General features: G+C 38.9%; 3 protein-coding genes across 6 annotated transcripts in view; 1 reads left to right on the top strand and 2 right to left on the bottom strand.

The window, feature by feature from the left end:
* Positions 1-40516, top strand: part of LOC137654742 (calcium channel flower-like) — a 70181-nt gene extending 29665 nt beyond the window's left edge. The window contains exons 3-6 of one of the 4 annotated variants that reach the window (XR_011046706.1): positions 10035-10160; positions 11470-11577; positions 19365-19529; positions 35059-40516. Coding sequence is in view for 3 of the 4 variants with exons in the window: in XM_068388657.1 (XP_068244758.1) it covers positions 10035-10160; positions 11470-11577; positions 19365-19470 (340 nt within the window). In the remaining variant the exon portion in view is untranslated. The remainder of the gene's footprint in view (positions 1-10034; positions 10161-11469; positions 11578-19364; positions 19530-35058) is intronic. The other 3 variants (XM_068388657.1, XM_068388656.1, XM_068388659.1) reach the window with 3 other exon arrangements.
* A 3374-nt stretch (positions 40517-43890) lies between these two features.
* On the bottom strand, positions 43891-45064 carry LOC137654177 (uncharacterized). The gene is made up of 3 exons (XM_068387815.1): positions 44938-45064; positions 44580-44681; positions 43891-44423 (listed from the first exon to the last, which is right to left on the bottom strand). Exons 1-3 carry the CDS (start codon positions 45062-45064, stop codon positions 43891-43893), a joined length of 762 nt encoding a protein of 253 aa, XP_068243916.1.
* Positions 45065-45855: 791 nt separating this feature from the next.
* LOC137654741 (V-type proton ATPase subunit F-like) lies at positions 45856-70750 on the bottom strand. The gene is made up of 5 exons (XM_068388655.1): positions 70595-70750; positions 56223-56304; positions 54628-54710; positions 47541-47666; positions 45856-46146 (listed from the first exon to the last, which is right to left on the bottom strand). Exons 1-5 carry the CDS (start codon positions 70643-70645, stop codon positions 46117-46119), a joined length of 372 nt encoding a protein of 123 aa, XP_068244756.1. The 5' UTR covers positions 70646-70750; the 3' UTR covers positions 45856-46116.
* Between the last annotated feature and the right edge of the window lie 1339 nt (positions 70751-72089).

Here is a 72089-nt window from a genome sequence, read left to right as displayed (position 1 = left end):
AAGTCCAACTTACAAACACTTGGAAATACAAACTCAAATTCAACTGAAAATAACAAATATAAGATAAAGAAATACTGTAAAATTCAATATTACATCATTTAATACAGTAAGCAAAATGGTCTTTGTAATAACCTGATATCTATTTCATATGAACCTGACTATTTGTTGACTTAAATAGCTGGAAATCATAGGCACAGGATTCAGGTTAGACCTACGCTAGGCCAAAAGTTAATAAAATTCAACCTGTAAACAATTAGACTTAAAAAAGACACGTCCGAACATTCACGGGTGCTAACAAGGAATGATGGGAGAAGGTTAGGTAGTGGTGGTGGTGGGGGGGGGGGGGGGGGGGCAGTAGCTGTAGTGAACGACACCTCGTAGTAACGGGGGATTTTGAGGAGGGAGAAGTCTAATTGGAAAGGGATCAATGGTAGTGGTATCACTCGCCCCAGCTTTAATACACACCCTTTAGGGGTGAGCGAGCTGGATATATTCCTAGCATTCCATGCAACTTTTTTCTCTGGTATATTTAGCAGTATTTATACCTTTGAAATGGTGCTTTAAGGAGCATTTCACGGAGCGACACAGGTTGAGCCCAGAAAACAAGTTCTTGGAACTAATTAGGTTTGTAATGGTTTTATGTTAGCATACTAATTATGCAAGCCAAGTTTATCATACTGGAATTTTTATGCATGCATATCAGTCAAGCTTGACAAAAGTTCCTTGTAACTGGTGGGGAAGCCTTATAGTAACCAGTTTCTTTTATGGAATATGTTTGCCTGTCTCACCTTTGCATTTTTTGCTTGTACAAAGAGTGGTTGTAGATGGGCACCATAGTGAGTATAGGAATGTGACATCTGGTGTTCCTCATGGTAGTTTTCTTGGCCCTTTGATTTTCATACTATAAACACATGACGATGTGGTTAAGCTTAAAAAACAAGCTTGTTGAATATGCAGATAATGCTACTCTATCTGCATCAATTCCATCTCCTGAATGTTGATCTAGGGTTGCTAAATCCCTTAATAGAGATTTAGCTAAAATTAGTGCATGATGCAAATTATGGGGCATGAAGTTGAACCCTAACTAAACTCAAAGTATGATTGTAAGTTGGTCGAGGACAGTGGCTCCTCGACATCCAGATCTCTCCATTGAAAATGTTTAACTATGTATTACTCATTTAAAATTTTAGGTATGATTTTTGATAGTAAATTTACTTTTGAGAAACCCATTTGGTTTGTCGCCTTCAATTGCACAAAAAATTGGCTTAATGAGAAAGTTTTTCAAGGTTTTTAGTGACGAATCTATTCTGAAGAAGTTTTAATTCTTTTGTGCTGCCTTGTTTCTAGTATTGTTCTCCTATTTAGTCTTCAGCTGCTGAATCTCATCTTTTTTTGTTGGACAGGAACTTACGGTCTCTTAAATTTCTTATTCCTGATCTAGATTAATCTCAAGCACCAGAACACTCGAATGGACAAACAACCTTAGTAATTTTTTGTAGTTGGGGAAACATCCTTGTTATAGGGATGAAAAGCTATGGTTGCAAGAATAAGCAGTTGAGGGATTCTGTTATTGAATGCAAGTATTGGTATTGGAGTGTAAATTCAAGTCACTGGCTTTCAAAAACTAGTTATTATTGAAGCCTTTTTTACACTATATTTTCCTTTTTTCCCATTTTCATCAGTAATAACATGAATTCAGCTACAACACATTTTTCATATTGCTATCTGTCCATACCGATTGTTCCCCTCTCTACAACAACTGACGAGGGTATCATAGGTTTAAAATATAAGCCTGGGCACCACTGCATTGGAAGACCACTTTGCTGTCTGTTTCATCAAGTATAGTGTGGAATAGCTCTTAGTAAGCACTAACTTTAGGCTCTGCTATTGAACATTTACAAGTACAATATATGTGAATTCAAATAATAAACTAGAAATGATAATCAGACAAATGCTTTACCTCAAAACTTTGCTTATGATTATTACATTTCTGTACTAAGGAGATTGAATTGATTTAAAGATCAACATTGTCAGAATTGTTTCATTTCCATAAGATTATTGTAAAAGTCGGGCCGTGCAAGGAAATCTAAGAAGTCTCTGATTTATGGAAGAGATTAAGAGGATACATGCATTCACAATTGTATCTCTTAACCTAATTTAATACTGTTTTAGGAATAGTTGTAGATCATAGGTATTTTTGCTACCTTCTGAAGACAGGGATAGCATTTTGATCTACCTCTTAAGTACTCTCTTGCCAAAGTGCCTTAGTAGAAGACTTGTTTGATGTTCAAAACAATTGGTCTAAGGACCTAAAGTTTCATGTTCTTTGTACCTTTGTTTGGAAATTAAGTACATTTGAACATCTATTTTTGGAAACGGTTCAAGTATCCCTTCTGAGTTCAGTAAGGATGATCAGATTTTGACATTTTAAAAAGATACTAATTTCAAAAGTCAGTATGTGGTTTCCCATTTGTTGTTATCGCAGCATACTAAAACTCCTCTAGTGTGGATAGACTTCCAGATTTTTTCCTATTACATTTTGTCTCACAAACATTTGAATAACCCTTCCTCAGTAACCCAAGTACCTTATTGTAATAAATAGGGCCATCTCAGTTATTGCGGTGTCCTGTAAATTCATTGGTGGTGCTCCGGTATTGAGGTGTCCTGTAGATTCATTGGTAGTGCTCCGTCATTGCGGTGTCCTGTAGATTCATTGGTAGTGCTCCGTCATTGCGGTGTCCTGTAGATTCATTGTTAGTGCTCTGTCATTGTGGTATCCTGTAGATTCATTGTTAGTGCTCCGTCATTGCTGTGTCCTGTAGATTCATTGTTAGTGATCCGTCATTGTGGTATCCTGTAGATTCATTGGTAATGCTCCGTCATTGCTGTGTCCTGTAGATTCATTGGTGGTGCTTCATCATTGCAGTGTCTTGTAGATTCATTGGAAATGCTCCATCAACAGTGTGCTGTAGCATGAACATGGTATCAATGCTCCATAGAGTATATAGATGATGTTATTTCCTTGTGTTGTGTTGGTACAGTGCCATTACCCTACTCTAGTGTCATTAGTGTCTGCTTCTCACTACAGCAGAGGTATGGCATCAGCTCCTGAGAAGAGAGAAGACAAAGTTAAGCATAAGATTCATATAGTTGTCTTTTTAATTATTGTGAATACGGCCTTTATGGATGAGCTGTGTTGGTTTTTTTAGAAATGTAAACTATTATTGAGACCTAACCAGTGGAGGGGTATCTTAGTTTTAACCACTGTTTGTTCAAATTTGTACATACATACATATACCATGGCACTTCCCCCAATTTTTGGGGGTAGCCGACATCAACAAAGAAACAAAAAACAAAAAGGGGATCTCTACTCTCTACGTTCCTCCCAGCCTAACAAGGGACTCAACCGAGTTCAGCTGGTACTGCTAGGGTGTCACAGCCCACCCTCCCACATTATCCATCACAGATGAAGCTTCATAATGCTGAATCCCCTACTGCTGCTACCTCCGCGGTCATCTAAGGCATCGGAGGCAGCAGCAGGGCCTACCGGAACTGCGTCACAATCGCTCGCCATTCATTCCTATTTCTAGCACGCTCTCTTGCCTCGCTCACATCTATCCTCCTATCACCCAGAGCTTCCTTCACTCCATCCATCCACCCAAACCTTGGCCTTCCTCTAGTACTTCTCCCATCAACTCTTGCATTCATCACCTTCTTTAGCAGACATCCATTTTCCATTCTCTCAACATGGCCAAACCACCTCAACACATTCATATCCACTCTAGCTGCTAACTCATTTCTTACACCCGTTCTCACTCTCACCACTTCGTTCCTAACCCTATCTACTCGAGATACACCAGCCATACTCCTTAGACACTTCATCTCAAACACATTCAATTTCTGTCTCTCCATCACTTTCATTCCCCACAACTCCGATCCATACATCACAGTTGGTACAATCACTTTCTCATATAGAACTCTCTTTACATTCATGCCCAACCCTCTATTTTTTACTACAGTGAACCCTCGCTACTTCGCGGTTCGACCATCGCGGATTCACCACTTCGCGGATTTTTTCCATAACCCATATATATACAGTAACATATATATATATATATATATATATATATATATATATATATACAGTAGGGTCCCGAATTATGCGAGAATTTGGTCGATTAATGACCTCGTGTAAATGGAAAATCGCGAATTTCGAAACACACAACTAACAGAAATAATTCCATTGTGGCCATGGCAACCAGCAATTTGCCTATTCAAATGTGTTTACTACCCATTTCCAATACTTTCTTTGTACTATACTGTATTTCTTTATAATATCAAATTGTTTTTGTAAATAAATAAAACATTTAATATACTTTAAAGTTCTAATAACTTGAAAAATGGTTAAAATTACAACCAGGATAGGTGTAAACACCATATATTTCCCGTTACAACACAACCCAAAATACAGACAAATTTTAATGTTTGTCATATCTATTGTATAATACAACTGGTGAATAGCAAAACCATCACTCTATAGACTAGCTTGTTGTATGATTGAAAATCCAGAATTATCAAAATAAAGGCGATTTTATATCATGCGTTTCCTAAACACGCTAAAAAGCAGAATAGAAAACGACAACCAATGTTTTGTTTACGTTTAACTCTGATCACAACGAAGAAACAGACGCATTTATACATCTGTGATTTTGAATTGACAGCAATTTTACCAAGTATAGATTATATGTTGAATTTGTTAGTACCAATGTTCTAATTATTTTTTATTAGAACTTTCAAATAAATGAAATGAATGCCATTTATGAAATGTTTTTCTTTATGATGCCGCCTGAAACGGAAACCTTCCATTTGTTTACGCTCCATCTTCGATCATAATAAACAAACGAATGCATTAAACACACACGATCTAAGTCATAACTAATGATATTACAAACATTTAGTAAACATTATGTTATTACAAATATTTTACTTACCGTATCCATATAAATTCCTAAATTCGTAGCAAAGCTGGAAAACTTTTTTTCCTTATGCGTTTAATCCACAATAGCAAACTGCCGCTAATGACAGAGTGATAACTTACGATAATTCTAAACTGTTACGAAAGTTAATTGTCCTTTCCATATCCAAAATACTTTTCCTAACTTCAGTTATAAGTCAACTTGTACCCATCTCAATTATGGATCCATATGCAAAAAAGGTAAAAGAAGAAAGTACTAGGCCTATTTTTAAAGTCACCGAACAATTAGGTTACCGCTATAACGTTCGATGTGAGAGAGAGAGAGAGAGAGAGAGAGAGAGAGAGAGAGAGAGAGAGAGAGAGAGAGAGAGAGAGAGAGAGAGAGGGATGGTTTTAAAGTACTAAACAATAAATATGATAGGTTATAACACATTGGTGTTTATGTAATATTAACTGTATAGATGGTTTGAATAAGTTAAGAAATGGTGTAAACAATTCTTTGTTATTGTATTCGCGCGGAAGCTAGACATCAGCTGATGTGATCACAGCCAAAAGTAAAACAAAAATAAGTTAGCAATACTCGATTTTTAAAACACACCCGAAATTTAACAACATAAGTAGCCTACATGTTTTATTATAGCGCAATTGACATTTAAAGAGTAAAAATTTTCTGGAATAGAATGGTGTTTCCTAAAAAATAGTGGTTTGCTGACGAAATCGGTTACCGTATTTTAAGCTATGATTGAAATGGATGTATACACGGTATAATTTTTTTCGTTTTGTATTTAATTGACACTTCAAGAAAACCGATTTTGGTTTCTTCATCTATTTGTAAGTATTGTATAACGAGAGAGAGAGAGAGAGAGAGAGAGAGAGAGAGAGAGAGAGAGAGAGAGAGAGAGAGAGAGAGAGAGAGAGAGATATTATGACGCAGAAGGTTACAGACCTAGAACAGGGGAGGATGAAGGTGGGGGGAGTGATGAGATAGGTTGGGTGGACTCGCAGGGGAGACGGTAGGAGACGGGGGAAGGGGGGATTTGGTTGCCAGTGGCTAAAAATAGATTCTGAAAGACGGTAAAGGGAAAAACGAATCCCATCGAATAAACAGAATAAGGAAAGGGAATAAGATTCAGAGGAATAATAGATATAATGGAATGAAAATGACTAGATGGTGTTAGTTGTGATAAGAATAATTTAGATATTTGAAATAAGAGTGTCTGAGGAGGTATAGAAGGAATTCGTGATAAATATAGAGGAATATCAAAGGATACAGTTAGTTTGCATTAAAGGGTTTGTTATCGTTTATCGGCAGTGAATAGCCTAAACTTCGGTAACGAGTCGTCAATATTTTGTCATATTTTAAACAGTATACATTTGATTTGCAAACATTGGTTTTGTAGAGTAGACGGTAAAATAAAATCTAGAGAGAGAGAGAGAGAGAGAGATTTCTGCCATCAAATCTCTCTCTCTCTCTCTCTCTCTCTCTCTCTCTCTCTCTCTCTCTCTCTCTCTAGATTTTATTTTACCGTCTACTCTACAAAACCAATGTTTGCAAATCAAATGTATAGCCTACTGTTTAAAATATGACAAAATATTGACGACTCGTTACCGAAGTTTAGGCTATTCACTGCCGATAAACGAACCCAGTCTACTCGTGAAAACCTTGAACGCCCAGAGGGAAAAATAAGGCTTTTAAATATACTGTACTAAATAAAAATAATGCTTTAATATACCATCATTAACACTACCATTACAATTATCGTAAGGTTGGAGAAAGATAAAGATTGCCGAGAACGTAACCACATTTCTGTTTACATTTTGTCAGCTGGACTCGCACAGTTAACAGTTGATTTCATTGTTGATGTGGAATTTTATCCTTAAATAGGCTATTCATTATGAAATTATGTTAATGAAATGTAATGTTAATATTGTTTTGTAACATTTATTATAAATCACCGTATTTAGGGCTACCAATACACTTAAAAAGACTATAGATTTGATACATTTTGTAGTGCTTGACTCGCGAACTTTGAACAGCCTCGTGGATACAGAAAATTTATTTTTGAAAAATAGCGATCGTGGAAAAGGGGACTCGTGTAATTCGAACACGCTTAATTCGGGACCCTACTGTATATATATATATATATATATATATATATATATATATATATATATATATATATATATATATATATATGTATGCATGTATTTATGTATATATGTATGTATGTATATGTGTATACATATAAATATATATATATACACACACACACACACACACATATATATATATATATATATATATATATATATATATATATATATATATATATATATATATATATATATATATATACATATATATATATATATATATATATATATATATATATATATATATATATATATATATATATATATATATATATATATATCTATCTAAAGTAGGAAGATGTGATGTAGTTCTAAGGGAATAGTATGGGAAATATGTCTGGGTAATAAGCAAAGCTCTACCTCCAGTTTGTTTCTTCATTATGATCAGAGATAAATGTAAACAAAACATTAGTTGCCATTTTTTAACGTGCTTTTTAGCGTGTTTAGGAAACGCATGATATGAAATTGCCTTTAATATTTGTGCCTGTTTTAGTTTAGGGTACTGTAGTACATGCATTAAGTGTTCTGTACATTAAAGGGTAGTTTGTTAACAGTACTACGTACAAGGGAAGGTTTTAAAAGTCTGAATATACATGTTGAATAAATAGGTAAATATGGTGTCACTACTTCGCGGATTTTCACCTATCGCGGCCGCGTCTGGAACCTATCTACCGCGATAAACGAGGGTTCACTGTACTCCCTTAACTGCCCCCAACACTTTGCAACCTTCATTCACTCTCTGACGTACATCTGCTTCCACTCCACCATTTGCTGCAACAACAGACCCCAAGTACTTAAACTGGTCCACCTCCTCAAGTAACTCTCCATTCAATATGACATTTAACCTTGCACCACCTTCCCTTCTCGTACATCTCATAACCTTACTCTTACCCATATTAACTCTCAACTTCCTTCTCTCACACACACTTCCAAATTCTGTCACTAATCGTCCAAGCTTCTCTTCTGTGTCTGCAACCAGTACAGTATCATCCGCAAACAACAACTGATTTACCTCCCATTCATGGTCATTCTCGTCTACCAGTTTTAATCCTCTTCCAAGCACTCGAGCATTCACCTCTCTCACCACTCCATCAACATACAAGTTAAACAACCACGGCGACATCACACATCCCTGTCTCAGCCCCGCTCTCACCGGAAACCAATCACTCACTTCATTTCCTACCCTAACACATGCTTTACTACCTTTGTAGAAACTTTTCACTGCTTGCAACAATCTTCCACCAACTCCATATAACCTCATCATATTCCACATTGCTTCCCTATCAACTCTATCATACGCTTTCTCCAGATCCATAAACGCAACATACACCTCCTTACCTTTTGCTAAATATTTCTCACATATCTGCCTAACTGTAAAAGTCTGATTCATACAACCCCTACCTCTTCTAAAACCACCCTGTATTTCTAAGATTGCATTCTCTGTTTTATCCTTGATCCTATTAATCAATACTCTACCATACACTTTTCCAACTACGCTTAACAAACTAATACCTCTTGAATTACAACACTCATGCACATCTCCCTTACCCTTATATAGTGGTACAATACATGCACAAACCCAATCTACTGGTACCATTGCCAACACAAAACACACATTAAACAATCTCACCAACCATTCAAGTACAGTCACACCCCCCTCCTTCAACATCTCAGCTCTCACACCATCCATACCAGATGCTTTTCCTACTCTCGTTTCATCTAGTGCTCTCCTCACTTCATCGATTGTAATCTCTCTCTCATTCTCATCTCCCATCACTGGCACCTCAACACCTGCAACAGCAATTATATCTGCCTCCCTATTATCCTCAACATTCAGTAAACTTTCAAAATATTCCGCCCCATCTTTTCCTTGCCTCCTCTCCTTTTAACAACCTTCCGTTTCCATCTTTCACTGTCTCTTCCATTCTTGAGCCAGCCTTCCTTACTCTCTTCACTTCTTTCCAAAACTACTTCTTATTCTCTTCATATGAATGACCTAATCCCTGACCCCACCTCAGGTCAGCTGCCCTCTTTGCCTCACGTACCTTGCGCTTTACTTCCACATTTTTCTCTTTATATTTTTCATACTTCTCTATACTATTACTCTGCAGCCATTCTTCAAAAGCCCTCTTTTTCTCTTCCACTTTTACCTTCACTCCTTCATTCCACCATTCACTGCCCTTCCTCATGCTGCCTCCAACAACCTTCTTTCCACACACATCACTTGCAATCCCAACAAAATTTTCTTTTACTAACTTCCACTCCTCCTCTAAATTGCCAGTTTCTCTTACTTTCACTTCGTCATATATCATTTTCAACCTTTCCTGATATTTACTTTTTACCCCCAGTTTTATTAGCTCTTCAACCCTCACTACCTCCCTTTTACATCCACCTACTCTATTCCCCCACTCTTTTGCTACAACTAATTTTCCTTCCACCAAAAAATGATCAGACATACCGTTAGCCATACCCCTAAACACGTGCACGTCTTTCAATCTTCCAAACATTCTTTTAGTTGTCAACACATAATCCATTAATGCCCTTTCTACTACTCTTCCATTTGCCACTCTTACCTATGTATACTTATTTTTATCTTTCTTTTTGAAAAAGCTATTACTTATCACCATCTCTTGCTCAACACACATATCTACCAGTCTCTCACCACTCATTTTCACCTGGTACGCCGTACTTCCCAATGACACCTTCTACCTCTCCAGCGCCCAAATTTGTAATTCATAAAATTGAAAAATTATATTTATAGCTCATTATTTTATTTCTTTTCCTTCTCTGTTGATTTTTTCCTTTGTATTTCAGCACATAAGTCTTGAATGAAACTAATAAAATATTGAATGACACATTGTTGATTACTGTGATCATTTATAAATGTTCTCCTTTTCTTTTACAGGATGGCTGCGTTCATTGTGATCTCTGCTGAAGCGCCGTGTTGTTGTATGTTTGTGGAGTTTGTTCAAAAATATTCGAATTGGGTTGAAACTCGACCTCATTGGCAGAAAGCAGCATTTTATGTGATGTAAGAGTACTGTAGTTAGATTTCCCCTTTTTTACACTATTTTCATGAATTTCTTTACTTATTTGAGAATTTTCTAAGCCAAGTATTGCGTATGTAAAAGTTAAATCTGATTCTCTTTTCTGTGGATTATTTTAAGCCTTAGGTTTTATAGTCTTTCTAAATGATGTTGAAAGGAACTTGGAATCTTTCACATTGTACTTGCGGTAGATTTTCCTTTTTTTATATAAATTACATACAGTATATTATAGTAAATCGTTTGTGTTTTGTAGTAGTAGATATTTTGGTGAGGGAAGAAGTAATCATATAGTTAAGCAAGCAATGAAGACAGTACTGTAGAATGATTTTGTGGAGAAAAGTATAGGGATTTTAATAAAAAAGGTAGCTTTCCTGCAAGAATTATGGAAGCAGCTCCTGTAGGAATGAATTTGGACGCTGATCTTTAATGGCTGTAAAAAGGTAAGTTGAGAAGTATTGTTTGCCCTATTTATAGATAGTTACATGAGTGGAGATTATGTAAAAGTAGTTTTGTAAAGGTTATTTTCATGTAAAAGGATGGGTTAAGTCAGTTTGAAGTTACATACAACACCCACTAAATAGTGGAGGTAACCAAAAAAGTGCTGTATCAATGGAGAAAAGGTCTTGGGATTAGTATTTGGTAGATTCTGGTGGATGAATATATTGACGTCTAGAAGCAGCTAGAGGAGAGAGAGAAAATGCAGTTAGGAAGGAATCATCATGTGAACACAAGTGAAAGATAAAAGAATTTTGTGTAGCAGTGTAGAGGGGGTGAGGTTGATGCATTGCTCGTCAATCATTTTGTTTAGGTATATAAAGTAGCTGCTGCTTCCTCCGATGCCTTAGATGACCGCGGAGGTAGCAGCAGTAGGGGATTCAGCATTATGAAGCTTCATCTGTGGTGGATAACGGGGGAGGGTGGGCTGTGGCACCCTAGCAGTACCAGCTGAACTCAGTTGAGTCCCTTGTTAGGCTGGGAGGAACGTAGAGAGTAGAGGTCCCCTTTTTTTGTTTTTGTTTCATTTGTTGATGTCGGCTACCCCCCAAAATTGGGAGAAGTGCCTTGGTATATTTATGTATGTTATAAAGTAGCTGTCATTTCGTTGGAAGGTTCTTCCTTAATTCAAGTACTGTATAAGAATTCAGTTTACTACATGTATGTAAAACAATTATCTTTTTATTTTGTGAGCAATACCAATTGTGTAAAGATTGGTGAATTTTGAAATGGTTGAACTATCATATAAAAAGTGTTAGATCAAGCTCCTTATAGTTTTTACACTCCTCCTTTTTACAGCATATCATTACCAGCAATCATCATGTGCCCAGGCTTATCCACAGTGTTCGGATCTGGACTCATTTTTGTGACGGGGGTGTTGTATGGCTTGATGGCTCTTGGCAGAAAGTAAGTCACTGTTAAGCTTTTTTTTTATTTTTATTAATATGTAACATTAACTCTTCTTCTCTAACTAATTATATTAGATTTTTACATTGTCATCCTATTTTGCTTTATTATAATCTTGAAAGTCAAGGTCACATGGCAATGTTTGTTATTGCAGGTTAAATTTTATTGTTTAAAAGTATAGTACAGTACTAAATAATGGGCGAAATGAAAGGAAGACTTCAACTTTAATCTAGTAGTGTTATAACTTGTATGTGGAACTATTTCCAGTTGTTCAACAATTAAATTATTTAGGACTTACTTTATCCACTTGAGAAAAACTAATCTAATTTTGTGCCGAGACGTAGCATTTGTTGAGAAAATTAAGTTTTTCCTTAAATAGTATTTCATGAAAGATTCTTGATGTATCATCTTTAGTTATGTAATGTAAATGTATACTTGAAGTATTTTTAAAATCATCCATTCAAGTTGAAAATTATACACTTGAGAAGTTTTGTATTATATGTTTAATAAAACTTAGGAATGGGATAAAAATAATTTGGACAAAATGTTGCACTATAGGTGTCTTTCATAATAATTTTCGGTAAATGTTTGTTACAGTACTCTCGGTTTTCAATTAAGTGGGTCAAGGTATTTAGTTTCAGGACCTTTGTTCTTGTGAAGTTTTCCTCCACCTTACGGCCATTTTATCTTGGGTGGTTGTAAAATATGATTGGATATTTTACTGTACATATCACAAATTACAATTTGGATAGATTCTTAACTCTGAGAGACAAAGTTATACTATACTTCATTGTTAAAAAGGATATTTTTTTTTTAGTCCTTCAACCTGCTGTGGCCTGTGAAAACATTTGCTAGGTACCGGTACTTGCAAAGAGCAGAAAATTCCATGAAAGTTAAATGTAAAACTGTAACTTGTGTATGAGACTATTGCCTCTTGAAAATCCACTTTGGAATATTTTCTTCCCGTGAAGAACGAGCCAGCTTTAATTTGTAATATTCTAGTTTCATACTCTTGGCAAGATATTCTAGTTGAATAATAGTTTGATTAGCCTTGGAAGTGGAAGTATTTAAGCTCCTGAAGCAAAAATGTTGAGGCTTTTATTATTTTTTTTATAACTTTCTTATTCTCTGTGAGTGTTCATTATGGCTTTGAAATGAACAAAACTAACAAACTTTTATTTAACATTTGTAATGGGAAAATTACCTAAAAAACATGAACATGGTGCTAGTCAGATAAGATAACATAAGTTATGATCCTTTAACAGCTATAACATACAAGGTCTGATGTTGCAAAAACTGAGAAAAAGGTAACATTTTGCAAGGTGCAATCTGTCCTATCAGAAAAGGCTTTCGTGCAAGTTGTTGTCTATAGGGGTTGAGTCATGAACCATGCTCCATTTTGCTCTAACTTTAATTTAATAAAGTACAGTATACTGCAAGTTTTCTTGATATTTGTTTCAAATTAGTCCCTGTCTTAATGATATAAATAATTTTCTTCAGATTTAAGGTGGTGTCCATGTGTGTGTCTGATTAATCGAACCATAGTATTATCAATATAAATGAAATTTTTTTTAGTATTTAGTTGAATATTGATCTTCATACTATACAGTGCAGTTTAGAATTAGTATCAAAATTATATTTTCTCATAAGTGAATATTTTTTATATCTGGATTTTCATTAGATGTTGTACATAGTACTATATTTTTTAAGTTTATTGTTTGTGTAAGAGGAGGCAAAAGAGTATATGATATGATTTCATATATTAGATTAGTCACAGCTGAAAAGTATGTTCATGACAAAAGCTGAATTACAGTTTTGATGGAAAGTTTTTATACAGATTAAAAGAATTATGGTGTTGAGGTCTGTAGCAGTTGCTTTGTGTGTGTGTGTATTTTTAGGATGGTAATTTACAGCGACAGACATTTGGTGTTGGACATATCCTAGGTTGCATCTGTAATCTAATGCTGTTGTAGAGTGGACTAAATTTCATGTCCAAAACAAGATTATTCATTGTGTTTGGGAATGCTGAAAATTACTAATACGCTTTTTTAAAAGAGTTGCAGTAGTGTATGATATAATGATATTTGTACAGTGGTATCAAATATCAGTCATAATATCTACCTCAGGTCTTGTATGGGTTTGTTTCATGCTAATTTATATGATCTATGAACTGAGAGGACCAAGTTTTGTCAGACTGCAGTAGAAGTAAAGGAATATTCTTATATACTTTACACTGGAGTGGCAATTGATCACAAGGTTTCAAAAACACTGAACACTGGCATAAGCTAGAAAACTGTCCTAACTCTGTAATATGATTTGTTTTCATCTAACATCTCTTGATTTTATGTTTTCTTGGGAAAAGGGTTTTCAAAACATTTGATTGCTTGAATAATTTTTGAAAGCAAAACCATGTCACGTTTCCTGTTTATGTTTTTTATATATAGAGATGTAAATTTTTGATGTCCAACAGGGGAGAGAGGGCTGCTCATATCTCAACTCCAGCTTCATCTCACTCTCAGAATGGGCTTCCTGCTGTTTAAGGTTTTGAATCCTGTAGTTTCTGTAGCAGTATGTATATCGTTCTCCATTGTACCTAGTTCATTTAAATATGTATGTGCTTGCGTCTAACAGATACAGTACTCTAATACTATCCTACTGCAGCAAGGTAATAAAATCCAAACGTAAGCTATGCCGATAGGACTATTCTTTTTCTGTAAATGATTTCTGTCTGATCTCTTGACTCTTCTGTAGTGATCATACAAAGGATTTTTTTACATTCAGAATACACCCATATCACGCGAATGATGAAGGCATGTGGTTGTGCAGCATATTGGTTTACAAAATCACAGAATTTACAGTTTTTTTTATTTCTAATTCTATGTATTCCCTGCAACTATATCAGTTGTCAGCAGTCTTTTCTTTAGATGGTGTCTTTAGTTTTTCTAAGGAACTATTTTATTTAGATTAGAAAGCTCTTGTTATAGTTGTTGAGGACGTATCATTATCAACTTCTAACCTCAAACTTTATTTGCAAGTCTTTCCTTTCTCAGTGAGTAGCATTTCAATACTTTTGCTTGGAGACTAGCATAGAAAATTTATAATTTGGTCACCATCAATGAGCATTTCACTGGAATGGTATAAGTTGCTCGGAATTTTATAGTGTTTTGTGGTATTTGAAGCTCCATCATGCACCTTCTTGAGATTGTGTGCGAAATATTAGGTTTGGGGCTACTTAAGATGGTATTTGAATTTAATATGGTAAGGATGATATAGTTTGGAAAGTCAAATGATGGTAGCCTTAAACACATGGAGGTGCTTTGGACACTTTTCGACTTTGGAAGGATGAGCTTGGAGATGGGAATCATGCTTAATAGGATTAGCTAAGATAGTAATAGAAATAGACTAAAACCTGTTTTGATAGTAATTGAAATAAACAAAAGCCTAGCAATTGAAATAAAGAATAAAGCTATTTCTGCCCAAACCTGCAAAGGAAGCACTTGCAATTTGTTTTCACATGTTCTATATGATGAATTTAATATCAAATATTTCTGTATTATACAACTTTTTTTAAACAATTTTTATGCCTAATTTCAGGTTATTTCTCAAAGTTAAAATTTGCAAAATGCTCGCCATAAAACGCTTTAGCTTAAAAATCTTTGGGGTAGTATTCAGTACACTTGAGCGTTGTGCACTGTGATTTCCTTGTTGGAATAGTTATTAATATAGACTTTTAACATATATAATTCTATGACGGGCTGTAATTTAATGTAGGCCCTTGGAAAATTAGAATAATAATGAAGAATGAACACTGAAAAAATAATGATCTGCACGCTTTCTTGGGAAGGGACCAGCTAAATACTAATGGACTTTAAAAGAAGAATATTTTTTTCTATTAGAATTTTAAGATTTTTTGATAATTGTCTAAAAGAAGCATATTTTTTTCTATTAGATTTTTAAGATTTTTTGATAATTGTCTCAAAGAAGCATATTTTTTTCTATTAGATTTTTAAGGTTTTTTGATAATTGTCTTTGATATATTTTTTTTTTTTATATTTGCAATGAACATTTTCAACTGATTATAAATGCTGTAGTGGATGCTATCGGAATTGAAAGATTACCTTCCGTAGAGTTTGATTATTGATACTGTATATTTTGTGGCATGCAAACATTATTTTTCATTGTTTTTCACATGATAAAACTAGTAAACTCTATTAAGTAATAAGCATATGAAAGTAGCAATTCTATATCAGAGACTTCTGTCTAATGCTTTCTTAAATAAAATTTTGACTAGATAATGATACTGTAAAAATTTTTCTATATACCTTGCTCATAATATTTTGTCCTGTATTTGTCCTATATAGTATAAATAGCATTGAATATTTTTCATTGTGGGGGATGGAGCTGGGTTGGGGAGTCAGCTGACAAATACTAAACAAAAATCTGTATTTAAACAACTTTTTCTGCAGGTAGTTGGCCAATTTTCAAATAGAGGAGCTTTGATATTGGTTATGAATTCCTAGTCCTTGTAGTCTCACTAATCTTAAACCAAGGTTTATGAGCAGTCAATTCCAGGTACATCCCCTCACAGGATGTTGCCATGTTTCAGCCCGTGCTGAGTCACTGAGGCGGCAGATTTGTCTGTTGTGTCGTCAGTTATGAAATGTGTGCGTCTATGTTAACACCACATATTATTATAAAGTACATGAAGTGAGATATTATTTACAGCATGGAGATCAACAATAATTTTCTCTCTCTCTCTCTCTCTCTCTCTCTCTCTCTCTCTCTCTCTCTCTCTCTCTCTCTCTCTCTTTTTTTTTTATTGTATTTTTTTCATGTAGCTTAGATGTTCAATCAATTGCCTTTGATATATCATGGAATATTCCTCCGTACTCCATCTGCAGAAAATACTGGTTTATGTTGAAGGCAGTGTTTTGGATTGGCTATGTAGATGTGAACGAGTTGCTGGTCTATCATTGTCTGTGTCAACACGGAAAGTTAACAGCAGAGCATACTGTCATCAGTACAGGAAAACGTTTAAATAACCGGTGCCAGTTTATTTCTCTACTGAGCCGTGTGGCTTGTCTGATCTTAAATTTCAAACTGGCTTGTTAGTGTCCATCAAAATGACCCATTAAGTATATGTGACATATATACAACAACGTTGAGCATGTGTTTCGTAGTCAATCATAACAGAACAGCAACATTAAAATATATATGATACATTTCTTTATTGTTTTACAAATTCTTCATACGTTACAAGTTTACTTTCCTTTTATATGTTAAAATATTCACCTTTATATTGTATCGGTGTTTGTTTACTTATCCATAATGTCTTTGACCTAAATTAGGAAATTGGCACTTCTCTTGTTTAGACAGCAAGGCAATGGTGTAATTGGGTATATTCCCTGCTCGACTTCCGTTGGTTTTAGAGAATCTATTATATGCCATATCGGATCATGTGGTAGCTTACACGCACGGTATATTTAGTTAAACTTATTGTTGAGTCTGCTCTTAAACCATTGTGTGTTGATGGAGGAGACATTTATTCATTCCTCCCCTCCAGTATTTATAGTCCTGTCTCTTCAGAATTTGCATAGGTTTTTCCCACATTCTAAATTTTGAGGCTGTCAGTTATCTTGGGTTTGATTTTGGTAATTTTTCATGTTTGGTGAAAAGGAACTCCTTTAACAATAAAGTTCGCCACCGTTACCCTTAAAATCCGCCTTCCTCTTAAGTGTACTGTTGTATCTTTAGCTTTTTTACTCTTAAAAAAGCAAATTCTCCTAATGTTTCTCTGTCCCCCTTTCATGGAAAGCTGTATGAAAGCATCATCTTTTACGACTAGCGGGACTAGAAATTGGCACTAGTGTTTTACTACCTTTGTTTGCATTATTGTTCATATTTGTTGGGTACCAACTGTTCCTCTCTGAGACAGGTTTCAGCCCTTCTCAAAATAAAATGTCTCAGTGCTAACTTTCTTTATATCTTGCTTTCTCCTAACTTAATCATCAAATCCAGCTAACTGAGATCACCCTAAGGTTTCCATAATACCCAGGTTTACTGGTAACTATATCATTATACTGAATTATTATCTATTTGCAGTATACAGCGTTTTGTCATAATGTCTTTACTTTATCTAGAGTATTCAGCAGTGTCTGGCATAAGACATGTTAGTCATACAGTGGTACCTTGGTTTACGAGTTTAATTTCTTCTCAGAGCGAGCTCGTACTCTGAAATGCATATGCACTCATTTTTAAAGGGTTTTAATGGCAATTATTGATCAATTCAAAACCCCTAGGACCAGAAATGAATACAAAATTTTTAATGCAAAATAGAAACGGTACTGTAAAAAACAACTGACACAGAAATTTGATAAAAAATTACTACATGGCAACAGTCCCTCCTGGTCTCTCTACTTCAGAGAAATTCTGTACACTGCATGATGGTCTTGTTCTTACAGTACCTCTCCACAAAAATATGCTTACGGAGGGAAATTTTTGCTTGCACAAAGATTCAATACTCGTAAACCAATTTTATTTATTTTTTGCTTGTAATCACTCACTTGTAAATCGAAGTACTACTGTACGTTATAATAGTGTTTTCTCATGTCGTTATACATTATTGATGCCAAGTCTGCTTCCTTCTCCTGTCTTGGTTTTTTGGGAAACTTTTTCTGACCCATTCTTTTCTTCCATTTTATTCTAAACCATCTCCAGTTTTGTATCTCATGTTCATACCTTTATTTTGTTTTCAACAATTTTAATCAAAACTTTCTTCCTTCTGTATCTTATATTCATACTTTAATTTTAGTATTCTTTCATTTCCAAGTTATTTACCATCACTGACAGTCAGTAGTTAATAATTTTAAGTACATTTGATTAAGGAATCTGCTCCTCAAGTTTAATTTCTAATTAGAAATCATTCTACATATTTTTCTCGACCTCTCCCCAAAAGTTTGATCTGTCAGCTATTAAGAATATGGGAATTTAGTATAATTCAATTCATCTCGAGTTGAAAAGTCTTATAGAAGTTGTAGTCGGCTGGAAATATTGATTGAATGGTCGTTTTTTTTTCTCTCCGAAATATTGTTTAACTTTGTACATTGATCAACATTTTTGGTATCCAGGTTACTTGAATTTCTCATAGAAACATCATATATGGTTGTTCATATTCGTAGATGATTCTGTAGTTTATTTCATCTGTTCTCATGTCTAAGCAAAGTATAATGCATCACGCTTGTTGGATAAGCTGTTAAATCAGTTATAACGAACATACACTACAGCATGCGCTGTCAATCCACATTTGTGATAAATTCTGGAAACTACTTTTCAAAGGTTTCATATTGTCAAGAGGATTGTTAGGGTGAAGAATTTTACCTTTTATAGTTTAACTACGTGATAAGGGCAGAAAAAACTTGTATATACTGTAACTTTTTTTATTCTGTATGTTTCAAAACCATTAATTTTTTTACCATTTATAGATTAATATGGGCAAAAAAAAACTTGTATATAACTTTTTGTTTCTGTATGTTTCAAAACCATGAATTTTTTTGTTCATAGTCCTTGATCTCTAAGTGCAGGGAAAGCAGTTTTAACACTTAACTTGTACTAGGTTTTAAAATTGCCGTAAGATAACAGTATTAAATGGTTACTAACATGGTTTATTTTTAAAACTTGATTTATAAGAAAAATGTCCAGTGTCACAGGTAGTCTCTCAGAACTTGGTTCTCGTATAATATCTTGATGATATGGTCATGATTGGTAAATGTCAATAATATCACAAATAGGGGTAGCCGAGAGGACATGATCGCCGCAGCCCAGCAAAACACTGGGCCTGCCAACTCTCAAAGTGCCATCCTAGTGGACGACCCTGAGGCTTGGCGCTCTACTTGAGCCCAGTAATGGCTCAGTTACAAGTACCATCCAGCATTTTGATAACCAGCTACTAACATGTTCGTTTCTTCTTAACATCTAACTCTTTGATGCATGAAAAGTAGCAGAATTAGAATCCCTTGATTGCTTTGTTTTTCTTGGCTTTGCATGCATAAAACTTAAGGTAATCTGATGACTTATCGCTGAAAATTTACTATTAACAAGAGTAACTGCTTTTTACTCATGACATTGCATTGGTAGTTACAGAAGGTACATTTAGTTATTTCAAAGTAAGCCAGTCTTAATTTCCTTAAGCTAAACTTGCTGGTTTAGTGCTGAGTTAGCAAGGAGTTAACTAGTCAGTACTACATATGAAAGAAGTCTTCTATTTGTTAGTACTCCCCACTAGGGGGAGTCTGATCCACATAATTTATGATTTAATTTTGGTGTGCTATGTATGTTAAATTTATCTTCATTAGTCTTAATGTTTGTCTAATGTTTTTACCTCTAAATAGTGAGTTATGAGTTTTCATTGAAATGTAATGCTGAAAAAAGGCATTACATTTGATTTTGAGTCAAAGATGCTGCCATTTTGTTTACGTAGCAGCTTCATTTACTTGTTATATACAATGATAGTCCAATGAACTGTCTTGATATAGAGCTCTTTCTCATTTCATGATTATTCTGAGTACTGTTTTAGCTGCTTCACTTAATCCTTGAAAAATGAATATTTGATATTCACTATCGGCATTAGGGTATACACGTCTTCATATCTAAAGGTTATATGGGTTGCAGGTATGTTTTCAGAGTATTCCTGCATGCCATTGTTTTAGATTGAAGCAACACAATTATATTACTAAGTACCAGTTAGTTTATACAGAGATTTTTGGACCTGAAGGGTATTAAAATAAGATTTAAGGTACTGTACATTAATAGTATGAAGTCAGGCATTTCTGTAGAATTAGTTCTTGAAATATTTAAGTTTGTCTAATATGAAATGAAAGACAACATTCAACCTTTGGGCCATGGCAAGGAAAATTTTGGCATTGTTAGAACATAAACATTACAGAATGCTTTGACTCGGCAAGTGCATCTCAACGCTTTAATACCAGCTCAGTTGTACCAGGTAATTACAGCCGTGACATGGTTAAGTTACCCAAGAATAATAATAAAAGACAAACAACAAAGGTATGGTCATCTCGGTGTATTGGACAGCAATTGAGAGAATGGCTTAAGTTTAATTTAATAAGTTTATAACATTCTTTACTGCATAGATGTTCCATTTGGTATGAATGTAGTGAAAGCAAGATTATAGCAGATTACAGTCATTTGATATTAGATGAACTGTAATGGTGAAAAGAACTGCTACATTTTCAGCTTACGTAACTGGAAAAAAACTTTTTTTTAGGTATGTAAACCCATACTTGAATTCCCATAGAGTTGGTCTCATAGAGTTATCGTACTTGTAAGGCATATGCCTTGGACTGGCAGTATGATAGTACAACATGTTTGAATAAAGACAGTCTGATAAGTGATGAAATTGAGGAAAATTATTGTTCATTTGTTTGGAAGTTAATGAAGATGGATCCAGACAATACTGTGCAAGGTATTTTATTATTTTTATAACTACTACTACTAGCATTAGTATTCCAAGTGAGCCAGAATTTATATGAAAATATTGAAGAAGAAAAAAAAAAAAAAACATCAAAGCAGGCACTCAACAGAAGGTAGGATCCTTAGAAATGACAAATAGGCATTTACACAAAAACAGCAGTGCAAATAACAAAATAGCAGGTCTTAGGCTAGCTCTCTTTAAAAGACCAATACTGTAATTTAAGTGAAATGAATATAGAAAAGACTCCTGACCCTGTGCAGTTGATTATGCAGAGAGACACTGTACCACACTGTATAGTGAGTAACCTGCTCTACTTCCTGGTGCAAAGACATTAGGGAGCTAATTGATGTGGTCTGTTGTCATGGAGCTTCTGATAGATAGCCAAACCAATATGTTGGCAATAGATTAAATTACAATGAAGTCACCCCTCTGAGCAATCTTATCTGAATGAGAGAATCAGGGATGGTCCTAGTATCCTCCCTGAACAATAAGCCAGTAATTTTAGAGTAACAGATCAGAAATACAAGACATTAATGCCACCATCTCTGTAGTTAAGGGGAGAGTCCTACAAACAATGGTTTCTGGTCACAGAAATTTCTTTGTTGTGGGGGAAAAAGCTGCAACACTAAGTGAAATTAATCACAGTATTTATAATCATTAATTGCTTTCTCACCTATGCAAAAAAATTGTGGTGGGAGATTGGCTAATTTACAAATATTGTATTAGATATTTCTAATCATACACATCCTCTAGAATAGAGGAATGTCTCCATAGGAGCTGCAACGGCTGTTAAAATCATTAACAAGATAGTTAATGAGGGGTGGTTAGGGCAGACAAGTTACCCTGCCCAATGCCCGTCAAAAGACTATTCACTTGTCTTCAACTGCAACGAGAACAAACCTATTGTTGCATCACATCAAAAACTATTTAAGCTTTTTCTTATAGTTTTTAGCTTTTAATGGTGATACTGGCTTTGTGTATACAATGATAAGGGAAGAAAACAGGAATGCAAGTGTGTATTAGACTGCTTTTGTTTATGATAACCAGCAATATATGCAATCACCACTTGAAGAATAATTATCGAAAATTATTCCCTTTATACTAAGTTTAGATCTTGGCCTCCTATAGGCAGGTCTTTTTCTCTGAGGAGCGAAAGCGCTAAGTCGTCTGTGATGTTATTCTTGGCGAGCACATGAATTGCCAGCAATCCTGTTTAGCACTTAATGCTACTCAACAAGTTTGCCATACTGGAGCTTCTGGGTATACTTCTTTAGCTTAGTCCTGATTATGCTTCAGAATTAGGAAAACTCTGATCCACATTTGGGAGTTATTTTCAAGGTTTTGTAATGCGAAATAATTGCTGCACTCCAAACACGTGCTGTAAGCTCAAACATGCAAACCACTGATGGCAAGTGACCGAAGGAAGTCTTGGCCTTCCTTAGGTTTAGGTCTTGCAGGTAAGCCCTCAATGTCTTGAGGGAGTTTGTACCTAAGCCTACTGCTCTGGTGTACCCAGTGTCGTACCAGCGGCGATACCAGGGATTTCAGCGGTGATCTCAGTGCCATTGGTGACACCAGTAATCCAGTTGTGGTGCCAGTAATTCTGTGGTGAGGTGAAGTGGATGAAGCACTGTACAGTATATTGCGTACAGCACTTGTGATATGCAGTATGTGTATGTTATACTTTACATTGTTCTAAAAAAAAGATTAAGTGGTTAACAAAGTGAATTACAGCACAAATATTGGTACATCTTGACTTCTATCCATTTTTATTTTATTGAATGTTAAATTTTTAGCATTAACTGTGCATCAGTCCACTGGTAGCAGAAAATGTGAAATGGCCATTTAGTCTTTTACAAACGTTTGTGTAATTTGGAGGATACAGCTTCTCTTTCCAACAGCTTGAAGGTTTAAAGTTTGCTCAAGAATGGCAGAGGCAAGGGAAAGGACAATACCCTAGAGACTAACCATATATACTGTTCATATAATCAGGGCCCAGGCCCCTCTCCATCAAGTTAGGACCAGGGATGGGGAGGGCCAGGCATCGGCTGCGGATGACTTGGCAGGTAGACTAATAGGCTCCACCCCCCTCCTTAGCTCAAAAGAATGGAAAGGTTACAGACACTGCTAGAAATTACCGAGCTAGAGCTGGTTTTGAGCTTCTGGTCAACAGATTGCCATACACGGAAGTTTTCAATATTTAACTTAGCCGGTGATTATAATAGCTGTAACTCTGTTGCTCGACAGAAAAACTCTACGGAAAAATTCGCCAGCGATCGCTACACAGGAAGGGGGTGTACTCAACAGCGCCATCTGTCGTTCAGATACCCAGTACTCATTGTAAACAAAGAACTCAATTTTCTCTCTGTCGGGCTACCGGCAAGACCTACTAATTCGCTGTTGCTAACTGGATTTGTTTTCACAACTATTTGGTGAAGTACACTATTCTAGTTTTGAGCTTTCGCTATGCAGGTGTTTTATCTTCATCTTAAAACTTGAACTCGTTTTGGATAGATTTAATTATGGTGACAAAGAGAGTATGGACTTTCTTTCACTTTTAAATGGCCGACCCTTCCCTTAGACGGAAGTGTGTTTAGGCTTTTAGTAATTATCTTATCACGTTATAGATTTTCCTCTATATATTTTATATCTCTCCGCCTTTATTAGGCCTCTTCGATTAACTTTCCATTTTTTATAAACATATAAAAATAAATTTTAATGCTTTGTTTATATAGACCTTTCCTGAGAGTAGGCGGTCCTAACTTGGAAACTGAAGTTAATCAACGTTGAGCCCTTTATATCGTCTTTAGCTTTTAAAGAGCTAAGGATTTAAAACTTTTTAAATGTAATATTTTATGAAAGAATTTCTTTGATAGTCTTCGTACTGTTTTCAAAGATGAACTAACGTTTAGTTTTTTATGCTACGCAGTTGTTGACGTTCAGGACGTTCAACATGTGCTCTATCGTTACGATAGAGAGAGAGTGTATCACGGTTTCACTTTGCAGTAAGAGTAAATCGATTCTGACGTTTTGTTCATTCTTTCTTAGCTTAAATGTTTTAAATTCTAATTTAAAGGAACTTTTTAGTCAAATAACATGTTTTTTGGACGATATATAATTGGGCTCTTCTCTTAGGTGCGTAATCAAGAGAGAAAGAGAGAGAGAGATAGAGACGGAGGGAGAGAGAGGAGAGAAAACGTTCCGTTCAAGCGGGTAACGTTGTTCTCGTGTTACTCACGTCCCTAGTCGCTGTACGGGGAGGAAGGATAAAACGTTTTTAGGTTTTTATTCTCGTCCCCAGGCTATGTGCGGTGAGAGATTGAAAACGTAGTTATATGAACTAGTGTTTAGTCTCTTTCCCAGCCACTGATTTTTCTTTTTATCTTAAAATATGTTTTCGGTTTTTTGCTGGTATTATGAGCTTGCATTATACGACTAATTTTGCAATTACTACCTTTTAATGAAGGGTAGAATTGCGTGTTTCAGGTAGAAATAAGTGCAAAACAGAAAATCGAAGTGATAAAGTGATATGCGCAAAGTGTTACAGTGTTGCGTCCGAGGCGCAAAGTGTTACAGTGTTGCGTCCGAGGGTTCGTCTGTTCCTGCCTGTCGTTCACCTAGTTCGGGACCTCTTACATGCTCCCAAGCCCAGGGGAGAAGTAATGTCAAACGACTTATGGGTTCGAGAGGCCTTGACCAACGAACAGACATTTTCCCTCTATGGTATCGGGTGTATCTTACCAAGATCTCCCCTACCATAAGACGAGAGAGACGTTTCTCCTCGCCATCCGTAGGCTTTTCGCATAAGAAACCTGTCACAAGGTTTCGAAGCCCTTAAGCGAAAGTCAGTCCTTTCAGGACAGGTCCAGCGTCCTGGTTACAGCCATTAGGACAGCTCTGACCCTATGCAGTCATCGGATAACTGCTCGCCGCCTAACAAAAGCTTAACACAGACTCCGAGAGTCTTTTTTTTGTAGGCAAAGTGTTGCGGTCACAGACGTTACCCTCGTCTATTACCACAACCATTTCCGTTGATCCTTAAGGGGTTGTATGGCAAAACATGCAGTATATGCTTGCCTCCCTTATGGAAGACTATTCTGCCGATTAGTCCGTTGAGTCTAGCCGTTTATCTTATCGATATCCTGGCTTTCAGCCAACCTAACGTTCCTTTGTGCTTACTGTTGACGTTGCGTAGCTTAGTCACGTCAGTCAGGTTGTTTAGAACCACACTCGATGCGGTCTCGTGTGGTTTTTCAGCCGCTTTTGGACGTTAGGCCACTGGCTGATGCTCCTGTTGACGTTCAAGACGTTCACTTACAATCGGAGTTGACTTGTTTTGACGCTGTGCGTCAACCTCCGCATTCTAGAGTTGTTTTGACTGCTCAGTCTAGGCAGTCAAAGCAGTCTCGAGTGGACGCTGTGCGTCCTCACGCACCTGTTGTGGTTGACAGTTCAGTTGTTGACAGTTCACAGACTGTCAAGTAGTTACATGACGTTGCGTTCTGGTCCGCTACTAATGCACCAGTGAGAGACTCAGCTTTTATCGGACAAGGTTCCTGTAGATGAGGAAGTTGCTGTTCTCCCTCCTACTGATATTCCCTTGAGGACTCTGTCAGATGGAGAGGAGCCTAAAACTGCTTAGCCTCCTATGGACTTTAATTAAATCATGATGATTTTTTTAAGGATCTTCGTCCGGATCTTTTTGTAACTGCTGCTCCTCGTTCGCCTAAACGTCAGAGCTTACACTAGGCCTAGCTACTTCGAAGCCGTTGTTTTTAAGCTAGTGCTCTCTCGCTCTCCTAGAGAGCGTTACGTTGGCTAGGCGACTGGTTTTTCACCAGGAGGAGTTTGGGGGATACAGCCTTTGCTTTCCCTTCTTTTAAACTGGTTTATAGAGCGAGAGTCTGATATGACACGAGAGAAGTTCTCGGCTTGGGAGTTCATGCCTCTGCCCAGATAGACTTCTCAATTCTGGTAGACTCTCCCTGGCGCCTAGCCAGGAGACGCTCCAAGTTGTTTACAGGTCAACTTCACAGCTGTTGTCGAGCCTTTGAAGTTTTGCTGTACTATTATGTCACGCATAACAAGGCTTTCAGGGATGGTAAACGGTTCCGCCTCAGTCGCTAACCCCGTCTGTTGCCACACCTGCTCCCGTAGACCCTAAATGGGCTTTGCTGCAAGACATGCAGTCCAAGCTTGCGTCCTTGATAGAGGACTTAAATGCGGAGAAGAACCTTCTGGCCAACAACCTTCCAACCGGTCGGTTGTGCGCCCTGTTGACGCTGAGGTAACCTACTCGCGTCTGCCAGTTGAGGTGGTTCCTCCACCGATGCGACCCAGTGTGGGTTGCCAGCCGCACGTTGACGTTAAGCGATGCTCGGAGGTGGTTGTTGACGTTCAGGACGTTCAACAACCAGCAGAGGTGACTTGTTTTGACGCAGTGCGTCAACCTCAGCAACCCGGTAGGGTGTTGACTGCACAACCCAGACGGTCTAGACAGTCTCGGGTTGACGCTGTGCTTCCTCGCGCACCCATGGTTGTTGACAGTTCACAGACTGTGCAGCAGTTCCATGATATTGCGTCCGGCTCCGTCACGCATCCACCAGTGCGACCGGATTCAGCGAGCCAGACGTTGCCCACTCCGTTGCCGTTTCCTTATCAGTTTCGGATGAGGAACCCTCTGATGAGGACGTTGCTGAACAACAAGACGATCAGCCCCCAGCCCTGCTATCCATCCAGAAGATGCTGAAGAAGGAACGCTGCTCAGTCAGGCTGTGGATGAGTCTGGTAGGGACGCTGTCATCCGTGGATCAATTTGTGTCACTAGGAAGACTACACCTCCGTCCTCTTCAATACCATCTAGCTTTTCACTGGAAAAAGGACAAGACGCTAGAAGCGGTCTCGATCCTGGTTTCCGAAAAGATAAAGTCTTGTCTGACTTGGTGAAAGGACAATTTCAACCTAAGAGAGGGTCTTCCCCTGGCTGTTCAGACTCCCAACCACGTTCTCTTCTCGGACGCATCGGACGTAGGCTGGGGTGCGACATTAGACGGTCGGGAATGCTCGGGAATATGGAACTCGAGTCAAAGGACAATGCATATCAACTGCAAGGAGCTACTGGCAGTACGTCTGGCCTGGAAAAGCTTCAGGTCTCTCCTTCAAGGCAAAGTGGTGGAGGTGAACTCGGACAACACCACGGCTTTGTCGTACATCTCCAAGCAAGGAGGGACCTACTCTCTGACGTTGTACGAGATCACAAGGGACCTCCTCACCTGGTCAAAAGGTCTAAACATATCACTAGTAACGAGGTTCATCCAAGGTAATTTGAATGTCATGGCAGATTGTCTCAGTCGGAAGGGACAAATAATTCCAACAGAATGGACCCTCCACAAGGATGTATGCAAGAGACTTTGGGCCACCTGGGGCCAGCCAACCATAGATCTCTTCGCAACCTCGATGACCAAGAGGCTCCCAATATTTTGCTCACCAATCCCGGACCCAGCAGCAGTTCATATAGATGCCTTTCTCCTAGATTGGTCACATCTAGATCTATATGCATTCCCTCCGTTCAAGATTGTCAACAAGGTACTGCAGAAGTTCGCCTCTCACGAAGGGACAAGGTTGACGCTAGTTGCTCCCCTCTGGCCCGCGAGAGAATGGTTCACCGAGGTACTTCGATGGCTAGTAGACGTTCCCAGAACACTTCCCCTAAGGGTGGACCTTCTACGTCAGCCACACGTAAAGAAGGTACACCAAGGCCTCCACGCTCTTCGTCTGACTGCCTTCAGACTATCGAAAGACTCTCGAGAGCTAGAGGTTTTTCGAAGGAGGCAGCCAGAGCGATTGCTAGAGCAAGGAGAACATCCACCCTTAGAGTCTACCAATCGAAGTGGGAAATCTTCAGAAACTGGTGCAAGTCAGTATCCGTATCCTCGACCAGTACCTCTGTAACTCAAATAGCTGACTTCCTCTTATATCTGAGGAAAGAACGATCTCTTTCAGCTCCCACTATCAAGGGTTACAGAAGCATGTTGGCATCAGTCTTCCGTCACAGAGGCTTAGATCTTTCCAACAATAAAGATCTACAGGACCTCCTTAAGTCTTTTGAGACCACGAAGGAGCGTCGTTTGGTTACACCTGGTTGGAATTTAGACGTGGTACTAAGATTCCTTATGTCAGACAGGTTCGAGCCGCTACAATCAGCCTCCCTGAAAGATCTCACCTTAAAGACACTTTTCCTGGTATGCTTAGCCACAGCTAAAAGAGTCAGTGAGATTCATGCCTTCAGCAAGAACATCGGATTCTCATCTGAAACGGCTACATGTTCTCTACAACTTGGTTTTCTAGCCATAAACGAGCTGCCTTCTCGACCTTGGCCAAAATCGTTCGATATTCCAAGCTTATCGTATGGTTGGAAATGAACTAGAAAGAGTCTTATGCCCTGTAAGAGCTCTTAAGTTCTATTTAAAACGAACTAAACCTTTACGAGGCCCGTCTGAAGCTTTATGGTGTTCAGTTAAGAAACCATCTTTGCCTATGTCAAAGAATGCTTTATCCTATTTTATCAGACTGTTAATACGAGAAGCTCATTCCCATCTGAATGAGGAAGACCAAGCTTTGCTGAAGGTAAGGACACACGAAGTTAGAGCTGTCGCAACTTCCGTGGCCTTTAAACAAAATAGATCTCTGCGAAGTATAATCGACGCAACCTATTGGAAAAGCAAGTCAGTGTTCGCGTCTTTTTATCTTAAGGATGTCCAGTCTCTTTACGAGAACTGCTACACTCTGGGACCATTCGTAGCAGCGAGTGCAGTAGTGGGTGAGGGCTCAACCACTACAATTCCCTAATTCCATAACCTTTTTAATCTTTCTCTTGAAATGTTTTTATTGTTGTTTTTGGGTTGTCCGGAAGGCTAAGAAGCCTTTCGCATCCTAGTTGATTTGGCGGGTGGTCAAAGTCATTTCTTGAGAAGCGCCTAGATTAGAGGTTTTGATGAGGTCCTGTTGTATGGGTTGCAACCCTTGATACTTCAGCTCCTAGGGGTCGCTCAGCATCCTAAGAGGATCGCGAGGCTCCGTAAGGAAGACGTACTTAAAAAGGCAGAGTAATTGTTCAAGTCGACTTCCTTACCAGGTACCTATTTATTTTGTTTAGTTAATTTGATAACTTCTAAAATGAAATAAAAATTCTTAGCTCATATGATGTAAACATATTTTGCTGGTCTCTACCCACCCCCCTGGGTGTGAATCAGCTATTATAATCACCGGCTAAGTTAAATATTGAAAAATGTTATTTTGATAATAAAATAAATTTTTGAATACTTACCCGGTGATTATAAATTAAAGGACCCTCCCTTCCTCCCCAATAGAGACGCAGTGGACCGAGGAGAAAATTGAGTTCTTTGTTTACAATGAGTACTGGGTATCTGAACGACAGATGGCGCTGTTGAGTACACCCCCTACCTGTGTAGCGATCGCTGGCGAATTTTTCCGTAGAGTTTTTCTGTCGAGCAACAGAGTTGCAGCTATTATAATCACCGGGTAAGTATATTCAAAAATTTATTTTATTATCAAAATAACATTTTTCAATTGGCTACCGATTGCCATACACGGAAGTTTTCAATTGGCTACCTTAACCCTAAAGAGAAATTTGTTTAGTTTCATTATTAGCCAAGCCTACCATAGATTTAAAGGTACTCCATACACTATATAAGAGTAGGGTTTGTGTAGACAAGATTACACTTGAAATAGGCAAAATTGCTTTATTAATTATAATTAGAAAGAGTTAATGGCTTTGATTTTACAGCATTTCGTTTTACATTGCCAAATTGTCTTGTTTTTGCAAGAGAGATGCTAAGTTAATAATAAATTTAATATATTTATTTATTAATGGATACCTTCTAATTCATATTCTTTCCTGAAATGAAGATTCAGCATGTTTTCAGAATATAGTAGTATTGACTAAACTCTAGCTTACAGCACTTATCACAAGACAGTATATCATAAGTAGAATAAGTGGTTTGTGTTCAAGGAACATTAAAATGTATTCTGTGTTTTTTAATTATTGTCTTTTTTTTTTGAAGTTTATCCTTTTATGTCTTAAAATATGTCTTGATTTGTCTGGTGAAGGTAACTATCATTTTCTTCTCTCTTATTGTCTTAAGTTCTGGAAGACTGTTAGTTGTAAGTACTGAATATGAAGAAGTACAGAAAAATAGTAAGTACAAGGCCAAAAAAGTTTCAGGCGTGGTCATCAGTTGAAGCTTTGGTTACTACAAACAAGATTTTTTTTTTTTTTTTTGTGAGAAATGAGCTTATTTACATGAAATTTTAGCAGTTCTTCAAAATTTTAAAGGCATCTTGGTTACTACCATTAAAATTATTGATAAGATACATAATTTCTATAGAAAGGATATTAGAGAAGGTGGTTACACAAATTCACTTGAAGTACTTTTTGACATCTTTTACATTGGTATGGAAATGCTTTATTCATTAGCCTACTTGGGCAGGTTTTGAATTTCAGGGAAGGGAAAATCCCATGTAAGATAACTGAAATTTACTGATTTTGAAGACCATTCATGTACTGCATGCATTTCCTCATAACTTCTCTCTACTAAGAGGTCAATAATTTTTGAAGGACCATCTAGGATGTTTATCATGTATGTAATGTGGTGATTACAGCTTCTCTTACTCATAGTTCAAGTTTTTCATAGAATTCATGGTCATTTATATCCTAATCAAATCTTAAAATTTTGTGGTCACTTTTCATAATCTTCATTTTGTGTGTTGGCTCCCATGTTTGCATTACCTGGGTACTACGACCCCTATGTACCAATACTACATCTCTGCTCTCTGTACTAATGGGAGATTATCATTACCAGGTATACCTCCATTTCATTAATGTTGCTTTACTTTGATTGACATCTCAACATAGTTTTCCACATTAATTTGTTCTCTTTCCTATCATATTACATTTTAGGCATAAAAGATCCACTACTTAGATACAGTATTTTGTAAAATGTTTTGTGGCTATTTGTTGTACTACATTCAATCTGTCACCATTCTTACAGCTGTCACATGGTCATTCTCATGATAGGACCTTTTTCCCCCAGATATCATCCTCTGATTCTTGCACCATAACTAGGGCATCTGTATATAGTTGTTCTTAGAAGCTTAGTTCTTTATATGTATATGTACCGTAGCTTCCTCCTTTACTATTATAAACAATGTGTTCTGTTGTATCCTTCATGGCCATCAATATTGGTATTAAATTCTTAGGATAAACCTGCTTCACTCTATTCTTAATGTACATTAGTTGTGTGGTTAAGTACATATAACTTCATTGACTTGGTGAGTCCAGTTCTTTCTTTATTGTTATGTCCTCCTGTTCATATTTCTCCAACATCCACAGATATGTAGGATAGTATTATCTCTTTATCTTAGCATTTTACTTTTCCTGTACAGTAGTTGACTTTATAAAGACACTTTGTATTTATGACCCATGTCACTAATGTTAAATTTTTTCAGCATTTCTAATTCCTCCTTTCTAAATTTTTAAAGCATGCTTAAAGGAATAATCTTCTTTCATAATCTTTATTTTACTGTAAATCCTTTTTTTTTGCACTGATTGAAACTTTAGGCTTTCCTTATCATGTCTCCAGTCTTCCTTCATTTATTTTTTATGTTTAAGCTTATGGATGACAGGCATGCATGCGGTTTTGTTTCCATTTTGGTTTGGTGCTTTTATAAATCTCAGTTGAAGGTCCTTTTAAGCATCTCTTATGTATTTTCTCCACCTGTTCTCATTATGGCAAAATGATAACCCAGGACCCAGTGCTGGGTCATGGCCCAAATTCATAAATACTTCCCATATTATTATGCCAACATTTTCATTCCTTTTAATAAATGTAGAAGAGTTTTAAAGTACTGTTTCCATCGTACTAGTACATTACATTGCTTTATATCTCCAATCATGTAAACAAATTACATGTCTCACTCGGTAATTTTTGTAATAATAGTACTGTATACAGTAAAACCTAATTTTCTTGAAAAATAGTCTTCATTATTAAAGGAATTAGTATGCATTATGAATTGGGTAAAATGAATATAGTAGGATTTCATATACAGTACAGGGGGCTGTCAGTCTACGGTTACTGTACTGTGTATATTTGACATAGAATTTATTCATATATTTAGCATATCTGAACTTTCTTCCACTACAGACTTATTGAGTTAGTTAAGTTTTTCCATGCTTGTATTAGTGCCAAGGCTTCTTATACCCATGCAATTCTTGAAAGCAAAGGTGCTGTATTGGATAATAGCTATATATATGTCAGAAGAAATTAACTTATAGTTCATTGACGGCTTTTTGTCATTAATATAGACAACTTTTCCAAAGAAATTTTTTAGTAATGATTTATGATTAGGATATTTCTTTACTTTTTTAGGATGGTGAAAATAATTTTTAGACAAGGTATGATAATGGATATTGATACAAAATATGTTGTACCACCATAAAGGAAACTTGGCCAAAAATATATATGCATGTTAGTCTACACGGATAACATTACTTGGAAATTAGGTTTTTCTTTGGCAAGTCCTGAAATTGACAAATTTTTAGTGTACTGTATTATGGTGAATTATTTCTAATACCATGTCTGTTTACCATTATGCTGTCATAGGTTAACTTTTTCAACAATATTCTTATTGATAGTTGGTTCTACAGTTTTTTTTAATTTTCAATATACAATGCAGATAGTCATGTGCGTTGGCTAGCCTATTTATTTTTAGAGTTATAGATTAACCACATTTTAGACATTTGGGTGACATCAAAAATAAAATTTTCATAATAAAATTTATTATTCCTCTTTCAGAAGCTTGGTTTATTGATGTTTACCACTAAAATAAAAAGGTTATCTTTCCTTTCAATAGATACTTACTTATAGTAAAGTAATGACATTTGCGGTAAAATAGCAAGAGGCGAAGTGCCTTGGGTTCTTTGTTATTCAATTTTGAAGTAAAAAAGAAGAGGGTGGTCATGTATATGAACATAGGAGTGTATAGAATTAAAAAAAATAGTTGAAATTCTCTCTATTTCTATGAATCTTCCCCGATAGTTCATGTTGCTTACCCCCACACACTGGTGGAGTTGGGATGCCTGTGAAGGAAAGCGATAGGTCAAAAATAAAATTAAATTGTATATAACAATAAATTTTTATGCTCATTGGTCTTAGATTGATAAATCAGCCATTTTGACAGCAAGTAATTTCAAAATACTTCTTGAAATGTGGGACTTCAGGGTGTTGTTCTAAAGATATTTGAAATATTTCACAAGCCTCCTCAGAGACAGAATTATGAAAAAGGTCGGATAATCCAAAATTAAAATCAAATCCTGAACGTCTGCAAATTTCTTCAAATTTGTCCAAATTAACAGCAGCCTCCTTATGTGGAACAGAGTTGTACTCCTTTGGTTTCGAACGTGTTCTAGTGACAACATACAGTATGTCTGAAAACCCTTCTGTGGTCTGCCCTGCTACCATTATTGATTTGTGGTCTAACTTCATATTATCAAGGGTTAATAAATATCTAATACTAAATATCTGCAAATAAGCTCTTTAGGTCCTTTGAAACTTGAAGTAACCATTAATTGAAGTTAAATCCTTGAAACTAATCATATACAGTTTATAGTAACTTTAAATACACCATATCAAAAGAGTTAAAAAAAAATTTCATTGAGATACAGTATTTATAATAATCTACAATGTCCTTGCTGATGGATACAAAGGCAGGAAACATATTATAATCATGGACTACACTATATTGAAAATTATCTCTTTATGATAAAAGACTGTAGCACAGCCTTACTTTGAATTCAAGATTATATACATATCTAATCCAAGACAAACCACACACCTTAAGTAACTTATTAGGATATTATTGAATAATTTATCTTGGTCTAATTTATTTAAGTCTTTTTTAATAATCTCTCTCAAAGACTACAAAACTTTTTTTAATTTACTGCTTACTTAGTACGAGAACTGATGTGTATGAGATGAAGATACTTGTTTTAAGTAATTAATCAGCTTTAGCTGAAATGTCACCAAGAACATTAACCAGACAAGAGAATCATACAATATGAAGCTCCATCCATTAAGGAAAAACGAGGATGCATAGGAATTCTTACTTAAGCGAGAGGAGGAATGTATGGATTGAGACTGTTGTACCAACTCTGGTATCTGCCTTGCCATCTAATTGTCTAAAAGTGTGACTAGAAATGTGGGAATGCAAGGGTTTAGCAGCAGAAAGATCTTGAGTAATTAAAGGAATAAAGCCTCTGTGAGTGTCTCAACTGTAAGACGCAGTGAACATTCAAAACCCTTAATGAATGAAACACCATTACCACTAGACTTGACTATGGAAGCTGGGGTACGGTAAGCAACCGGGTGCACAAGTCAGACTTGATGCCAGCAAGTGAAGACTTCTTGGCTTCCTGAGATTAACAACGGAAGCTAATTAAGTTTAGAGCTTTTAAAGCTCCTTGGTAACAAAACTTGGCTGGTTAAATGTGTATTATGACAACGGTGCTGGCGTGTCTCACAGTCTGGAAGGGATGTCTTACAATTACCAAATCAACAGGATAGTCGAATAACAAAGAATCCCTGGCACTTCCTATCTTTTCATTAACTGTTAGTGTCTCGCATTACTCTGCTTGACATGTGTCTATTTAAAGAAAATGGTATACATTTTCTTAAAATTTTACAGATAAACAATAAGCACAGCTTCTGGTGAAAAAGCAATATGAACACCAGGGGAGGTTAATAGAAATAATAGAATATTATCCACTTGTGGTATAGGTAATAAATCTGATAACCAAGATGAGTGTGTACTGTCATTTAGGAGGTTGATACAATATAATTATATACTGTAGTGCATAAGTTTCCACAAATTATTTTAACTTGTACCTAAATATATTGATTAATTTATGATATTTGCAGAGGATCTCGAGACGACATGATAGCAGCAGCTCAGGGGTCTGTTCGATCAGGAAAAGACATACTAGTGGATGCTGAACAGCCACCAGCATCTGCTTGATTCCCCGACAGATTTTTTTTTTTTTTTTTATATTAGAAACAAAACCTTCCAACCCTTGCTTGGGTAGCGAAAAGTGAAACTTATTTTTTTGGCCCACTAACTGTAGTTTACATTTACCAGTAAATGAATGAAGGGAGCAGAATGTAACCTTGTATTTATACACGTATTTGTGCCATTTGAATGACTGAAACACTTGTTTATGTATTGTATCAGTAAATGTATTTTTGGTAAGCATTTCTTCTAAATCAACGGTGACATGTATTTTATTGTACTTGCATAATTTTAGACCATCAAAAATATTCTGGATGACACTAAGGTATACCTATAGAACTAAGGAGTATTTTTTTATTTTTGACAGAGTAACTGAGAGATGCTTGGTTTTGAATTATTGAGCAAGCTTTAAATTGTAACAATAAACCTTGTGCTATTTTCCTGGACATTAATTTATCACAGGAACAACAGGAAAAGTATATATATACAATTATATATTTTACAGTGCTGGTGGGCTATCATGAGGATGTATCTAGTTTACGAATGCATTTTTCTGTAAAGAACTTGAGAAACTGCCTTTTCTGAGTGCAAAATATCTAGACACAAGGATTGAGTGACTCCAGTAGGTGCATGAAGTTAAACTACTGATGTAAGTGCATGTTTTAGAAAAGAAATAACCACATCTGTTTTCATACGAGTGCTGCTGATGAGATCATGTTTCTAAACTGTAACTAGCTGGCTATGCAGAATTTTGGTTATCTAATGGTATATGAGATTGTGAATTATGCAGTATATGTATAAGAATTTTGAAGACTAGTTCATGAAAATTATGGCCATTCCTTCCATACTCCTTCCATTTTTAAGTTCAATCTTTAGATGCATTTTTCAGTTTGGCAAAATTTTCATCCAAAAATGTAAAATGTCACGCATGCATAAGCAGCCTACTGGGTAGACGATCATTGCCAATCACTGCCCGGATTACACTAATAACAGACATTAATCTGGTTGTAGCATGTGGTGCCCCATTTATCGCGAAACTTTATATTGTTTGATGCAGGTGTTTAATGAAATACCGCTATTGAAAATAGTCTTGTCCCGTGTGTCAAAAGATTCCTTATACTATTCAATCTTATTATTGATATCAAATAGTTTAATCAGTCTACTTGAGTTAGTCTTAACTCTTACAAGGGTGGCCTGAAGGGTTTCTTTGTATGAATATATTGGTTCTTATTTGATATACTGTATAGTAACTTCCAAAGAATTTAATGATTGGATGTATTAAAAATGTTTGAAAATTGTGACAAAAAAATTTGAATTTCTTTCATTATAACTGATGGATTCAGTATACCAGTAGCAGTGCCAATTCTTTTTCAAATTATGAGTTTGATTGTTTGAAAATAATGTATAAATAATTTTTAGTATTTGTTCATTAATTAATGCAGAAAGAGAAATCTTCTTCCTACAAAGTTCTCAATCTTTTTCTCATTTTCAAGAAATGTAAACGTCATTATTTTTCATATCTAAGTTGCTTTTGTGATCAGAATCAAAGTTTAAGTCCAAATTTTCTTCTTTTTTTCCCCATAACTTTTTTCTTGTTTTCAGTTTTTTCATGGCAATTTTACATAGTCATTGTAATGGTATGTGGTAGATTTTGATAAATCATTTAACAAATTTCAGTAAGCTTCATATCTGTATATTGCACAGTATTGATTCATTAAGGTCCAGCTACACATTTTTTTGTCATTTAAAGTTGTTTGCATTAAAAAGCATGGAAATTCACATCTTAAGTAATGTTTTTGAACCACTACTTAGGACCATTATGAGAGCAGTATTAATGGAAAGTGACTTATTTTGTGTTATGACTCTTTACTTATTTGAATTACTGCTGAAAGATAAAATAACCCTGTTTTTGGAGTACATTATACCCAAGAATATTTTATTAGGCTGTGGATTTTGATGTTACTTTTAAAGCTTACCAGTTTGAATTTTTTTGTTAAGTTTTATTTTAAGTGCATACACGGCACTATTCAGTATAGAATTATTTCAAAATAGGCAATTTTTTTTTATATATGATGTAGCTTGCTCTTGCCGCCTGGTTCCCAGGAGTCTTTCTTGTTCTCTGTTGTAAGCACTGCTCAAGCACTTGTCCTTGAACCCATTTATTCTTTATAGCTCTGGATAGAGTATTTTTTATTGAAAAGAGAGACTTTTTACAGCTTACCAAAAATAGTCACTAAAAGGATGCTTTAATGAGCTGTCACGCATCTTGTAAAAATCCTATTAAAAAGAAATGGATATCTAAATTCAGGCAAGCTTTTTAATTATGGTACTTTTATTTTCAAAAACACAAATACAGTGTATATGAGTACAGTATAACCATGTAATTGCTTCTTAGTACTTTGCCTTTAATTTGGGGTGTATAGTATTTTTTATATATATATATTTCTTTGTACTTAAAAGATTTTTTGATGCGTATATTATTAGGACAAACACTTCAGAAAGTGAAAGGTCCACAGAATATTTTCTAAGTACATTTATTTGTTATAGCAAGTCTTGTTTAACTCACTTTATAACTTTACTACTTTACACTTTTATATTTGATAATCAATTTAATCTATTTGAGTAAACATAAGCTGGCAGAATAAGAAGACACAAATTCACTCTTCTGCCCTTTCATCTTCTGTATGTAGGTCATTTCCCTGTTTTTCTTCTTAAAAATTAATCTGCCATTATGCTCTGCCTCATCTTGTCTTGTATGGTAACATGAGCTAGAATTATGGATACCTTTCTCATGCATCTCTTGTTGATGATGATTTATGTACTTTTTAAATCGGTGTCCCCTCCTAACACACAGGGATGACGAACATGGATTATCATCTTGTGATATTCTAAAACAGTTTTAATTTTTTTTACTCTCGAGTTGCTCCATATTTTCAAAAAGGTGGCTTTTAATATTTCTGCCAGAATGCTAAGGTTTTTTTTTTTTTTTTCAAATTATTACATATACCAGTATAATTTATTTATTTTCTTTTGAGTATTTTCAAAGGGAATTATTGCTGTAAAAATCTTGTTCTTCAGTCAAGGTATGAGGTTCACCCATGCATTGCACAGCATTTCAAGAAGTTGTGCCTTGTTATGATAGTTCTAAAGTTGAACATATATTCAAACAAATGTTAGTGCGAATATTTTCGGTAATGTTTTTCCTAGTTTCAAATTAGTTCATTGTTGTACCAGAAACGTCTGCGGATTGTTCCTTTTTGTAATGATAGTTAGCCGTGCTGTATATATTTGCTCTTGCTTCCTCTACATTAGGCATTTGCATAACTTTGAGTTTTATAGAAATGTCTTAGTTAGGCTGTGAGTTTTTGACATTTTTTAAGTGTTACGAAATCTTGATTTTGTACCTTTTACATATAGAAATGCCAGAAACCCCCCCCCCCCCACAAAAGAGGTGTTAGTATACTATTTATGCATAGTTTTGGAGAAATGATAATTTATAAAAGTGCCTCCCTTTACTGTACTGATGTCACCTCATTCTTTATGATTAGAAAATTTATGTATGATTATAAATAATTATGATATAGCCAAATATTGTTGAAGTAATTTTAGCCAAGATTTCACTGAATCTAATTTCTGGTAAAGTAACTTAAAGCGGAATTCATTTTCCCAGGGATATTGTCATTGAGTAGAATATCCGAGCACAGTGCTGTCGTAAATGTCATTAATATTGGTAAAAATTCAAATAATTTTTATTTCAGATAGGAAATTATTATAATTCAGACTTCCAAACAAATTATTTGGCAGATATGATTTATTTTGATCATGAAAAATTATTATTCACATTGCTTATCTGATATAAGAAGTTTTGCTGACGGTAGAGGGTATTCCATTAAACTGCATATCATGAAAGCTAGATTTCTAGTTTTATTTTATATGTGCTTTGTACTGTAGATACTGAAAGCTAAAACTAAACATGGTCATTATGATGGAGATAACTGTTAAAGTATAGATTCTATAGAGCACCAAAATCCTTATCTCATTGGATCTTGTTACCAACTTTTACTAGAGAGAATTTGGTATTTTTACCAATATGTGAAAGCATTATGCTTTCTCATTTTGGTATAGTGTGTGGATTGAGTTTATTAGTTGTATATTCAAGAAATTGTTCATTGTTGGATAATGTAGTAAATTCTAATCTGTTAATAGAAGCATGAACAAATATATACACTTGTGCATGAATTTATATTTCCTTTGGCAGTGCCACAAAGATCTGATATCAATGGCTAGTATGGAAGGATTGTGCAATTAGTGTACAATTGGCAGTTATTAAAGTTAACACCAAGGTATATATTAATTAATGTCTGAAACATTTTACTGTCATGTATGAAATTGCAAAATGAAAAAAAAAAAAATCATTCCATACCATTTATGCTTTGTGTCAAATTGTAAAGCGGATTTGTTTTGAAGTTATTAATAGTATTGTAACCAATTTAGAATTGTTTTATCAGATACTGTATATGAATTTTGTATCGGAGTACTTGACATCTTTTTGAGCCTTTAATTTGAAATGGTGTACTTATACTTTAATACAGAATTATGGTAAAGAATCTATGTTTACTGGAGTTGTTATAAAGGACCGATTCCTGCATATGTTATGAAAATGTTGTATGTATGATGTGTTAATAGTAGGCATGTATCCATTAAAGAGACTGTAAGATACTGTACATTTGTGTAAGTCTAATTGTGTCAGTCAGATGTAAATAATACAGTAGTTAGGTATCTGATGTTATTGGTAATACAATTCAGGAACTATTAGCTTATTGGTATATGATCTGCTTTCCAGCATCTAGTAAAAAGGAGTTTTTTTCCTCTGTGACAAAGGCTGCCTTCAAAGATTATTCCCGGTGGTGGATTTTTCCATGTTGCTTGTGTATAAAGTCTCTTAAGAGTTCCAATTCTCCACTAACACATAGTGGCCTGGATTGACTTGCCATTGGTGTACTTGTTAATAAAAAGGAAAGCCTTTGTTATATAAGGTTTTTTTTAGTTTGGTAATTTTGGAACATTAGAATGCCTTGTTTGGGAGTCAGGCACCTATGCTTAATGTCTTGCATTTTTCAGTTCAATGTACATTAAACACTGACAACTTCTTAACCTTCTGTAACTGACAAATAATATGGAAAAGGGCCATTTATTTGTAATAGTCTTTTTTTAGTTTTGTAGACAACGGCATTATTTTAGTGTAAAGCCCTTGTTTTTAGTTTCTTTAGGTGGCTTTTTGAAAATGTTGCACCATGTTTATTGTTCATTAAGCAAAATGTGAATTTGTGTAAAGTTATTTAGTGGTACCCAATAAAGTGGATCGATTTATTATCGTTTCAAACAAATTTCCATTCATCTAGATATAAATGAAAAAAAGGCAGAAGTTAGGACCTTAGGAATACAAATCAGGACTTACAGTAAACTTTTTGGTTCATCCAGCTGTGAAGAGCCTATATAGTTTATATGGTTCATGGAATATTTAGTTGGCAGGTTTCCTGTAAAGCTGGATCTACTGAAATGAAGTGGGACAAACATAAATTTGTTTATTAGAAGTGGAAGTCCCTCACTTCAGTTGCCCAGTAAATTGATATGGATGGGTTTGCTCTCAGCAAGAAAGAACTGTATGAAGAGGGTAGGATAGGTTTCTATTTTAAGTCGGTCAGGGTTTCCTAGAACTGTATGAAGAGGGTAGGATAGGTTTCTATTTTAAGTCGGTCAGGGTTTCCTAGACGAAGAGTGGATCGGTTAAGTTTTTATTGGAAGCTTGTTTAGAAAGGTGGAGTTAGGCCTATTTTCAGGTCAAGCTCATGGTGTGTCTCCACAAAACCATGTAGTTCCCATCGGGCAAATATATACCAGACCAGGATGGTTGTGATGTCAGAGGTGGATAAACAAAGACATAGATATGGCAACAGTGCTGCTAAATCTAGCTTAGCCCCATGCCCAACTTGTACACAAGGATAAGTTGAAAACCCTTGTTTACACACAGGTACTCAACTCTGTCAATGTTTGGGCTTGAGTCGCCACTGGAGAGATCTCATCCTCAGGCGGCCATGGGGAACTAGACAGGCCGGTGATGAAAGGTTACCAAGGAGGCGTAACCACGTCTGGAAGTTCTTCTCGTCTGAGAAAGGGTCTTGCGACCTTCCTCAGCCTTGCTATTCTGTCGTCTGATGGGAAGGCTTTGTGGAGATTGGTGTCTATTATCATGCCTAGGTATATGAGTCTCTGCATAGGAAGCAGGGAGGACTTCTCGAGATTTACCATGATCCCCAGATCTTGGCAAAGCCTCAGAAGTTTGTCTCAATGTTGAAGGGTTGACACAGAGTCTGCTAGGATTAGCCAGTCGTCCAGATAACGAAGGAGACGGATACCAATCCTGGGTGCAAAAGATGACACTTTGGTGAAAACTTGAGGTGCTGTGGAAAGACCAAGTACAGCATCTTGAACTGGTATTTCCTGTTGATTAGGTTGAACCTCAAGTACTTCCTTGAAGAAGGATGGACTGGGATCTGGAAGTACGCGTCCTTTAGGTCCAGTGTGCACATGAAGTCCTGTGGTCTTACCACTAGTCTGACCGTGTCTGCTGTCTCCATGCTGAACGGAGTTTGTTTGACAAACTTGTTCAGAGGTGAGAGGTCAATGACTGGTCTCCAGCCTCCAGACGCCTTTCTTACAAGAAAGAGTCGACTGAAGAAGCCTGGGAACCCATCGAGGACCTCCTGGAGAGTGCCATTCTTCAACAGGGTCTGGACTTCTGCCCGAAGGGCCAGCCCCTTTGCTGATCCCATGGCAAAGAAGTCTATACACTCTGGATTCCTGGTCAGGGGAGGGAGAGATGTTATGAACGGGACGCGATATCCTAGACGAATCACGGAGATTGTCCAGGTTTCGGCCCCGAGTTGCTTCCACCTGTCCGAGCAACTATGTATGCATCCCCTACTGGTGAACAAGCAGGGGGAGTGCCTATCCTAGCGTTTGCGGCCTCAGCTGCTCCCTCTAGGATATTTTCCTCCCCTGGAGGACTTAGTGCCTTTCCCGTCTTTGGCAGGAAAGGGCTTCTTAGACACCGTGGTCTTCGCTGCTGTCTTGCTCGTCTTGGTCTTGGCTGGACGGGACTGCTGAGGAGCTGGTGGTTTATAGGGCTTGGAAGTCAAAGCCCTATGGAGGAGGGAGTCCTAATTGGACTTCCTCCATCTCTCAGCGGTATGTTCCACATCCTTAGGCTCGAATAGAGGGGCTCCCTCTAGAGAGGAATATCTGAGCCTAGCAATCTCGGCATAAGCGACTTGATGGAACTTCTCGGACACCGCGTCCAAAAGTTTCAGGATGGTATTCACCCACAAGTATGAAACTCGGTGGGCGAGAAACTCGATCGTGCAAGTGCCTGAGAGCAGGAAAGTCTCCATTGCTTTCCAGGTACGTTCCTTGGAGAAATCTTCAGTCTGTACCAGAATTCCCAAGGTCCCTAACCAGATATCAAGCAATGAAGTAGCTTACATGGCGTACTTCATGACCTCCTCCTCGTTAAGGATCTCGGTTGCCGAGAAAAAGACCTGTCGATTGGAGTCTCTCTCTAGAGAGATTCCCTTGGTGAGCTATTCCAAGGAGTGGTGGAGAGGAAGAGATGGATGAGGCTCCTCCAGAATCTCGAAATACCTCCTTGTTGGACAGGAGGAGGTGGGAGAAGCTGAGCCGGAACGATGGGAGGAGGCATATTCGGCGAGCTGTAGGGCAATCTTAGTCCTGGCACCCTTCAGCCCTTGAGACCAGGGCAGGGCTGCATTGGTCTTTGAAGGTTTCTGAGTGGCAAAGACACTAAGACCGTGTCCTTGCCCTCCCGTGGGGGTACCTCCGGGTCGGTAAACCCATTGAGAACCCTTATGAGAGTCAGAACCTGCCAGAATACATGTTCTGATTCTTTTTGCTCTTTCCGATGTTTGACTTGCAGCGAAGTCTCCTCCTTCCATCCCCGAGAGCTCTTTCCGGGGTGGGTCGCGGACATCCATTTGAGTGACTGGCTCTGTCTGTAGACTTGGTAGTCTTAGAAGAGGACTTTGGCAGTGTCTTGGAGTCATTGGGCTCCTTCCGAGGAAGTAGGTAGGACTCCAGCATCGAAGGCCAAGATGTCATGTCCATCCTGATTTTCATTGGTGTTGGGGAACTCTCCGTGGGAGGGGAGGCTTCCTCCGTAGGTGGAAGGGAGGAGGTCCTTTTCTCACGCGACTCCCTTGGCAAAGGTGAGGTGGTTGAGTATCCCGAGGAAGATGCAGGAGGAGCTGGCCTTGATGGTCTAACTGGAGTCGGCTTTACCCTCGAGGAAGTGACCGCGTCAAAGACTCCTCTTTTCCTCTTCAGGGGGAGGGAAGTAGTCACGGTTCTTTGCCGATGGTCTGCTGGAGCTATAGGCTGCTCCAAAGAGCGGCCAGACAGAGCAGGATTAAAGGCCTGTATCACTGCTCTGACTATAGCACTGAACCATGGCTGTTGACCGACTGACACACTGTCTGACAGATCCCCTGAAGGAAAAGGGACCGAAGGTGGCGTGCGCGCCGGAGTGTGATGGCGCGTAAGAGAGCGCTGGCGTGCAGGAGATCACTGGCGCGCAGGTTGTAGCTGTTGTATAGAAGAGCGTTGGCGAGCAGTTGACCGAAGTTGCGTGTGTGCGTGCTGAGGTTTTGGCGCGAGCTGTGTAGTTTTTGTTAGCTCTGTTGCGCCGGTGATTGTTGGCGCGCTGAAGCGTTGTAGAGCGCTGACGAGATGTTGGCGAGTGCTAGTGCACTGCAGGGAGCTGAAGAGCGCTGGGGCGCAGCTGCGCACTTAGGTAGGGCCTCAGGAGACAGGAACGGCGATGGTAGGGCGACAGGTAGCACAGGAACAGGGATGTGCCCTTTGGAAGGGCGAACATCCACCGGTGGAGATTGCGAACGATCTACAGAAGGGTCCAGGACCGAAGTAGGAGGACTAGTAGCAGCGTCGTCGGGAGAAGGTCCAGGAAAGGGCGAAGGTCGAGGGCCAAGAAAAGACTGGAGCAGAGACTCCTCTGCGGGTGACGGCTGCGATGATGAGGCTGAAGTGCCGAAGAGGTGCCTTTTCACTGTTGGTGAAGGGCGACCTCTAAGGCTTAGCGGCTGGCGAGCTCTGCGATGGAGACGCCCTCTAGGGGCCGTTGGATCAGCAAGCTGATCATGAGCAGCAGCAGTCTTCCGGAGAGGAGTCTCTATGAGTGAACTCTCTAGGGGGAGAAACACTCTCATGAGAGAGACATAGGGTTAAGTTTCCCCCTCGAAGGATGATCAGGACTGGGAGAACCTAAGTCGGCAGCAACAGCTGGGGAGTCTGGAGGGGCAGGGGAGTTGGACACGACGTCGACGAGTGCAAGAGGATCTACCTCTTAAGTTGATGATGACTGCTGCACACTTGCAGCCCGGAGGATGAGCTGCAGCAAGGAGTCCTTGGAGGGCGGACCCGGAAGCCCCAAGGACGACCAAACCTGTAACACAGAAGACATAGACAAGGCCTCACCTGGGAGGAGTGGGGCAGCTTTGCTAAGGGGAAGCAATACCATCTCTCGAGGACTGGGGTTGGCTGAAATTAAATGGGTCTACGCTATTACTAGAAAGTCTTTCGGAAGAGACCGAATGAGTAGGAACTTCGGAGGAAGGTCGGGAGACTGAAGAAGCAGCCTTGGGTTTTTCCCCTTCTTAGGAGAAATATTTCGCTTAGACTACTTCCGCCGTCGTTCAAACCTCTCCCACTGGGAGGCAGACCTCTCCCAACACTTGTTGAAATCACAATGTTGACCTCTGCAGACGGGACAAAGGGTGTGGGGATCGGTCTCCACCGCCGACATATAGGTTCCGCAGGGCTGGCCATCGAGTCCGGGGCAGGTCCGCATGTTTGCAGAAGTCAACATATGCACACATTATTAACACACAAAAAAAGCAAAAAAGAATTAATGTCAGTCCAAATAACGCCGAAGGATGAGGAACGGCAACGACCGTACACCATCCGAGCCAAAAGTAAAGTGAGCTAAATCACCAATGTGTGAGTGGGAGTGGTAGCAAGCTACCTTCCCCTACCCCCACTAACTAGCAGTGTGGTTACTTAATCCTTGATAAATTTCAAGGGCTCGTCATTTCAGAGAAGTCTGGATCAATCACATTCCTATTTTATCATGAACTTACAAATGGAGATTCATTGTTGTACCTCTATCTCTGCATCCTGGGTAAGACTTATTCAACCAATCCCAATTTTTATTACAAATTAATTTCAATACTTACCCAGAATTCACATGATATCCCACCTGCCTCCTCTCTCAACTAAAGATTCTGAAGGCTCTAGTGTTACTGACAGGATGGCCCAGTGTTCAAGTGGGTCGGCGAACGTCATTAACCGTACCTAGATCTAGTATTGTGGTGGATAGGGCAGATTGGTTACTGTTGTCTTTTACTGTAATCTCAAGATTGAAAAGCTCTCTCTTCAGGATATTAACTTGCGACTTTTAGGTAAGACTCGTTGAAAATAGAACTAATGTAAATGCAGTATTATGTTGGGTCCCTACCTTATTTAAAGGGACTCTACTGAAAAGATAGTCTTTAGTTTTTAACAAAATTATGATACTGTGTCATTTTTTGTCCCTATTAAGGCAAATACAAATAAATATATTCAAACAATAAACTATATTAACTATACATTCATTATAACTAGGAAACACCTAATTACAAAATTTAAAACTGCATATATGTTAGTTGCTTTGATGAAAACTGAAAATTTGATCCACGAATCTAAGTACAGTACAGTAAGAGGATTTCCAGCCATTACATAACTTCATACAAAAAAGAATCAATGTTGGAAATAATTGTGCACAAGTTTTGTTGAAAAAATCATGGAATGTTCACCAAAACAGCTTGGGGATAATACTTCTTTTAACGCATGTCATCAGCACTGAAGAGACCCTGTAAAAAATTAATCCATTAAAATCTTCAAATTGCTTTAATTAATAACAAATAAATTTAAATAGCCTGCATAATTGAACATCAAAGAAAAGTTACCTGCAATTACCTCTCAGGAAGAAAGGTTATAAAAAAGTAAAAAATACTATTAAACATTTGCTGCTACAAGAATATGGAAATTATAACAAACTGAAGAGCAAATACCTGCAGGCTAAACAGAAAAACTTGAAACCATCTGAAATGGTTAAAAGCTTAATCTTCAAATAAGAATGATTCACTACGTTTCATTGGTAGTAAAATAATGATAGAATTGTTTCCCATTTCCATTCAAGTACTGCATAGTATATCAGTGCTGTACAGTACATATGTAAATAGTAACTACTGCACTGTATAATAGATTAAAAGATTTGCGGTGTTATTTAACAAAACCCTTATTGGGATAATGCCATCAGTACACAACATGCAATGTTACAATAGGCATTACTTGAGGATCTTTTCAGCATTCTTCTACTTTACCTCTATCTTTACTTCCTTTCTTCCACCTCGCTGTCCAGCCTCTTCTAACTTTTACTTCATAATGCAACTTCTGCGATTTACCCCAATTGCACTTGGGGGATGAATATCCTCATAAGGCCCTGTGCCAGACTGTATAGCCCAAATTCATAAATCCAATACAGTTCTACTAAGTTTAAAACAACCAAATAGCCTTTCAAGAATGCTAATTCTAGCATATATACCGAACGAATAAAGAGACATCCAAGTATGATACCGATTTTATTTATATATATTTTTTATGATAAATCAAATCCTTACCTTTAAACACACAATCTACCTCACTTTTTGAGGTAGCTATAGACCTGCTGATTACAACCCTATCTAGAGTTTTTTATTCTCGTAACACGTCTAAATATATACATATGCTGGAGGTAATATTTTCCTTAGTATTTAGTCTGGCTTTTCAATGGCCTTGGAGCATGTGATACCCTTCTTAAAATTTCACATGCTATACAAATATCACTTGAATATGGTACGGTAGTTTATGGAGTGGCTTTGATTTTATTGCTGCCTTTGACATGTTAATCACAAGGCCCTTGCTAATACAGAAGTTCATGAAATCCTGAAGTAAATATCACTAAAGATTTATTGCCGCCTTACAGATCTTTTGAAAAGGTTGTATTCTAAAGACTTCTGATAATAAACTAAAAAGCTCAAACCAACTATACTCAGTCTCCAGACTGTTCTTTTATGCCAAGAAATTTATGCTTAGTTTTTCACCAACCACTTTTGATTGCTTACAAAATCCCACAAATATTAAACCTATTCAAGAAAATTAAAAAAAGCATAACACATTTGCAAAGAAGCATACATGAAGTTAGCTGAAGTCAGCTCATTCTTACCTTAGCTCTCCTAAGGACAGAATCTTTTGTCGGGTCATATGGATGGTCTTTTGAAGGAATTTCTAAAACAGCAGGAAGTGGGTTATCATTGTCAGTATCTATGACATGGCGAATTTGTTCAGCAATCTGTAAATCATAAAAATTGTGTTGAAAATCCATAAATTAAATTTCTAAAAGCAAAATTATTTCAATACTTATTCCATATTCATTCCCTAAAGTACATGCTTTTGAAGTATAGTAGGGTAAGGCAATTTTGGACAAGCGAGGCAAAAATTGGACAGATGCAATATCTCTAAAACTATTTATAATTTTCAAAAACTATAATGCTGTTAGAAATTCCCCAACCTTCTACTTTATAAATATTAGTATGTTTGGTTTTGAAAAAATATTAAATACCACTAGAAAAATTGTTGAATATGGGTGTCCAATAATTGCCTCACCTTCATTTTAGGGCTTCTCAAAAATAATACTAGAAATTATTTTTTCTAAAAAAAAAAAATAGTAGATGATACTAAAGGAAGGTTTTAAATAAAAAATTGATGAAAAAATCTGGAATATCTAGTGTCTAATTTTGCCTCGCCTCAAAAAATGGTGAGGCAATTTTAGACACTTAAATGAAAAAACAACTAGTTCATAATGTTAAGTTATTAAGTAATACAGTTTGTAATTTTCTTATCTTTTATATTATTGTTATATGTATCTATATATTTTCTTAATAATTTTAATCAAAAATGATAGTTATTTGAAAATATATTTTACCATATACTTCGAGAAAAAATATTGATTTGTAAAAAACGGAAAAAGAAAAAGGTTTTCTTTTCAAAGAAGATATTAATAAAACCTATTACTAATGAAAAAATATGTACAATACAAAACCTGAAATAAAAGTGAACAATTCAATACATATTATAGCCATATACGTAACAAAATAAATGCCTGAATATAAGTCTTGTCTATTTACTTCAACTGAATGCTCAAAAAACTTCTTCTGTTCTTTTATAGATGGCACTAACCATTTTCGTTAAGGCCTGGGTTTCATAAATAAAGGACCTTTAATTACATCTGTGATTTGAAAAAGGTATGTATCCGTTTGGTGCTCTGGATACTCCTCTACCCCTGATGCCTGGCAGATGATCTTAGTGGAGTTAGTATGGACCGGCAGGGGTCACTTGTCTTAGTTAGGCACCGCGCATCACAAGGAACTGGCTGTCCTTTGATGACTCTAACCAACAAATCCTCCATGGATTTAATCTTTCTTTGAAAAGCGAAAATGAATGAATGGCCCCCCGTCCCGGGCGTTGCAGGGTGCTAAGAATCTCCCGGTTAATAAATACAAAAGAAAAATTGTAAATTGGTAATTGGAATGTTAGAAACATGAATCAGATTTGGAAGTTACAGTAAGTAGAGAATGAATTTATGAATTACAGTTTGGATATCTTGGCCCTAAGTGAAACACTTTGTAAAAGGATCGGTAAAGAACTCTCACCAAGGCAATATGACAAATTGGAAGATAATTTGTATTTTTCCTAACCATACAAACCTTAGCTATTTACATTGGGTTTACCTTTTAGCGCAGCTGAAATGGCGAGCCATTAGAATTTAACGAGGGTGTATTACCCCCGTGCTAGTTAGCAGGGGGGTAGGGGAGTGGTAGCTAGCTACCCCTCACCCCCCTCACACACCGGTGAATGCTTCACTTTCACTTAGAGGTAGGACTTGTCTTGGGGGACAGGGCTGGTGGGCAAATATATGTAAAAAGCTAAGGTTTGTATGGTTAGGAAAAATACAAATTATCTTCGAATTTGTCATTTGTTCCGTAACCGAAATACAAACCACGCTATTTACATTGGGTGACTTACCCCTTAGGAAGGGTGGAAAGTCCCCAGCCATACTGGCTTTGGCTTTACCCGGGGACTCAGAATCCGAGTGAGTCGCACTCGAGAAAAGGAGTCCCTGCACCTCACAAGTTCCTTGCTCCACAAGGAACCGTGTGGCCTACATAAGCTTGTGTGTGAAGGAAGAAGTGTGACCCGTCCTAGGCAGTTGACCTGGAGTTCCAGAAGGAACTCTGGGTTAGGACGTTCCAAATACCACCTCGTCAGGATATGGGGGACGCGACAATATTGACTCAATACTCGGAACACAAGGAAGCATGGTTTACCTGCAGAGGTTTGAGGTCAGCTATGCAGAGACCAGGATGCTGCTTCCCAGTAGAGGGGATGATGAAGAAAGAAGTAAGGGCCAGACATACTTCTTTCGTTCATGCAGACTAAAACCTGATAACAATGCCCTCAACCTTCTGCTACCTGTCCAAAAAGGAGCCTGAGGTTAGGCCAGCTGTTATGTAGCCACCACAGAGCGATAGAAACGTATCGATACTCCTGTGGGTCACGCCCTGCAGGAAGCGGGCTGCGAAGGTCATTAGACGCTTCCAGACTCCAGCTTGTAGCACCTGCATCACAGAGTAGTATTACTCGAAGGCGAGGGACGTTGCGATGTATTCGACATCGTGCTGTAGGGCGACATGACGGGGGAGGGTCTGGATTCAGGTCGAGATGAATGTCTTTGAGTCCGAGCTGAAGAGGTATACTGGTGACTCTCCCCCGTGTCCTTGTGCTCTAACCCGGCTGCACGTGAGGACAAACTGCAGCTGTTCCCAAAGATAACTCCTCGATTCCTTTACTGACAAGGAGGAGGTTTTGGGTCATCAGATACAGAATGGCGACTCGAAATCTTGAAGGAATTGGACCGAAGGACCGGGTCCCCAAGATTCTGAGTCTAGCCAACAACTCAGGAGCGAACCTGAATGTTGCTGTCCCCCATTCCTTAGAAAGGGCGGAGTCGTACGAGACCAAGAAGATTGCCTACACACTGGCCGCGGCCAGAGTGAGCGGAAGACCCAAGACAGAATACGATCCACCTCCTATAACTTGAAAATCAGGAGATAAGGCTGGGTTTCTATCAGAGACAGACAGTCACAGAGGAACTAATGTCCCCAAGAGATACAGCATGTTATCTTCAACATAAGGCTAAAACAATCACTTCTATCTTAGTCTAAGATAGAAAAATAACAGGGTATGATAGCTTAATGCATCAAGGTTAGATCCAGCGACATAATTCAACCTCTGCTCTCCCAGGAAGAAGGAAAAGAGGAAAATATGCCAGACACCCTTACATACTTTATCATATAGTCATCACAACCACTATCTTAGAGAAGATATGCTCAGCTATTACCAGAGGTCATAAAGAAAACGTATAGAGTGATTTGCGAGTGCAAAATACTGGGCTGTGAAAGTTGTCTGGCGTTTCTAGATTCAGGCCTTTAGGACATAGCCCACTGACAAGTTCTTCTTAATGGCTAACATGGCTCCTACTTCTCTGACCTTGAGAGAACGAATCGGTGCCAGTTCCTTCACCTCACTTGCGGCCTCAGTTTGTGCTCTGTTAATCTTCTCTCAACGCCAGAAGGAGATGGTGCTTTTTGGCCATCATCTTTTTGATCCTGCCAAAACTAAACAAGTCGTTCTATAGTTGTGGTCTGAAGGGTTGAGACCACTTCAGTTAGAGCCTCAGTGCCCTTACAGGAAAAAGATATAAACCGTCCAAAATGTTGCTTCCCTAAGTAGGAAGATGGAGAAAGATTTGAATTTTGTATCATTTACAGCCGAATTCTGAATTTTAGCCACACCTTTCTCCAACCCCGGGAATGATCAAGTCGATAAGATAAGCCATACAGCTCTCACATACTCTTCGTAAAAGCTAGGGACAATAAGAAGTGTGTCTTGGGAGTTAGGTCCTTAAAAGTTCGTAAGGGGCCCTCTTCAGGGGTCTCAGAACTTTGTACGCACTAATGTACTTCTTACAGTGACCTTTGCCAACCGAACAATACTCTGGCTAGCTGGATTTAGTCCGATATATCCAAAATTTGTTATAACAGTACCCATTACTAAGAGGTCCTTCTGTAATACAAATTCCTTTTACATAAATACTATTTCATAAACAGTATTTCTTGACAATAAAATTGATTTTCACACATTCTTATCTGTGAATTGATATATACCAGCATTAACCAAACAAATGATGCCTAGAATGCCTAAATTCATTGGTTATGTACATTTAAATGAATTACTGTACTTGAATAATAAAAAATCCATAATGCATACACAAAAATTATATCCCACACAGGACTTCATGCAAGTACAGTAACTTATGAGAAACTATTAAATAAATAATAGCTGGCCTTTCTTCAACACCACAAAAAAATATATTACACTAATGCTTGAAAAATTATAATTTCAAAATTAATTTGTATTTTTCCTGGCTATACAAACCCAAGTCCTTTAAATTATGGAAAGTCTTCAGTAGAGCTGAAATGGTCGCTGAATTCGTAACGAGATAAGTAAGTGAGCACAAGTAGCCACCTCCACTTCCCTGTCAGAGACTTCATTAATGACCTTCAGGTCTGGACTGGGAGAGGTGGTAGAAGAGGGAAGTCCAACTTTAAAGGACTCATTCTCCCTGGTCCTGTACAGGAGTGAGGGAGATAACTCCAATAACCTCATAGCTGCCCATCATAAGGATGAGTAGGCTTTTGAGTCCGTTGAAGGCTCCGTGATGCTTTCTGAAATGAGCTAGACAGCTTAGGCCTGAGTATCAACGGCCCTTCCTTAGACCTGGGAGAACCAAGAAAGGGGTGTCAAACTAGGTCTCTTTATGGCTTCATGAGATCATTAGAGCATACCAGCTCAGACAATTGTTTATGAAGATGGGTATTGGTCCCACCTTGGTTTGGCTTTCCTGAAGAGTCTTGCAGTTGGTCAGGTGAAGGCAGGTGTTTGTAAGTAACAAACAAAATACTCCTTCGATTAAAGGGAGTACAGTATACTGTACCCACAAGTCTTACCATACTTTTTCTTTTGCCCTGTGGTGGCTACTCAAATATTTGTGTGACAGAAAGCATCTTGTCTATGGTAACGTGTCAATGTGAGCCTGAATGGTAAAATGACTGGCATTTTTGCTGCTTCTTTCCCTCCCTTTACTTTGTGATAAAGCTATTGTACTGTCACATGATGGATCGGACATTGATGTTGGTAAATTACACTTATAAGCACCATTCTTATTAGACTAGATCTGTAAGTAGTAGTTCTACCCCATTCTCCCTTAATGAGGGAAATGGTAATGGAATGAATATCAAACCTATTGGTAATCTTACACCAGGGTTTTCACTTCAGACCACATCTCTTCTTTGAGGGAGAAGGATTCCTTCATTGACCTAGTACCAGGCACATACCAAGTACAGGCCAGGACCTGCCAGTGCTAAGGAAGGGTCATTGATACTCAGGCCCAAGCTGTCGAGCTCATTTCAGATAGCACCACAGAGCCCTCAAGGGACACAAAAGCATCTCCTCTTGATTATCACCTGACACTTCGTACAGAGAAAGAGGATGGAGGAAGTCTCAAACGTGAAGTCATGTACCAATGGGTTCTGTGCAACATTCCTACTCTCTTCACTGATGTTAAGGTTAGTAAAAAGACAGTCAAGTTAGATACTTGTCTCACAACCTTCTGAAAGGCTCATACGAAGTACATGTAAGACACTTGAGCACACAAGTCACATCCCTGGGTGGGCAAGACTACTGTACTTGAAGCTCCTCATGAGCACATACAACTCCTATGGTGAGGAGAGATCAATGCCCTTCAGTCAAAAGACTGAAGGGCTCAGTGGTGGTAACCTTTTATAGCTGCAACCAAGAGGTGCTTCTCTCAGCAAAGATAGATGGTGAAGTTTGTGATCTGCGCTAGAGATGCTATTACCAGAAAAGTACTCCTATGACATCAATTGAAGAAAATGGCTTAATTTCTAGGTAAATAGCTGCACAGGACCATTGTAGGTACACAAACGTCTGTGTTGTCAATCATGAGAAACTCTACACATGAAGGAAATGCTGGATAGCCTCCAACTGTGAAGTACAAGCAACATCATTGATTGGGGGTACTGTGCTTCTGAAGGTGCAGCCGACTTCAAAAGCATCTTCCTTCCTCATCCCTTTCACTTCTACCAACAATGCTAGGGCTTTCAGTGATGCTGGAGGATAATCTGCAAACCATATTGGCTTGTAAGATGGGGAGAGGCAGTGGTCCAGAAGAGATACTAAGTACCTGTCCCACATGACACTCATTACTCAAAGGTAAGCCCTTTGTCCATAGTACATGTTCCAATGGCATGATAGGCAGCCCCATATTCACAGCAGCAGGAGGGAGGGGGGGGGGGAGAAACATCAACATTAGTACTGTACCTCCCCTTTTCCCTCTGCCTCCCTTCCTAAACAAGGCAGATTGGGGGTATTGAAAGGGCTGAGCATACAGAATCCTTCTGACTGGAAGACATTACAGGTGATACTGATCAGGGTCTAGAGAAGCATAAATGGGATGTGGAGAGCTTCACCCATGCATTCAGCAGTGTCAGCACTACCTCTGGACCAACTTCCTTAGGTCAAACATCATCATCAGATATCTGCATGGCTATGCGAGAGCTTCCAGCACATGCTGGTCCAAAGCTATCACTTAGGAAACTTCACACACCACCAAACCCTGAAAATCTAGCCGAATCAGATCCGAGCTCTCCCTGCTCCTGAACCATACTTTATGCCCCCAGGGCCGACCCAAGGGAGTACACCTAGAAGCTGCAGTGACAGGCAAATTCGACGAGGAGAGCAAGATGCCATACAGTCTCTTCATCACCATCTTTGGCACTGCTTATGATGACACCAAGGAGGACTTGACATTCCTCTTCCCCCCTCAATGAACAATCATGTGACATACAAGAAGTGCAGAGAAAGAGTAGAACTACAGTCATTATTGCCAAAATTCCCAATTCATTTCCATAATAATAGCTCCAAACTCTTTGCGAACAAAGATAAAAGTGAGTCACTGACAGGAAAGAGGGCAGAGCTACTTGCTCGCACTCACTACCTTGTTATTATAATTCAACGGCCGTTCCAGCTCCACTGAAGATATTCCCTATTCTAAAAGATGAGATGTTTGTATACACACAGGAACAAATAGCACATGCAGTATTAAAACTTACGTTCTGATTTATTAGGATGATATCAATGTCATCCCTCTTCATGAATTTCTTGTATACTTCTTCTATTTCCTGCACACTGGTATCTGTAAATCATACATAAGAATTTCTAAGTAAATCAACTTACTAAAAAGGAAAAAACATTACTAACTTTGTAAAAGAGCAGTTGGAGAGAAATATAAATCATTTCCTAAAATCATTTCAAAATGGTCTATGTTGGACTACCTGCATCAAAACACATTTTGGTCATCTCTCATAGCACTCTTTCTTTAATGATTGATTTAGAGGTCTCCTTACACATGTTTATAAAATTAAGCTATAAAGGCATCACAATCCTGTTTCATTAACTATAAGGCCTTCGAATTTTTAAAGCCTAGGATGAGTGTGTAATTCCAAAATTGTAAATCAAAAGAATTACCCTTTTTATTAATTTGCAGCTGTTCACTAACCAAGCAGGTAAAGCTACATCAAGGCAGTTCAAAGGTTATTTCAGAACAGCAACATCACTATGAACCCTTTACATGGGCACAGCAATCATAGTAAAAATTATTACCACCCTGCAAAATGATTATCATTAGAAATATCTAAGCAATTAGCCTTAGAAGACAACTACTGTACTATAACAAGACTACCTGTCACCAGAATTTGGCAATATGTACCAGGAACATCCCATTACATTCATCAAGAATGTTCAAAATAGGCAGCCAAAATATAATGACCAGGATAAACACACACACTCACTCACTCACTCACTCACTCACTCTATATATATATATATATATATATATATATATATATATATATATATATATATATATATATATATATATATATATATACTGTACATATATATATATATATATATATATATATATATATATATATATATATATATATATATATATATATATATATATATATATATATATATATATATATAAAAGGGATGGACTTGCTCTCTTAAAGAATGTAAAAGAATGATTAAATCTAAGACCAACACTAACTCAATAAAAAATCTTTACAAAACTAACAGGTACTCCCAAAACACATGAAAAAATTGAAGTGTGAAAAACATAAGAGCACTGACAATTGAAATAACAAATTAGTCAAAGCCAGCAAGATAAATAAAGGCTCTTGCAATGAACTAGTCCATCACTTGTCCATGCTTACCCTACATAAGCTGTTACAGGGGTACTCCAATAAATCTCCTTGTTACTTCCAAACAAACTCTACCATGGAGGACATAAGAAAAACTAGTTTCTACTTAAATGTGTACAAATATTTTCAAGGCTATGGAACATTCAATAAATTCATAATTTTCAATGTAACCAATTTATGAAAAACGTATTTCAGTACCACGGTATATACTGTACAGCATTCCTGAAACTAGTTAAAAGTAATAAGTGGTGTGAATGTAGTACAGTACTAGAAGGAAATATACAATGGTAAAAGAAAAATCTAAATTCTTCAAGACTACAAGCAGCAAAGTAAATTCTTTACTGATGCCCGCTTTCTTTAAAAACTCCTCATATAATCTAAAATAGCCTATAATATAGTAATAATACAATACTGTATCAATTAAAACATTTGTTACTAACTTTTATCAACGACCAAAAAGTTTGGTTCTCGTTTCTTGTTGATCTCTCCAATACCTCCCAGAAGAAAACCGACACACGTGTCCTGCAAATAAATAAGTTGTGTCACTTGAGTCGTCTGCGAGAATTGTAAACAAAAGCCTGGTGATGCTAAGATATAATAAAAATTAATAATATATAGTACTAAACTTCTGCTCAATCTTAACAGAATTGCAGTGCATATTGTAACCAGACTTAACATAAAGGATGAATACAAGGATCTATAGTACATTTCTTTTATCGAGGCAGATTTGCACCGACTCGCAGCGGTGCCCTTTTAGCTCGGAAAAGTTTCCTGATCGTTGATTGGTTAGAATTATCTCGTCCAACCAATCAGCGATCAGGAACCTTTTCCGAGCTAAAAGGGCACCGCTACGAGTCGGTGCAAATCTGCATTGCTAAAAAAAATTGACTATAGTCAGAATTTATGGTCATTCTCAAAATGTTACATAGTACAGTATTGTTCTCACACATAGAAGAATAATTTATAAACACTTTTAATTCAAAAGCAGTTTTCAAAACTAACCAACATAAAAAAGGAAACCCCAGTAGAGGGCTCATGTGATTAAATCTATTAAAATAGTGGTGCAAGTATAATAACTTCATTATAAGAAACTGATTACAGTATACAATACTTCTTACTGTACAGTAGTGACAGCAATGTCATCGTAACTTAGGAATGAATGTCGTTGCTCACCATCAATAGGACCTCAAATTATTTCTTCACATCTGCTGCACCTTTGTCTCTCAATGATGACATGGGATCCAAGCCTTCATCAGACTTAGCACACACTGTAGGTAGGAAACAAAAAGGGCACCACCCTTCTTTTTCTCCAACTGGACAATTAGTCCTTCAGCTCCAATTAACAGGAGTTACATATAAGCCCCTCCTATCATTTCTCTCACTGTGGGAGAGACAGTGTTGCCCATCTATGGAAGCACAACTCATCTATTTGCGATCACACGCTCCTATAGGATCGCCACCTCACCCGCTTGTGATCGCTTGCTCTTACAGGAGCGCCATTAGAGCACCACGTCTTCTTGCAATCGTGCGCTCACCTGTTCGCGATCACATGCTCTTATGCGAGCACCGTCTTACCTGTTTGCGATCACGAGCTCCTACTTGAGTGCCACGGCATCTGATCACTTTTCCCCTCAGCTATTTGAGAACATGCACATCTACGGAAGCGCCATCTCACACTCATGATAACATGCGCTTACGGGAGCGTCATCTTACCTGCTCATAACTGATCGTGCACCATTTCACCAGCCTGCAATCACACACAATCTCACCTGCTTGTGAAAGAACTCTCCTACTGGAAACCACCTCACCTGTTTGTGCTAGCGCTCTCAATTACTGGACTTATAACAGTGGGTGCGCCTGTCTATTCGTACTCTTGCAAGTACTTCCCCAAGTGGCATACACTCATCGGATCTTGATTTCACATCTCCTCACACTCTAAAGTGTGCTCTACTGCTGGCGTGCAATCTCCAGATGGGGAATGCTCAGCTGTTCGCAAACACCCTTCTAAAAAGCTACGCTCATCTAATAAGAGCTCATATTTCCTTTCTAGTAAGGCAAGAAACTTGGCAACTCTTCGTTCACCAACGAATTTCGTGAGGAGAGAGAATACTTAACGGAAACATTCCTTCCACGAAGCTACTTAACAGTATGTGATACAAGTGCTCACACATAGGCTACTTATCCTCTCTCAGAAGAACGAGCATGCACACTACAGGTAGGAGTAAGGGCCTCGCCCTCCTCTTCCTTTACTGAATGAGCACCCTCTATCTTTCGGAAGAGCAAGGGAAAAGATGTGAACCTAAAGTTGTTCCTTTAGGAACACATTGATACATGCTGTTTGTCAATCATCGTTGGTCTCCCAGCAAGTGAATATCATTTGAGTGGGCTCAAACTGAGACCAGCATGAACACTCACGTGAACACATGGGGAGCTGTCAACAGTCCAAATAACAGGACTTTGAACATGTACATACATGACTCCCTCGAGGATGAAGTGGAAGTACTTTCTGTTCAATTGGTGGATTGGTATTTGGAAATACTGTACAATACGCTTCCTTGATGTAAACGGAGAGCATAAAGTCATCCTTCAAGATGGCTGCATGTACTGTGCTTGCCGTCTCCATCTTAAATGGAGTCTGTTGTACAACAGTGTTCAGAGGAGAGGTTGATAACTGCCCTCCATCCACCAATCTACCTTTCCACCAGGAGACCCGTCTAGGACAACTTCTAGCACATTCTTCTCATTCATCGCCTTCACTTCAACAGGGCATCGCGCTTTTGGCTATTTCAGAGGGTACGTCAGGAATGTCATCGGGAAGCAAATGAGGGGAGGACAATAGTTGATGAAAGGTAGGTAGTATCCACCCTTTACAGTATGACTTCCACCACTCGCTTCACTGTGAAGTGTTGCTACAACATTGCCCAATGACTTGACAGGCATCCCCTGACTTGCAGCAGCTGTAGGAGGGGGATAGCCAATCTCAGCATCCCCTTCCTCCCTTCTATCTCCTTTTCTGACTCAGAAAGAGTGAAAGAACGAAGCAAGGTCCCCCCCCCCTTTCCTGGAACAGCATATCTTAACCAGTGCTTCACCATCGGCTTCTTCAATGCTTGAAGCTCTGGGAGCAGATGATCTAGGAAGGCTATGGACCTTGAAGGTCACTGCTCTGTGGATTACGGAGTCTTAACTCTCCCTCCTCCGACAGTCGATGGTGGACTCAACGTCCTTCTGCAAGAAGTGTGTTGTTACATCCAGGATCAGTGCTTTCCTAAGAGAGAGAGCTGTGTTCTGTCCTACTTGACTGGAGAATCTTTCTGTGACTGCATCTCTCCTTTTCTATACCAGCAGACTGATGTGCAAGGTAGTTACTGCCTTTGCATCCAAGAGTATGAGGTTCGTGTATTTCTTCATCTTAGGATCAAACAGATTCTGAGATGAAGTGTAGTACATTAGTGCTCCCAACCAGGGGTCTAACCAGCTCATAGCTTGCAGGTTTGCCATAGTTGCAGCTTCCAAGGCTGTAGACTCAGAAGTCAAGAATCAGATGCCCTAAAAGTTAAGTGTCTGCAGAGGTGCCTGTTGTAGCTGTATCTATCAGAAAAGGCCAAGGGGCTGCTTCTTCCAGTACATAAAATCTTTGCTCTAGAGAAAGTCCGGAGACCTACGAGTTCACCCTGAGCTTCCTGTGTAAGAACCGACCACGGAAGCTCAAGGGCCGGCCTCGACCATTGAGGAGCGCTAAAGCGTCTGTTGATAGCAGTCATCCCGCCTATGATAGGCTCCGCGGACAACTCTCCAAGATAGTTACATTCACTAATGAGGGACAGGTCCTTGAGGAAGATGGATTCCCTATAGGGGTTTCCATTCTCTGCCAATAGTGGGCCTGATCAGGGTCAAGTGGGTCTCTCCCATTCCAAGAATCCTTGCATCTTATGTGAAGGGAGGAATTAACTGATGCTATCAAGAGTTTGTCCTTCCTTTTGGATGGAGCAGGGTCAGTACTCGACAGAAGAGGACGGTCATCAATCAGCGGTCAAGCTGCCTTTCCTTCTGAAGACCAGCTGGGACTAGAATACTAGGCTCTGAAGGGCAAGGAGTGCTGTACACTGAACAGTCCGAAGGATCATTCTCAGTGTACCTGGCCTTGTCTGAGGAACGGTTTTTGTAGGAACAACTGGAAGGTGGTGGCTTTCTCTCCTCCAAAGAGATTGAGAGCCAGGACAAAAATATCTTTCTCGAAGGTTATTAGCGATTGACAAGTCTAAGCATATGGATAAAACCATAGAGTCAGAACGATCTCAGTGAAATTGACGTTCTTTTTGGTCTGGTTTCCACCAAGTTTGTGAAGCAACCAGGTGACTAGGATTTGCAAAGTGCCGAAGTTTTAGGTTTCCTCTCTTTTAGATCTCCCATTTTGTGACTTGTGAAGCAATCTTTGGCTGGTAGCCTTTGAGCGAGATGAACAAGTGTCTTCGTTTTGAACCGGATCATAAGGGGATTGGGAGAGTTGTGTCTCAGTGCGTGGTTCAGTGTACAGTAATGATCTGTTAACGGTTAAGCTTTAGTATGGAGATTGTGCAAAATCATGTGTTTTTGGTGAATCTTTAGAGCATGTAATTTCAATGTTTGCCTGCACCAATTCCTCCTTAGCTCGTGATGAATCCGCTTTAAAGCGTGATCACTTTTCCCTTGCGTGCTTGTTCCTTAAGAGCGTACTGTTACATCCTTTGTGAATGCCGAATCATCCTTAGCGCATGTAAACTTCTCTTCAGTGTATGCTTTTCAGTCACCACAAACCAATGTCCAGGTCCTTGTAGAATCTGTCAATACTAGTCACACAAGAGGGAGTTCCTTGAGAGATGGACAGGGGGTATCAACTTCACTAGTGGAAAAGAATACTGTACTGTACTTGTGTCTTGCCCAAGAACACCCTGAGAGCAGGTGGGGGGGGGACTTCCTTTCACTTTCTCCCATTGACCTTGGACATAGGGGAAAGAGAAGAAAAAACAGCTGGTTTTGCACCCAAAAACGGGATAAGGAGCTTGTGAATTTCTTCGGCATCAGCTTGGGCGATGGCATCAAATCCCTCTTCGAATTCTTTCTCTTCTTCGAAAAGAAGGCCACTTCCTATACTCAGAACAGGGGGAAGCCTGCAAGCAATTATGCCCTCTGCAGAAACTACACCAAAGATGTGGGTCCACTTAGGTTGCTGGGGCACCAGCCACCCATTGAGATACTATTGCAAGTGTGTTATTGGGTCCTTTGACTGGTCAGGCAGTACTACATTGGCTCACTCTCTCTGGTTACGGTTTATCTTTCTTTTGCCTAAACATACACCTAATAGTTTGGCCTATTCTTTGCACATTCTCCTCTGTCCTCATACACCTGACAACACTGATATTACCAAACAATTATTCTTTGCTCAAGGGGTAACTACTGCCAAGTAATTGTTCAGTATCTACTTTCCTCTTGGTAAGGGTAGAAGAGACTCTTTAGCTATGGTAAGCAGCTCTTCTAGGAGGAAGACACTCCAAAAATCAAACCAGTGTTCTCTAGTCTTGGGTAGTGCCATAGCCTCTGTACCATGGCCTTCCACTGTCTTGGATTTGAGTTCTCTTGCTTGAGGGAACACTTGAGCACACTGTTCCATCTTATTTCTCCTTTTATACCTGTTTTTTTTAAGTTTTTATAGTTTATATATGAATTCAATGTTACTGTTCTTAATATATTTCATTTTGATTGTATATTACTTCTCTAGTTATTTTATTTAATTATTTCCTTTCCTTACTGGGCGATTTTTCCCTGTTGGAGCCCTTGAGCTTATAGCATCTTTCTTTTCCATCTAAGGTTGTAGCTTAGCTTTTAATAATAATTATATCGTTGGCTGGTTTTACAAAATGATATTTTGATTATAAAATATATTTTTGAATATACTTACCCGGTGAATATATAATAGCTGACGTCTCGGACGGCTCGACAGAAACACAAAAACTCGCGAGCGATCGCCGTGAAGGTTGCGGGTGTGCCCACCAGCGCCGACTATCGGTCAGATACCGCATATACATGTAAACAGCCTCAGTTCTTCTCATCCCGCTGGGTCTCTATCGGGGAGGAAGGGAGGACCTTTAATTTATATATTCACCGGGTAAGTATATTCAAAAATTTATTTTATAATCAAAATATCATTTTTAAATATTAAACTTAGCCGGTGAATATATAATAGCTGATTCACACCCATGGTGGTGGGTAGAGACCAGTATTAATACAATAAAGGTGTATATGCTTAGAGTTTTTGACAGTTATATCATAACAAAACCCAAATAAATATAGGTACCTGGTAAGGAAGCTGACTCTGACGATTACTCTGCCTTGTTAGTCCGCTTTCCTCACGAAGCCCAGCCATCCTCTCAGGATGCTGAAAGACTCCCGGGAGCTGTTATATCCAGAGCGGCAACCCATACAACAGGACCTCATCAAAACCCTTAATCTGGGCGCTCTCAAGAAATGATATTTGACCACCCGCCAAATCAAAAAGGATGCGAAAAGCTTCTTAGCCTTCTGTACAACCCAAAACAAGATTAAAAACATTTCAAGAGAAAGATTAAAAGGATATTGGAATTAAGGGAATGTAGTGGTAGAACCCTCACCCACTACTGCACTCGCTGCAACGAATGGACCCAGTGTGTAGCAGTCCTCATAAAGAGTCTGGACGTCTTTTAAGTAAAATGAAGCGAATACCGACTTGCTTCTCCAAAAGGTCGCGTCCATAATACTTCGCAGAGATCTGTTTTGCTTAAAGGCCACTGAAGTTGCTATAGCTCTTACTTCGTGCGTCTTGACCTTAAGCAAGCAACGATCTTTTTCACTCAAGTGAGAATGAGCCTCTCGGATTAAAAATCTAATAAAATACGATAAAGCATTTTTAGACATAGGCAATGATGGCTTCTTAACTGAGCACCACAAGGCCTCAGATCCACCTCGTAAGGATTTGGTACGAGCTAAATAAAACTTAAGAGCTCTAACTGGACACAGTACTCTTTCAAGCTCGTTGCCTACGATCTCTGACAGGCAAGGTATATCAAACGACTTAGGCCAAGGACGAGAAGGCAGTTCATTTTTGGCCAAGAAACCAAGCTGAAGTGAACATGTGGCTTTATCTGTAGAAAAGCCGATGTTCCTACTGAAGGCATGGATCTCACCGACCCTTTTAGCCGAAGCCAAGCATACTAAGAAAAGCGTCTTGAGGGTGAGATCCTTCAGGGAGGCTGAATGTAATGGCTCAAACCTGTCGGACATTAGGAACCTTAGGACCACGTCTAAGTTCCATCCAGGAGTTGCCATACGACGCTCCTTAGAGGTCTCGAAGGACTTAAGGAGATCTTGGAGATCTTTATTATTGGAAAGATCTAAGCCTCTATGTCTGAATACAGAAGCCAACATGCTCCTGTAGCCCTTAATAGTGGGCGCTGAGAGGGAGCGAACATTTCTCAGGTGTAGGAGAAAGTCTGCAGTTTGGGCTACAGAGGTACTGGAAGAGGAAATGGATGATGACTTGCACCAGTCTCTAAAGACTTCCCACTTCGACTGGTATACCTTGATGGTAGAAGCTCTCCTAGCTCTCGCAATCACTCTGGCTGCCTCCTTCGAAAAACCTCGAGCTCTTGAGAGTCTTTCGATAGTCTGAAGGCAGTCAGACGAAGCGCGGGGAGGCTTTGATGAAGATCCCTTACGTGGAGCTGCCGTAAGAGATCCATCCTTAGAGGAAGACTCCTTGGAACATCTACCAGCCATTGAAGTACCTCAGTGAACCACTCTCTCGCGGGCCAGAGGGGAGCAACCAACGTCAACCTTGTCCCTTCGTGAGAGGCGAACTTCTGCAGTACCTTGTTGATGATCTTGAACGGTGGGAATGCGTACGCGTCCAGGTGAGACCAGTCCAGTAGAAACACATCTATGTGGGTCGCCTCTGGATCTGGGACTGGAGAGCAATAGGTCAGGAGCCTTTTGGTCAACGAGGTGGCAAAGAGGTCTATGGAGGGTTGACCCCAAGTCACCCAAAGACTCTTGTACACGTCCTTGTGGAGGGTCCATTCTGTGGGGATCACCTGACCTCTCCGACTGAGACAGTCTGCTAAGACGTTCAAGTCCCCCTGGATGAATCTTGTCAACAGGGAGATGCCTCGATTTTTTGACCAGATGAGGAGGTCCCTTGCGATGACGAACAGTGTGTGGGAGTGAGTGCCTCCTTGCTTGGAGATGTACGCCAAAGCTGTGGTGTTGTCCGAATTGACCTCTACCACTTTGTTTCGAAGAATGCTCTCGAAACTCATCAAGGCCAAGTGAACCGCTAACAGCTCCTTGCCGTTGATGCGCATGCTCTTCTGATCCGACGTCCAAAGACCCGAACATTCCCGACCGTCCAGAGTCGCTCCCCAACCCAAATCCGACGCGTCTGAGAACAACACGTGGTTTGGGTTCTTGACTGCCAGGGACAGACCCTTTCGCAGACTTATGTTGCTGTCCCACCAGTTCAGGCATGCTTTTACTGGCTCGGAGACCGGGATTGACACAGCTTCTAAAGTCTTGCTCTTGTTCCAGTGTGAGTCTAGATGGAACTGGAGAGGGCGAAGGTGAAGTCTCCCTAGCGAGACAAATTGCTCCAGGGATGACAGAGTCCCTAAGAGGCTCATCCAACCTCTTACTGAGCAACGGTCTTTTTTCAGCATGAGGCGGACTTTGAGTAGGGCTTGCTCTATCCGGGTGGCAGACGGAAAAGCCCGAAAAACTAGACTGCGAATCTCCATCCCCAAATAGAGAATCGTCTGGGATGGATTCAGTTGAGACTTTTCTAAGTTCACCAACAGTCCCAACTCCTTTGCCAGATCCAACGTCCAGTGAAGGTCCTGCAGACAGCGATGACGGGACGATGCTCTGAGAAGCCAGTCGTCCAAGTACAGGGAGGCTCGAATTCCCGATAAATGAAGGAATTTTGCCACATTCCTCATGAGCCTCGTAAACACGAGAGGAGCAGGGCTGAGGCCGAAGCACAGTGCTCGAAACTGGTACACCACATTCCTGTAAACAAACCTCAGGTACGGTTGAGAATCTGGGTGAATAGGAATGTGGAAGTACGCATCCTGCAGGTCGAGAGAGACCATCCAGTCTCCCTCTCTGACCGCTGCTAGGACGGACTTCGTGGTCTCCATCGTAAATTTTGTTTTTATAACAAAAACGTTGAGCGCACTGACGTCCAGCACTGGCCTCCAACCTCCCGTATGCTTTGGGACTAGGAAGAGACGGTTGTAAAATCCCGGTGATTGAAGGTCCGAGACTTTCACCACCGCTCCCTTCTCTAGCAACAGACACACCTGCTGATGTAGAGCTTGTCTTTTTGACTCCTCTCGATACCTGGGAGAGAGGTCTAGAGGAACTGTTACTAGAGGAGGTCTGCGTACAAAAGGTATTTTGTACCCCTCCTTGAGCAACAACACAGACTCTTGGTCTGCACCCCTCTTCTCCCAGGCCTGCCAGAAGCTGTTCAGTCTGGCCCCTACCGCTGTCTGAGGACGTGGGCAGTCAGACTCTGCCACGGGAGGACTTGGATCCTCTCCTCTTGCCTCTTTTTCCGTCGGCACGAGCGCCTCCCCTGCTGGGGGCTCTGCCACGAAAGGGCGGGATAAACCTAGTCGCTGGGGTATCGATCCTGGGCCTCACAACATAAGACGAAGAAGGAGCTCCCTTGCGAGCAGAAGTAGCCATCAGGTCATGTGTATCCTTCTGTACAAGCGAAGCCGCAATGTCCTTGATCAGCTGTTGAGGAAACAAGGCAGCTGATAAGGGGGCAAAGAGAAGCTCCGACCTTTGACAGGGAGTAACTCCTGCTGAAAGGAAAGAGCAAAGGGTTTCCCTCTTCTTCAGGACTCCAGACGTAAAGGTGGCGGCGAGCTCATTGGAGCTATCGCGGATGGCTTTGTCCATACAAGACATAATAAGCACGGAAACATCCTGGTCGGCAGACGAGATCTTCCTGCTTAATGCTCCTAGAGACCAATCTAAAAAGTTAAAAACCTCGAAGGCCCTGTAAACCCCTTTAAGGAGATGGTCAAGGTCCGAGGAGGACCAACAAACTTTAGAGCGTCTCATGGCCAGGCGACGGGGAGAGTCTACGAGGCTTGAGAAGTCACCATGGGCAGAGGCAGGGACTCCCAAGCTGAGAACTTCTCCCGTGTCATACCAGACGCTCGCTCTAGAAGCTAGTTTAAAAGGAGGGAAGGCAAAGGCCGTCTTCCACAAACTCTTCCTGGTAACCAACCAGTCGCCTAGCAAACGTAAAGCCCTCTTAGAAGAGCGAGAGAGCACTAGCTTAGTAAAAGAAGGCTTCGCAGCAGCTATGCCTAGCGCAAACTCTGACGGAGGCGAACGAGGAGCAGAAGTAACAAAATGGTCTGGGAAAAGATCCTTAAAAATCATCATGATTTTCTTAAAGTCCATAGAAGGTTGCGCAGCCTTAGGCTCTTCAACGTCTGATAAAACATCCAAAGGATTATCAGTAGGTGGAGGATCAGCAACATCCTCATCTGAAGGAACCTCGTCCGACAATTGATGAGTCTCAAGCAAGGGAGAGACCTGCCGCGGTGGCAATGCTTGACAAGCAAAGTCCACACGCAAAGGAGCAGCAGTAGCAGTCAAGGAAGCTACTTTGCTCCAAGGTTTCTTTTGCGAGAAGCCTTCGGATGACGAGGAGAAAACAGCCTCGCTCGTTTTATGGTAGGGGCGATTTTGACGAGACACGCGTGATACCATAGAGGGAACGTCTGTTCGTTGGTTAAAGCCTCTCGTCCCCTTAAGTCCTACGACATTACTTCTCCCTGGTGCAGGGGAGCCTGAAAGAGGTCTAGGACTAGGAGAACGACAAGCACGAACAGACGAACCCTCGGTCGCAACACTAAAAACACTTTGCGCACTAATCACTTTATCCCCACGATTTTCTGATTTGGCACTCTGACACTTTAACACATTCACATCCGCCATGAGTTGATTACGGTCCGATGCTAAGGACTCAACTCTCTCGCCCAAAGCTTGAATGGCAAGCAACATATCCCGCATGGATGGTTCATGAGTGCTAGTAGAGGGTTCAGGAACAACTACTACAGGGGAAGGATTAGGTTCAGGGGCATGGGAGGAGGAAAAATCCAACGACCTAGAGGAGCTTCTCCTCACCCTATCTCTCTCAAGCTTACGAGAATACTTATCAAACTCTAGCCAGTCGAATTCCGAAAGGACCACGCACTCATCACACCGATCTCCTAATTGGCAGGTTTTACCCAGGCAATTAGAACACACGGTATGTGGGTCGAGAGAGGCCTTGGGAAGACGTTTGTTACAATCCCTAGCATTACATTTACGAAATTTAGGTCCAGGGATAGGAGAAGGGTCAGCCATTTTGAAAAGTCCAAGAAAATCCGAACAAATCCAAAGTCATCAACAATAAACGCTATCCAAAAAAGGGTTCAAGAGTTTTAATTGAAGAGAAAAACACCTGTCACTGCGAAAGCTCAAAACCAAAAAGAAGTACTTCACCAAGAATGACGAAAACTCCAGGTCAACAGCGAGCGGAATCAACTTGTCGACAAGACTGACAGAGAAGAACTGAGGCTGTTTACATGTATATGCGGTATCTGACCGATAGTCGGCGCTGGTGGGCACACCCGCAACCTTCACGGCGATCGCTCGCGAGTTTTTGTGTTTCTGTCGAGCCGTCCGAGACGTCAGCTATTATATATTCACCTGCTAAGTTTAATATTTAAAAAGCAAAGTTGCATGTTTACCCAAGGAGCTGATATCATAAAGCGCAGGCAAAACAATCTAGAAAGGGAAAGAAGAGCAAAAGTTGGGCCAAAGCATGACGGAGGGAAAGTACACTACTGCAGAGTCAAAGTGAAGTGAAGGTAGAGTGCTGCTAGTTGGGTGGACAGAGCTACCCACCAGCCAGCTGTGGTTATTTCATTGAAAATCTTAATAATAAGCGTTCCAGCTTCAATCAAGTCATGCTAATATTTTATTCATCTATTTTATCAGAGCTACCCGACAGCCAGCTAAGGTTACTTCATTGAAAATCTTAATAAGCGTTCAAGCTTCAATGGAGTCATATTGATATTTTAGCATTATCTTATTCATCTATTTTATCACTTAGTTCAACTGGATTTTGCTGTCATACCTTGCGATTTAACATTATCTCATTGGGTTAATATATGATACTTCAATTACTGTACTACTGAAATTGGAATTCGCTATAAGAAATGGATGAGTGCTGGCTATTTTGGTATTTTTCTCTATATATTTAATGGGGGCTGAGGCATGATAACTTATGTATCAGGTGATTAAAATGTTTAGTATTTTTCACTCTAACTCTTGTTTATTTACATTTGCAGGACTGACGGCAAGTTATTGGTACTGCACATGTTGCTTGCGCTCGCTCGTGCAAGCCAATTTTTTTTTATGACTCACAGTAATCATTACCTGGACTTTTTAACCAATTACAAACTTTCAAGTATTCATGCACAAGTTCCCGGATGTTATTCTACAACAGCCATTTATTTTCACCCTACCTTTCATATTCAACTTCACTACCATCCCAAAAAGAAATCTTAAAGAGGGAAGTACAATCTATTTCCAAAATTTAATGTAATTTAATCTATGTTGGCAATTGATTATGATGAAAACACTCTCCATTCAGTGTATAGCTATTGTTGCTCATGTGAAAGTGCGCACCACATCTATATAATGCTTCCCAGAACATAGGAGCAGTGAGATTATGTTTATTTGCTAGTGATGTGAGCCACGGTGGAGCAAAAACCATTAGAAGAATGTTAAGTGAATCACAGAGAATTGTGATACTTTAATTCTCATTCACTTACATGAACCATATATTTTTCAAACTGGTTATCCTGTATGTATTTTACATTTCTGACTATTAATACTGCTGAAATTCACTCGCTTTAGACATTTCCCCACCCCCCCAAAAAAATCTGGTTTCCCACCTGGGTCCCCCATGATTGTCTTTATACAAGGGGGTTCAAAAACTCATGAACAGGTGGTTTGCCCAATAATCATGGTCAGAAATGCATAAAACACAAAATAGCAAGTAGGAAAAATATATGATTCATGTATTCGGCCAGACAACGGGGTGTATGTTTAACAGCGGCCACCTGTATGTATGATAACGGCTGACTAAGAATACAACAGTGTAAGGGGGGGGGGGGGGGTCAGCGCCCCTCCCAGTTAGGAAAATAGATAAGGACACAGCTTGTAGGCTAGGTTGGAGGGGAGGTATGTTTAGTTTAGTTGGTGTCCACATTTTATGCTTGCTGGAGGAACTGGCCGCTGATATACAAAGGCTTCGAGACATCTTTTTGTGATGTTAGTGAAGTTGAAACTAAAGAAGAGGGTGGAAAAAAATGGCTGTTGTAAAACAACATCCAGGAACTTGTGCATAAATATTTGGAAGCTCGAAATCGGTTAAAAAAGTCAGGTAATGATTACGTCATACAAAAAACAAAACAGCTTGCACAAGAGAACACAAGCAATGCCAATAACTACCCATCAGTCCCCCAAATGTAAATAAACAATGGAGATAGAGTGAGAAATACTTCACATTTTAATAGACCGATATGTTTAAGATATTATCCCCCAGCCCCATGAAATATGGAAAAAAAAAAAATAAACTAGCCAGCGCTCAGCCATTTTTTATACCGAACCTAAGGTTCGCTAGTAATTAAAGTATCATATATTAACCAACCTTTATTCTGTTTAAAAGAGTATCTCATGACAGAAGCACCACCCATCATATTTTTATTGAACTACTGGGTGAAAGGAGGCTCCTGTCACATGCTCAGATGACAAAAGGAGCAAAATTGAAATTTCTTATTAAAATCTGTAACTTCATTAATAGAGGTTCCGCCAGTAGTATATGGAATCCAAATTAGGTTATTTGCAAAGATCTATAAATTATGCGAGTTCCAACGTCCTAACTAATATTGCAGCGTTCTATAATGAAACTAAATAAAGTTTACCTCAAAATTAGACAGGCAGGCGATAAAAGGAGCCTTTGTATATCAGCGGCCAGTTCCTCCAGTGTGCATATAAAGATGGACACCAACTAACCTAAACTTTCCCCCCTAACCTATAAACCATGTCCTTCCTTACTTACCTAACGGAGCCTTTGTATATCAGCGGCCAGTTCCTCTCATTTGGATTAAAAATTGACAAAACTAATCTAAATTTTCCCCATAACCTAACCTACAAGCTGTGTCCTTACCTACTTACCTGACGGGGTGGGGGGTAACGCCCCCATGCGATCACCCCTACCACTGCCGTATTCTAAGTCAGCAGTAATCATACATACAGGTGGCCGCTATCATACACAAACCCCAGTAAAAACTTGAAGGCTCAAAGTAAGAATATAACTGCCTCACCATCAAGGCATTCACTTGTGACCTTAACCTATGTTAGCCTACTGTAAGTTATTCTACATAAAAGCCAATGTGCAATTGGTCAAGTATTCTCTAGGAAGTTCCGGAGAAGGTGAGGAAACAGCTTTTTGTGTAACTTCTACCAAGGTTAAGCTGCAGCACCAAACACCAGTCTAAAATATACGTGACTTCAAGGTTAGTATAGGGTTAGAGACATATCTTGCCTTACTTTAAGCCTCTATAATTCCTGAAAAACTAAATACTTATGGCAGTTTCTTTAAAAAACATTTGTCGTCTAGTTAACCTGTCTTACATATATATAAATGACAAGCAAGACTAACCTCATCGCCAATAACGGCGATTAATTTTCCCTGCGCAGCTGATATAGCCATGGTTTCGTCTGCTCCTCTGTCTGTGTTGTCTTGTGTTTTGAGAGAATCATATGAGTTGTGACGTCACAGAACTACGGTATAGATTTGACAGCGTGATCGTCATGGCTACTTAGACAATGTACGGTAAGGTAATTATTTCTTGGGCATTTATTCGAATAAAGGATGTGATGATATACTTTTTGTAATTATTCATCTTTAGAGAGGATCTTGGTTCTAATTTTCATAGAAATATTACGTGTATTTTAAGTGAAATAATGGAATGATATGAAAATTCATGATAATCAAAGATATGTCAAGGTAAACATTGTAAAGTTGTTCACAAACCCGAATTGGCTTTAGTGAGTCCAACAGGTATTATGTACCGATGATGATAAATTAGAATAGCCCTTGACAGTTTCGCAGTATTTTATCCCATCATATTCATAAAGCAACCCTTTCCATATATGCAATGAATATGTTATGTGTGACTCAGTTTGTCAAAGCAGTTCTTTCTAGTTTTCGAAAGTAGGCCTAACTTACATTATAAACGATTTAAAAATTAGGAAAAATTGAAAATAATTTTTTCAAACAACAATCAGAACCTTTGAAATAAGTTTATTAACATGGCGCCACAACCTTAGACCATCGAATCTGATTTTAGTTACAATATTTCAAGATCAATCTGTCTTATGAGCGTCGTGAAATTCAAAATTGTCTCAAGACAGTGACATCCTAAGAAATTGACTTATCATTTATATCACTATTGGTTAGGGTTACCAATAGTTTTCCCGGGATATGTCCTGAATTTGATAATTTTATTCCTTGCCCCGTATATAGTAGTAAGTTGGCACGGGCACCAGCCACCCGTTAAAATACTACCACTAGAGTTATGGGGTCCTTTGACTTGCCAGGCAGTACTTCACTGGATCCTTCTCTCTGGTTACGGTTCACTTTCCCTTTGCCTACTTATACAACGACTAGTCTGGCCTATTCTTTATAGATTCTCCTCTGTCCTCATACACCTGACAACACTGAGATTACTAAACTATTCTTCTTCACCCAATGGGTTAACTACTGCACTGTAATTGGTCAGTGGCTACTTTCCTCTTGGTAAGGGTAGAAGAGAGACTTTAGCTATGGTAAGCAGCTCTTCTAGGAGAAGGACACTCCAAAATCAAACCATTGTTCTCTTAGTCTTGGGTAGTGCCATAGCCTCTGTACCATGGTCTTCCACCACCTTGGGTTAGAGTCCTCTTGCTTGAGGGTACACTCGGGCACACTATTCTATCTAATTTCTCTTCCTCTTGTTTTGTTAAATTATTTAAAGTTTATATATGAAATATTCATTTCAATGTTGTTACTGTTCTTAAAATATTCTATTTTTCCTTGTTTCCTTTTCTCACTGGGCTATTTTCCCTGTTGGGTCCCCTGGCCTTATAGCATCCTGCTTTTCCAATCAGGGTTG

The sequence above is a fragment of the Palaemon carinicauda genome, chromosome 15 (assembly GCF_036898095.1).
Source record: "Palaemon carinicauda isolate YSFRI2023 chromosome 15, ASM3689809v2, whole genome shotgun sequence".
Lineage (NCBI taxonomy): Eukaryota > Metazoa > Arthropoda > Malacostraca > Decapoda > Palaemonidae > Palaemon > Palaemon carinicauda.
The sequence above is the reverse complement of the archived record's forward strand: the minus strand, read 5'-3'. Positions and strand labels throughout refer to the sequence as shown.

What these genes read in the sequence shown, in the direction of transcription:
- LOC137654177 (XM_068387815.1), bottom strand. Translation starts at nt 45,064, where the DNA reads ATGGCCAGCCCTGCGGAACCTATATGTCGGCGGTGGAGACCGATCCCC. An exon ending in TCTGCCTCCCAGTGGGAGAG is followed by an intron (nt 44,682 to 44,937) that starts GTTTGAACGACG and finishes TCTGTGTTACAG; the next exon opens with GTTTGGTCGTCCTTGGGGCT. An exon ending in AGTCATCATCAACTTAAGAG is followed by an intron (nt 44,424 to 44,579) that starts GTAGATCCTCTT and finishes TTCTCCCCCTAG; the next exon opens with AGAGTTCACTCATAGAGACT.
- LOC137654741 (XM_068388655.1), bottom strand. Translation starts at nt 70,645, where the DNA reads ATGGCTATATCAGCTGCGCAGGGAAAATTAATCGCCGTTATTGGCGAT. An exon ending in TCGCCGTTATTGGCGATGAG is followed by an intron (nt 56,305 to 70,594) that starts GTTAGTCTTGCT and finishes ATTTATTTGCAG; the next exon opens with GACACGTGTGTCGGTTTTCT. An exon ending in TCATCCTAATAAATCAGAAC is followed by an intron (nt 47,667 to 54,627) that starts GTAAGTTTTAAT and finishes TATGATTTACAG; the next exon opens with ATTGCTGAACAAATTCGCCA.